Source organism: Camellia sinensis, chromosome 8, assembly GCF_055761805.1.
Source record: "Camellia sinensis isolate YWXY chromosome 8, ASM5576180v1, whole genome shotgun sequence".
In the NCBI taxonomy this organism is placed as follows: Eukaryota; Viridiplantae; Streptophyta; class Magnoliopsida; order Ericales; family Theaceae; genus Camellia; species Camellia sinensis.
The window spans coordinates 76,986,240-77,058,328 of NC_138968.1; the positions used below are offsets into that span (position 1 = coordinate 76,986,240).

General features: G+C 37.7%; 1 protein-coding gene and 3 long non-coding RNA genes across 6 annotated transcripts in view; 2 read left to right on the forward strand and 2 right to left on the reverse strand.

Annotated features, from left to right (window-relative positions):
- Positions 1-3,540, forward strand: part of LOC114280073 (uncharacterized) — an 8,117-nt gene extending 4,577 nt beyond the window's left edge. Inside the window, exons 5-8 of the long non-coding RNA XR_014337087.1 lie at positions 2,846-3,026; positions 3,115-3,195; positions 3,289-3,366; positions 3,449-3,540. This is a non-coding gene — a long non-coding RNA (uncharacterized LOC114280073). The remainder of the gene's footprint in view (positions 1-2,845; positions 3,027-3,114; positions 3,196-3,288; positions 3,367-3,448) is intronic.
- Positions 3,541-5,767: 2,227 nt separating this feature from the next.
- On the forward strand, positions 5,768-9,395 carry LOC145796606 (uncharacterized). Its single transcript, XM_082881808.1, has 6 exons — positions 5,768-6,147; positions 6,286-6,378; positions 6,479-6,580; positions 6,684-7,234; positions 7,355-7,442; positions 9,108-9,395. Exons 2-5 carry the CDS (start codon positions 6,319-6,321, stop codon positions 7,359-7,361), a joined length of 720 nt encoding a protein of 239 aa, XP_082737934.1. The 5' UTR covers positions 5,768-6,147; positions 6,286-6,318; the 3' UTR covers positions 7,362-7,442; positions 9,108-9,395.
- A 14,736-nt stretch (positions 9,396-24,131) lies between these two features.
- On the reverse strand, positions 24,132-32,953 carry LOC145796992 (uncharacterized). The gene is made up of 2 exons (XR_014337859.1): positions 25,001-32,953; positions 24,132-24,408 (listed from the first exon to the last, which is right to left on the reverse strand). It is a non-coding gene; the product is annotated as an uncharacterized LOC145796992 (long non-coding RNA).
- Positions 32,954-36,470: 3,517 nt separating this feature from the next.
- On the reverse strand, positions 36,471-46,235 carry LOC145796993 (uncharacterized). 3 transcript variants are annotated; one of them, XR_014337861.1, is made up of 4 exons: positions 46,018-46,235; positions 44,927-45,069; positions 44,096-44,249; positions 36,471-36,753 (listed from the first exon to the last, which is right to left on the reverse strand). It is a non-coding gene; the product is annotated as an uncharacterized LOC145796993 (long non-coding RNA). The 3 variants fall into 3 exon arrangements; XR_014337862.1 differs by lacking the exon at positions 36,471-36,753 and adding an exon at positions 40,096-40,548 and having other exon boundaries at positions 46,018-46,222; XR_014337860.1 differs by lacking the exon at positions 36,471-36,753 and having other exon boundaries at positions 43,475-44,249; positions 46,018-46,230.
- Positions 46,236-72,089: the final 25,854 nt, after the last annotated feature.

Sequence of the window (72,089 nt, forward strand, 5' to 3'; positions counted from 1 at the left end):
CCTTGATGTCATGCACATAGAGAAGAATATATGTGACAATCTGCTTGGGACACTATTGAGCATTGATGGCAAGAACAAGGACACTGACAAAGCACGTTTGGATCTGGAGGACATGCGAATACGAAAGGAGTTACACTTGATAAGGCATGCGAATGGCTCTTTCCAGAAGCCTTCGGCATTGTACACATTGTCCCCGGCAGAACGAATAGGGTTTTATGATTTCTTGCAATCAATTAAGTATCCTGATGGCTATGCGGCAAATGTATCCAATTGTGTCACGGCGAAAGGTGGTAAGTTAGTTGGCCTCAAGAGTCATGACTGTCATGTCCTTCTACAACGACTTCTTCCCATTGGGATGCGAGGATACCTTCCTACCGAGATTGGCACCACGTTGTTTGAGCTTGGAACTTTTTTCAAACAGTTGTGCTCAAAGACATTGAGGGTGACTGATTTGGAGAAATTGCAAGAAGAAATCGTACCTTATACTTTGTAAGCTTGAAAAGATTTTTCCTCCTGCTTTTTTCGATGTGATGGTCCACTTGGCAATTCATTTGCCTTACGAGGCTAGGCTTGGAGGGCCTGTTCAATATCGATGGATGTATCCTATTGAGAGGTATAACAATGAGTCAGAACTTTTTTCTTGTACTTATAGTTGAATATGAACATATTGACGATCACGCTGATGTTTACGTGTAGGATGCTGGGTCTTCTTAAAGGATTTGTGGGCAATAAAGCTCGTCCAGAAGGATCCATTGCGGAGGCTTACATATCGAAAGAGTGTACGATGTTTTGTTCAATGTATTTGCATGGAGTTGAAACTGTGTTTAACCGGGAAGAAAGGAACTACGATGGGGGTGACAATGGCCCGGGGTTGGCGATTTTCACTCAAAATGTTCGTCCTTTTGGTCAACTCCTAAGGGCAATTGATGTGTCCGTAGCTGACCGCGAATTGGCTCATTGGTTTGTCCTACACAATAGTTTGGAAGTGGACGAATATCTAGAGTATGCTTCTTCATCATATATGCAACATACCTTTTCTACATTGTTTTTATTTTTTAATGTCTTCATTATTCCAATTACTTATGACTTACATCGTATTAACTAGGGAGCACAAGCTTGTGTTGCAACAAAAATATGGAAGTTCATGCAACATTGCAACTCGACAATGCAAAGAATTCCCTAAATGGTTCAAACATCGCGTAAGATTATGTAACATGTTACTGTTAAGTGTGGAGATAACGTTGAATTATTCTAAGTTGGAATTGACATAACATACTTTCTTGTGTAGATGAACCAATTGCGAAATGAAAACTCACCCGAAGCAACCGATGAGATGTGGTCATTAGCCAATGGACCTAATGCCTTAGTGAATACGTATTCGGGATGCATTTGTAATGGCGTCCGATTCCATACTATCGACCGTGATAACCGTCGTAAATGTCAAAATAGTGGGTTGGTAGTGGAAGGCGACCACGAAGGCCAATTGATAAAGTTCTACGGCTACCTTTGTAAAGTGTGGGAACTGACATATTTGTTTCGACATCGGGTTGTTTTGTTCCAATGTGAATGGTATAACACCGGTAGTAGTCGAACTTTGCGCGTCGAACCACATGTGACAACTGTTGACGTAAGAAGTCGATGGTATAAAGATGACTCGTTTGTGTTCCCAAGCCAAGTTCAACAAGTTTTTTACGTTCTTGATATGAAGTTAGGGCCGAATTGGCGAGTCGTAGAAAAGTTTCAACATCGACGAATTTGGGATGTGCCAGAGCTGGATGTGCCAGAATTTGATGAAGTGTTGCAAGATGATGAAAATAGTACAGTTGTACCAACTCAGCCTATTGATGATGTTGTTGTTTTACGTCGGGATGACATTGAACCGCAAATTATTTCAATGGAAGTTTCTCAGTCCAATAAGCGTGTACAACCGGAGGGTGTTATGGATGATGCGTTCATCTGCGATGACGACGATGAACTAACAATCTCGGGTGATGACAAAGAAGATGAGATGGAAAGTGATTTTGATACAGATACAGACCTAGAGTTTTAACTTAGTTTGTTTCTTTGTTCGGCTTGTTTTGTTGATGTCATGGGGACAGTTAAGAATATTCATGAAATTGTAATTTCAATTTCATGCCTACTCTTGAATTTCATGTAATTTCAACCTTGTACTTTTAATTTCCTGTATGATTTCTATGAACTGTTACAGCAAATTGCAAATCATCAACATACTTAGTTCATATTTCCCATTTGGACAGCTGTGCTGTGTGGCTGCTTTTCCCACAATCTGTGCAGATTTGCACAACTGCTCTGTATCTGTTTGCTGAGTTTGACAGTTTGCCGCTGTGTGCTGTGTGCTGCTGTCTCTGTAACGTGTTGTGTGCTGTGTGCTGCTGTCTCTGTAACAGTTTTTTAATAATTTCCCAAACACATTAACTTTTTAATCCTTCAAAAAACCAAAAACAAGAAATCCCAAACCAGCACTTACTCATAAAACATGTTTTCTGTTGAAAGTATAGACTGTAGAACTATAAGAATTAGATCCCACGAAATCATAAAACTTGTTGAATATTAGTTATGCAGAAGGGGACCACTGATCAGAACACCAGTACGTAGTTGCCATGCATGTGAATTTGTTCGTAGGACCCTTTTGGTTTTAGTGAGCATCAGCTAGCTTTGCACTAAAATGTATATGTTACATGTTCCGTGATTGAAGTGTGTTGGTAATTTTTACAGAGAAAATGAATTTTAAAATTATAGATTGTTATAAACAAAACAAATGTTTGTTGTAATCTAGACCTGTATTTGTCTAGCTAATGCTTCAAATTTTAAAATAAGTTTTGAGTTTGCTGGCTTCTGGGTCATGGAAGTATTGAGACTCATTTATTCAATAGTCTAAAGTTAATGAGACTAAAAGCGACTGTTGTACCAACTCAATAAGGTTCTCTGCATGGGAGTTGCTGTTCCACAACGTGCAAATGAGTGTTAATTTTCTGGTTTCATTTCATTAGAAGAACTGGCAAAATGTGAGTTTAGTCTGTGTACACAACTAGACTACGAAGGTGCCATGAATTCGTGATTAATTTTACTCAACTGTTACTACGGGCTGTGCAGGTGTATCTGAAATTCTGCTGTTACTTTACTATTATCCTTGCTAGCGATCATCAGCGAAGACTCGAACAGCCATGTCAGCCGGTGAGTGCTCTCTCTGTCTCTCTTTCTTGTTGTATATTGTTTTTCTTGTCTAATCTTTGTTTTCAGATTTTCCATTGGTTTAATGGTTTGCAGTCTGTCAATTCTAAGCATGGATGCAATGTTCCCTTGATTTTGATGAACACAATCAGAACACATGATAGTACCCTGAAGGTGACTGATATTTTCCATTCCTATTTTGAGTTCTTGACATAAGAAATTTGTAGAACCTAATCGCTGCACCTGTTAAATGAAGGCAGTGGAGCAATATTCGAAGAAAACTGTTGATATTCTTACTAGCGATCATCAGCGAAGACTCGAACAGCCATGTCAGCCGGTGAGTGCTCTGATTTGGTTTGCTCAAATTCGTCACGTTTGGTTATGTTGCTTATGTAATATGTTAATGAATAAGCTAGTCATGTGCTTGTTGCAATGTATATGTTCATGGAAGTCTTCTTCCTGTGCTGCCTTGTTTATGTGCCTAGATTTTTAGGTCAGTTGATATGCCAACCTGTGTAAGTGTCTTCTTCCTGTGGTTACAGACTTCTTTAGGAGGTGTTTCTTGGTTTGAATCAGTTAACCACTGACCTTCATGTGAATGTGGGTGATTATTTAGAGGTGTGTATGAGTGGCATTGTGTGGAATCCACAGTTTCAGAGGGCTTTCAAGGGCAGAAAGAAAGCATTTACATCTTGCTAAGACTGCCATAGCCCTATCACATGATATCAGTCCTCTTTACCGTACACTTGAAGCCATTGGTACAACAACCTATCTCATTTACATCTTGCTGAGACTGCTATAGCCCTATGACAGCAGTCCCTTTTCTTCTATTACCCCTCTCCCCACCCTCATTTGTCCTCTTTTCAGTCCTTCTTCTATTACCTCTCTCCCCACCCTCATTTGTCCTCAGTTCAGCCTTGTCCTGCATCTCAGCCAGCTCACCACTGGTCGTCACAGGCTTAATTCTCAGCCTACTTATGTGCTTCCCTCAGACTACCTTTGTAAGCAGCTTTGAAAACGTTGACTTAGTTAATGTACTTGGTATCAAAATATGTAGTATAACTGTTTCATTAACTGATGCAGGCAGATTTTCTCTTTACGGTGGTAGGGAAGCATTTCTCTTTGGCTGTGGGAAGCATTTCCCTTTGTAAGCAGCTTTTCTCTTTTGGCTGTGGGAAGCATTTCGCCTGGGTAAGTTGTTAGGCATTAACTACGTTATTTCCTTACTACAGGCTGTCTTGCATATGTCAACAAACCATTCAATTTTGAATTACCATGATGTTTAAATCAGAATATTGTATAATTGTTAGCTCGGTTGGGCACTTTTAAATTGTGTAATGAATTATTGAAGAAGAGCACAGTTGAGGGGTGACAGGGAATTTCGGGATCCTTGTTGTAAAGATGGGAAGGGTAATGTTCATTATTGGCTATATTACAGTTAGTTCATTATTGCTTCTCTCCACGTTACCTTTCCCTGCACAAATCCCTTCCCAAATCCAAAATTCAAACACATCCTTAGGCTAATGAAGGGCATACCTTTGACCTTCTTGTTTATCCAGATTTCTGGCAGCATCCCTGCACCAAATCCAGCAACAATCCAGATTTGTGGCAGCATCCCTGCACCAACTTATAACAGAGTCACATGAGAAGCAGAGACACAAAATTGCACCAAGATGGTTCAATATCAAATTTGAGACAAATATGTGCACAAACAGAAGGAGAGAACAGCATAAATACTGGAAATTTATGCAAAAGTTTCAGTTTTGCAGTTGAGATTAGACAACTATAGAAAACCATGTTGTGCAATACACTTTGAGTAGTCATCAGAATTCATAGTACTAGGGCCCTGAATAAATTCTTACGGTAAGAATTATGGATACTAATGGAAACAGTAATGGCATACAAAGAAACTGATGTTGTAGCTGAGTTGTTCTTATCAATGGTTTGTTATTGCAGGCCACAACAAATTATTAAAAATTTTGTTGTTAACAATAATTCGAAAATTCGTTGGGGTAATGAGTATATTAAATGAACAATGGACTGTTGAGAAGTTTGTTTTTGTATCATCATCATGTTACATTACTAATGTATGCGATGTTTATTAGTCATGGACGTTTGTTACGTAATGTAGGTACAATGGTTCCGGGAATCAAGACGGGGCGACGGAAGAGAGCAACAAGTGGCAACGTACTATCAACATCTGAAGCATGCGCACAGGAGATTGGCACCCCGATGACGTTCTCTGACGAGACGTAACCACCGGATGATACACAAACTGTGGTGGAGGAGACGCAACCAGGTGGATTGGGTAAGAGCATACTATTTAGTTGTTTAACAATTTTTTGGTTTTGTTTTGTTTGTAATGTTGAGTACCTTCCCCTTTTGTACCAGGGAAAACGAGGTCAACTCGTGTTCGGGGACGTACATTAGGCAAAGGCGTGCAGAAAAGAATTGCTAGGAAAAAAGGGGAGAAATTACACGTCTATGTCAATCGGGTGTTGAACACAATCACCGGAGGGAATGCCACCCCAGCAATGAATGAGTTGGGCGTTCAAATTAGACGGTTATGCCCTCTTCAGAGCGTGAAGTCATGGATAAAAATTGATCAAAGTACAAAAGATGCGGTCATCCAGGCGGTGCTAGTATGAGATTCATCTTGCCATAATGTCTTTGTTATTGTAATTGGTTAAATTAATTGTTCTACTAATTCTGTTACTATGTTTGTAGGACAAGTTTGTTATCGGCGATGATTTTGATAATGATGAACAAGCTCAACAGATCCTCGATAGGAAGGCATATTTGCTATACAAGGATTGGAGGTACAATCTAAAGCAAGAGTTCCTCGAACTTGAGGAAAAGGGTGTTGATGACCCCTATAGTCATCCACCTAGTGGAGTGAGCTTGGAGGATTGGACATATCTGATTGATGTTGCTTGGAAAGGCGAATCTCACTTGGTAACCAATTAATTAGAAACCCCATTATTGAAATTAATTTATGTGTTAATATGTAAAACTTATTGACTAATATATGTAAAACTTCTTCATTGAAACTAAGTTAAGGTAATTTTTTTTTTTTTTTTCATATTTTTGTAGAAACGCTCTACGGCTGGTAAAGCAAATAGGGGTATGCTCCCCTATAATCATACAAGTGGATCGCGATCATTTCCTATAGCAATGTCGCTTATGGTGAGAAGTTAATTTAGTAATGTAATGGATGATTGATTATTCTTGATTTTGAATATTACCATGTACTAATTCGTCCATGGAATTTTTCCATACGTAACAGGCAAATGAGGATGGAGATGTAGATTTCCCCGAATTTTATAAGAAGGCACACAAGTCCAAGAAGACGGGAGATTGGATTGACCCCAAATGTGGTGAGCTACATGTGAGTATTGAATGTTGAAACTAACTGTGATGCATATCAATTAATAAAGTTGTTTTAACTTCCTTCTCCCATAGTTGACTTTATTGTTTTCTTGCCATTACAGGATGATATGGTGAATCTACAACTAACAGCCACCAATGCGGGCTTGACATTGACCCACGAAGAAATATCAAGGCAAGTGCTTGGGGAAAAAAAAAATTACTTGCGTGGATGTGGGATAGGCCCACAACCCTCTTCCACAGCCTCTAGTGCGGCACGAGCACGTGATAAACATATGGAGTCAATGAGAGTGGAACTGGAGGTTCTTCGTGAGCAGCGTCAAAGTGATCACGAGGAGTTGCTGAAGGAGAAAGAGGAGCGTCAAAGAGATCGAGAGGAGCTATTGAAGGAGAAAGAGGAGCGGCAAAGAGATCGAGAGGACCTATTGAAGGAGAAAGAGGAGCGACAAAGAGATCGAGAGGAGCTATTGAAGGAGAAAGAGGAGCGGCAAAGAGATCGGGAGGAAATTACGAGGGAAAGAGAGCAGCTAATCAAACAAGTCGATGAAGAAAAAAAAGCACGGAAGGCACAAGGTGTACAACTCAATCATCTCAACGACGTGGTGTCACGACTCACAACCCTCTTGCAAGGTTCAGATGGTCATCCTACTATTCGGTAAACAGAATGTTCTTAACAAGCTACTGCAACTTAAACAAAAAATATGGATCATATTGGCATAGAAATGTTTTCTAAAGTTGGTATGCAAATATTTTTTTCGTGATGTGCTTCGAATAGGTTTTGAGGCATAATCAACGCGACATTGCAGCAGCCAACCTGGTGTTTTGATACATTACACAAAGGACCGTGACGCAATTTCCATAAGGTAACCAAGTCCAATTGAATGTCATTTCAGATTTAAGAGTAATTGAAGAAACCAAGAGAAAGTAGAATGAATTTTGATTTAGTACAATATAACTAGTACACTATAACTAGTACGAAGGAGCTTTGATTTCAAAATTCTAACTGTGAACAATGAATATGTGATATTAAGTTTCTTAATAATAAATCTATACAAATAAAACCTACAGTAATTTCATGAACAAAGCTCCACATTTTCCACCTTATTTGGCCTAGTTACAGGAGCTGATGCAACCTGATGCAACCTGGTTGGATGAACACTTTGATAGGCTGCCCACAACAGATTAGCAACCTGATTTGGCCTAGTTACAGGAGCTGATGCAAACAAAGTTTTGATCCTTAAAACCTCCACATTTTCCCAATCATAAGCTGCCTTCTAAGTGTGTCATGCATTCTAATAAGCTTATCATACTCGTTGTTTGGTTCTTGGTTGTTTTCCAAGAGCATATTGACTCATAAGAAGTGTATTCAGACTAGTGAATCAAATCAAGGAAATCGGTTACAATATAGCCATAGGAATAAACAACCAAATTTCATTAAACTAAGGGAGAAAATCCATGAATCCTCACCTTGTTGCCTACACTTGCATCCACCTGTACAATTGCAGATGCGCCTATGTTCAGGCTAAAATCAATTAAATGTGTTCTCCCACATGCTAACCACGTGGTGGATTGGCTCATATAAAAACACCATAAACATAGCCGAAAAAAGGCCTTCCAGGGCCGAAAATTGAAAGCAACCCCCGAACCATTGCGGGGATGGCACGGGTAGCTTCCTCGTGTGAAATAGGACGTGTGGGGACGGATGGGACGTAATTAGCGCGTGTACGTTGGGCGTTGGTGTGAAATGCGCCATGAACTAAGCCGAAAAAAGGGCTTCGAGGGCCGAAAATTGAGAGCAGCCGCCGAACCACTGTGGGGATGGCACGGGTAGCTTCCCCGTGTCGAATAGGACCTGTCGAGATAGACGGGACGTAATTAGCACTTGTACGTTGGGAGTTGGCGTAAAAAATGTCATAAACTTAGCCGCAAAAAGGCCTTCAAGTGCCGAAAATTGAGAGCAGCCCCCGAACCATTGCCGGGATGGAATGGGTAGCTTCCTCGTGTCAAATAGGACTTGTGGGGACAGACGGGATGTAATTAGCACGTGTACGTTGGGAGTTGGCGTCAAAACGTCATAAACTTAGCCGAAAAAAGGCCTTTGAGGGCCGAAAATTGAGAGCAGCCCCGAACCAGCATTTGATGGGACGGGTAGCTTCCTCGTGTCAAAGACGACCTGTGGGGATAGACGGTACGCAATTACCATGTGTACGTTGCGAGTTGGCGTGAAAAACGCATAAAGCTTATACAAATATATATATGTTCTATAAGCATGTCTATATATGTACAGTTATGAGTAAAATATATATATGTTTACACATTAGACTAAACTTGACTTGGGGTTCACTTGGAAATTTCTTTGCACTTTCAATACAACTTAACGTGTAAAGGAACTATATTGAAGTTCCTAAATTCAAACAATATTTACATACAATTGCAATTACAATTGACATGCTTGCAATTTGTGTTTTGTAGATGGCTATAACTTTTTGTTTACAATGGAACTAATGGGTGTAATTTTTGTTGTGTAGATGGCTTTTGACATTGACATGTGGATCTTCTATTTTTTTGCCCGGAAGATAATTCACACTTATGCGAAGTTGGGAAGTTTTTTGTCGTCCTATACTTTTTGTGTGGACTGTGGATGCATGGAACATATAATTTTTGGAGCTTGTATTAATGGCTCTAGTATTAATTAATATAGATTACCTTTTGTCATGGTACATATTACCATAGTAATTTGTACCTTGTCAAATGGTCATTACAATGCATAGTATATAGTAAAACTGTTGTGTACAGAGGACATTGTTTTGGTAACGTATTTGGAATGTATGACATTATTTGTAATTGAAATATATAAAGTTGGTTCGTACATAAGTTTATATTATTATTTGTAGTTGGAGTATATATAGCAGATGTTCATTTTTGTTTCATCGTTCTAAGTGAAACATATATTACGGAATAGGTGATAATATATATAGGTTGTATACGTACAGGTTGCGGTGGATATATAATATAAAATAAAACTCGACAAAATGAAAATAAATGATGTTTTTGGTGACAATGAAATTGGTAGTTAAAAATAAATAAATCTTTTGGCGACTAAATGTTTGGTAGTTAAAACTCAAACGACTTTTGGCGACTAATAATTTAGTAGCCAAAACAATTTCAAAATAGTTATGGCGACTAAATGTGTGGTAGCTAAAAATCAAAAGCCTTTTGGCGACTAAATATTTAGTAGGCAAACAACTCGAAAACATAATCAAATAATTATGGCCGACTAAGGTGTTTAGTAGCTAAAATCCAACATTTTTTTAGCGACTAAAGTCTTTCGTCGCCAAAATGCAGTAAGTAACTATGGCGACTAAAAATGTAGTAGGTGAAAGTTACAGTATTGGCGACTAAACATTTCGTCGCCGAAGACATTTTTCCTTTTTGCGACAAAAAAGTTTAGTAGCTAAATATGTGAGTTAAAGGAATTAATCAACCGATTCGGCGACTACCATTTTGGTCGCTAATATCCCTTATCAGCGACTACGGATCTTTTAGTCGCTAATATCTATTCTTTTTGCCTACTAACAGGTTAGTCGGTATTGTATACTACTTATGGCGACTAAATGTAGTTTAGTCGCTAATTCCTTAGGCGACTATGTATCCCCGACGAATCCAGCGACCAAATTATTTAGTCAGGAATGTCTTTTGGCGACGAAATTTAATACTTTTGGCGACTAAGTTTTTAGTCGCCAAAAGTGTATTTTTTTGTAGTGGCCCCACACGTGCTTCATTTGCAGTGTTGAACTCCAAAATTTGCCATTTTCCCGCACGTGCGGCAGTGACTCCCGCACGTGCGGCTGAGCTTCCCGCACGTGCGGCGATTCTGCACCAAAAAGTCTGAAAATTCTGCACAATTTCCTTCTCTTGTAGACATGTTTAGGGCCTCAAAAATCTAGCTTTAAATTACTAATATATAAGCTCAAAGCATATGAATACATGTGAACAAGGATCAAATTACATATTTCATTTGAGTAAAAATCGAATCATGAATCCACAACTTAAATTCACTCCAATTCATAAGATTCCTACTTGTTCTCACATCTCAATACATAAACATAAAATCATGCCACATACTTGAATTCAAACAAGTCAATTGAAGAAATAGAGTAAAGCCTCTCATAGGTACTTCAAATTGAGTCAAAACATGCAAAGTAAGGTCATCTTGCTAATTTACTTCTCATACTCACAACACCATAATCCCAACTCTTAGGTACATGATTATAGAAACATCTTCACATAAATTATGACAAGAAGGGTTGTGGATGAAAATTAGACAAACATTTACATACCTTAAGCCCAAATCCCAACCTTCTTGAGGACCTTCTCTCTCTACCCTTCAATTCTTAAGTTTAGAGTTATGAATTCCTTGGTTTGTCAAATGACCAAGAACACACATATATATTTCCATAAAGAGAGAATAAGACGAAAATCAATCATTTACACATCCGAAAATTGAAATTTCACAGAAGTGCTTAATATTACCTAAAAATTATGCTGGTTCCAAATATATGATCAATTTTGACTTATTAAGCCGCTAAGGCCCTCAATTTCTACTTTATCGTTCTAGTAGTAACAGATACATTTCTTTCCTAACAGATACAATTCATTCCAGAAGGCATTACAACATAGTTACTTGAACTTATTTTCTTGTACAGTTTCATCTTAGGCATTTAACAGCACAGAATAAAGGACTAACATATATCACAAGCACATATGAGGGTCAGGTTGTTACACAGACAATACATATCCTAAGGGTTCGTGTGTTGATGTCAACTTGGTAGCAAAGTGTGGTGCAACAAAAGAATGAGTTAAACTAGAGTCGAAGAGAACACGGACTAAGTGCCCACAAACAGAAAGTGTACCTCACATGACGTTCTCTGTAACTTCTGGGTTTCCAAGCACCAAGGCAAAAGCTCTTCCTTGGCATTTTTGGTCCTTTCTCACTCCTCTAGGTACTGCGGGTTTTCGGACTGGTTCAGAGGGGCCGGCTGTAGGACTGGCGAGCTTTGGACAATTTCTCAGCAAATGGCCAACTTGGCCACATCTAAAGCATGCTCCCGTATCTCGACGGCATTGTCCCCAATGAGTCCTTCCACAGGTAGAGCAAGCTGGAATGGTGCCACCTCTAGGATTTGTAGGACCTTGATTGCTTGGACTGGTTGAATTGGTTATGCCTGTATTTACCCTCTTGGGAGGCGCGACACTAGGCCTTCTGTTATCTCTTTCCCAAAATTGCTTCCTCTGGCTTGGTTCCCCGGAACGCAAGGCTTTAATTCATTTTTCTGCAATGTAAGCTCGATCTACAACCGCCGCATAGGTTGGTAGTTTCAAAACCTCCAGCCTGTCCTTAATTTCAGAATCCAATCCTACTTCAAATTTTATGGCTTTTCGAGCTTCAGTGGGGATGACGTATGTCGCGAACCGGGCTAGTTGCATGAACTTGCTCTCGTATTCGGCCACTGTCATGGTTCCTTGCCTTAGATGTATGAATTCCGACGCCTTTGTTCCCGCTGCGAATCTGGGAAGTATTTTTCATAGAATACCTCCAAGAATCTGGCCCAAGTCACAATATCTTCTTTCTTCAGGGTACGTAGCCACCATTCTTGCACATCGTCTTTGAAGGTGAATGTGGCGAAAGTCACCTTCTGTCTTTCTATGAAAGGTAGCGCGCGAAAATTTTTCTCCATATCTCTAACTCAAGCTTCTGCCACCAATGGGTTTGTGTTGCCGGTAAATATAGTAGGTTTCAAGTCCTGGAACTGTTTTATAGTAGTTGGCTCTTCTCATCGTTCAGGCAATCCGCTGTTAACGTTGGTCTGTAGGACTCGCAAAAAACTAGTAACTGCTCTTTCCATGATTTGCTCCATTGGATCAATACCACTGACCAATGATCCGGTTCCATTTCCATCATTAGCCATCACTACAAGGTGAAAACGGTTAGTGGACTTCCCTTTTTGTTGTTGTTGTTGTTCTTTTTTTTTTTGAATCAATTATTATTGCAATATTATATCTATGATTTATAAGGATCCCATAACAGCATATGTATCTAATACATACATCATTTACATAATACTGGTTTTACTTAGATAAGGAAAAAATATCAGTACAACATACTTAGATAACGGTTAAGTGTTAGTGTCTAATCCTACTAATACAAAATTGGATTAGGCTAATCACGGTTAGGTCACAAAAAGGATCTCCTGGTCGGACATCTAGAAGGGACTGTTAGGCCACCCCCATGAGAACTGACTCCGGAAAACTGACCCATGAAATAATCCCGAAAACTCACTCTGGATGAGGGACTCGGACTCTCACCCATTGTGCTCTATTCCAAAGCAACTTCATACCACCTGGACTATGTAAACAGGAACACCATGATCATAACCCCAAAACTCCCGTCCGGTAATTTGTACCGGCACCTCCAAGTATGATGCACTGTCAGTGAAGTTCACAGCTGGGGCATGGACAATGTGCTGTGGAGGAGGTGTCGTGGTGCGGATGTGGCTGCTAGGATACGCGTGTCCCCTCCTCTCCGCAAAGCCTAGGGTAGAGGTGCGACTAGAAAATGCAGGTGATTTAGGTCTGGAGTAAGACCAACGACGCGGGTCGGCCCTATCTATCTCTCACGAGTGCTGCCTCGACTAAGTCTCCAGAATAAGAAATCCTCATCGGGGTCTGCCTGCAAATACACAGGTCATCCCATGAGTCAGTCAAGTGCGGGGTGGGCTTGTCTGATAAGACTCTCCGAATCATCCCAGCCTTTTAATAAGTTTGGGACAAGATGAGCTCCTGGGGGCTCGAACCAAAACAACTCCATAAGATTGGTCATTTCCTACAACACAGAAAAACTTAGCCTAGACATTATAACATGATTTACTTGTGTTAGACATACCACATAATATCAAATAATACAAGGTTAATAATTTTTTTTTTCTTTTTGGAATATATATATATATATATGTTTTTGCAATTCAAATAATGTGAATTTCAATGAATGTGAATAAGTGTACAGGAAATTTAAAAAACATATACAATTTTGTTTTATACACTTTTTTTTTTGAAATAATTTTCAATTCAAATAATGTGAAAATTATACAGAAAAATTCAAAAACTTAACACTTTTTTAAACAAAAAAAAAAACCCACTGCTCTGATACCACTTTTGTCACGACCCAAACCCGGTACCCAAAGGCTTGGCGTCGTAACAAGATAAAATAATATAATTCAAATAATTTTGTAGTCGTAGCGCAAGCGGATAAATTAAATAAATTAAAATAAAATAATTGTGTACCAAAAGTTTATTAAAAGGAAACAAAACATAGTCAATTGAGCTTTATTGTATTACAAGAATTTGAAAAAACAAAGATAGAAATCTTAAAAAAAAAAAAAAAAAAAAAACACAGTGATTCATTTCCCATCTTGATCCCGCTAAACCTCGTCACCTGAAAGGGGTAACAGCTATAAGCACATAGCAGAGTGAGAAATATTATAATGTGAGTATAGGGGTACAAAATAGCCACGGATAGTTATTTAAGCTAAAACATTACCATACTTTGAGTTGAATACACAAATTAATTAAGTGGCAGAAACTGAAATAAATAACTATAACCACGGTACAGAACAAAACAGAACAGAATAGGGGTCACTAAAGTGACAATCAGAACATGGGTCAATGAATCCATGACAACAGGGGACCACAAAGTGGTCAAACAGGGGCCAATGGTTATTTAAGTCCTCCAAAGCATGGGACTCCCGTGGTGGTACTTACAGAAAATAATTGTTTACAAGATCGTTGCCAAATAATTTCTAAAATTTAAACAACATAGCCATGGGTTTTAATTTACGCAAATAGAGTTCAGAAAATAATCCATGTAATTAAAACATTAACCTAACCATAAAACATAAATTACATAAAATAAATTGTGATAACTCAAAACATTCGTAAAATATATTATGGTAACTCAAGACATGTAGAAAACACATTATAATAACTCAAGGTATAATAAAACTCACCTTAATATAAATTTATTCCTATTTTTCTCGCACCCTAGAGCCTTACTTGCTACGTTCCTTATGCTTACTTCATTTCTGTGCTTCACCAACGTACTTCACTTCCCTATTTATACCTAAACAAAGTGGAGGGCCAAGCCAACTACCTACACAAGTTGATGTTCCCTCCCGCCACCTGTACATGGTTGTTTCTATTTAGGCCATCTGTCTTACCCCTTTGTCTTTTTGTTTCATCTCTGCGAATTCATCAAGGGCCAAGTTGACCCTTGGCCCCACCGAAGGCTCCCCTTTTTTTTCTTATATTTATTTATTTATTTATTATGTTATTCCGATTTTAAAAGTCATAATTCCTAAAATTACTTATGATTATACGTTAGGTTCACGTCTAAAAACCTCACTACCCAACTATAAAACATCACTTACCACTTACTAAAATATTTAATGTGTGGTGTCTCACAATTTATTTCCTTAACAATTTAATCGATAAATTCCCAATTTCCTAAATTATGCATTTATTAATTATTATTTATTTATTTATTTTTTATTTCTATTTATTGCAATTTTTAAAAAAAGAAAATTCGGGTGTCACAATTTTAATCAGGTTAAGTGGATCAAGAGTGAGGACTATAAGGTGTTGGTAAAGGATAAAGAGATTAAGGATAGGTAGAAGAACTATTTTGAGAAGTTGTTAAATGGGGAACATAGAGGAAAGGCAAAAGGAGAGAAAGTAGCCAGTAATAAGGAAAACCATGACTACAGGTTCTATCGCCTGATTAAGAACTTTGAAGTGGAGTTTGCACTTAAGAAGATGAAATTGAATAAGGTTTTAGGACCCAATGATATGGAAGCTTGGAAATTTTGGGTAAGAAAGGAGTTGCTTGGTTGACTAGGTTATTTAGCAAAATTTTGTTCACTAGGAAAATTACAGAGAAGTGGAGGAAGAGTATTTTAGTGCCAATCTATAAGAATAACAGAGATTTATATAATTGCAATAACTATAGAGAAATTAATTTGATGTGTCATCTAATGAAAATGTTGAAGAGAGTGATGGAACGTCGATTGCAAGATATAACAGAGGTGTTAGATAATCAATTTGGATTTATGCCTGGTAGGTCAACAATGGATGCGATCTATCTTTTGAGGAGAGTAATAGAAAAGTCTATAGAGAAAAGAAAAAAGACATTTATGTTGTTTTTCTCGACCTTGAGAAAGCATACGATAGAGTGTATTGGGATATAATTAGGTGGGTATTAGAGAAGAAAAGGTAACAAAATGTTACGTTGATGTAATTAGGGACATGTATGAAGGTGTGGTAACCACTATTAGATCGCCTGTTGGAGAGACAAGTGAATTTTCAATTATGATGGGGTTACACCAAGGATCAACCTCAAGTCCTTATCTTTTTGCTTTAATTATAGATGAGTTGATAAGAAATATTCAAGATGATATGCCATAGTGTATGCTTTTTGCAGATTGTGTTAGTGGATGAGATTAAAGGAGGAGTTAACACTAAGTTGGAGACTTGGTGAGAAGCACTTGAATATAAAAGATTTAGGATAAGCATAAATAAGACAGAGTACTTGGAGTGTAATTTTAGTAACAGTAACAATGAAAGTAGAGAAGAAGTAAAAATTGAGAGCTAAAAACGACCTAAGAGTGAACATTTTCATTATTTAGAATCAATTATCATAACAACAGGGAAGATTGGAACAGATGTAGTCCATAAGATTAAGGCGGGGTGGCTTAAGTGAAGGAGTGCATCTAGGGTACTATGCGATAAACGAGTACCCACTAGACTAAAACGAAATTTCTATAAGAATAAGGTAGGGTGGCTTAAGTGGAGGAGTGCATCTGGAGTACTGTGCAATAAACGAGACTAAAACGAAAGTTCTGTAAAACGGATATTAAACTAGCGATATTGTATGGGACGGAATGTTGGGCAACTAAGAAAAGACAGAGTTAGGAATGAGTATATTCGTGAATGGATAGGAGTAGCACTGATAGAAGATACGCTGAGAGAGAATAGACTGAGATGATTTGGTCATACACAATAGAAGTAGTAGTGAAGAGATGCGATATAGTAACGATAAAAGGAAGTGTTAGGGGAAAGGGCATACCTAGATTGACATGGGCGAGTGTAGTAAATAGAAATATGAGTCTCCTTAATTTGACTAACTAAATGACATTTGATAAAGTCGAGTGGAGAAAAATGATTCATATAACCAGCCCCATTGGATGGGACTTAAGGCTTGGTTTTGGTTTTGGTTTTGGTTTTGGTTAGCCCGAGTCCCCTAATAAATTTCTTTGCATATATAAAAAAAAAAATAGGAATAGTGCTATTTAAATTAAAAATTAAACTTATATTTTAAGTTCAATGATTAATTAATCAACAATTTTTTTTTTTTTTTGAACTGGTAATTAATCAATCATTCTCATGCGCTATTTCTAAGGACGGAGCTAAGATTCGCCTGGTAGGGGGGCTCGAAAGTAAGGCATTGGCAAAGTCTATGTAAATCAGTTTAATGGCAACTCAAATTTCTTAAGACCCTAGGTTAAGCATTAAAATGAAACTTTATCTTACTAAACTTTTGAAAAATGGAGATCTTCAAGATAAGAATCTTTTTTTTTTTTTTTGATATTTTCTTAGTGGGTCTTAAACGACAAATTAAGTAATTTAATGGTTGAACCACCTCTGATCGGGTTAGGACAAATTTAGACTGCTTGTAAATTACAATTAAAAATAAGTTAATAAATAATGTAAACATTTTAAATGTAAACCAAAAACTTAAACGTCAATGATACACTAATAGGAAAATGCAAATTGCTTATTTCTCTCATTTAAACGGTACACAACTCTTTTATTGTTTTTAACCTTCTCTTAGATCCAAAACCGGAATTCTTTATTCCCATCAACCCCATCAGAGCTCCTTAATGGCTTCACAATTTGTTGGCAGATAAAAAGTGCACTGATGATGCCCACAAGGCTTGTTGGGTGTCCATCCTTACTACAAGAGAACTTTTTGTTGGGAACTTGAATTGTAAAGCCTACAAATGTATAGCTAAACATATTTCCTAGCTCAATTTGCCAGACAATTTAGGTTGGTTCAACTTATCCCTGTTGCATTCTGTGCATTTACCAACCCCAAATTGGATACTAGAGATCCGAGAGCCTCTCAATTCAGAATTGGGGAATCAACCAAGCTCTTGCAAGAGAATCTGGAGAAATCCTAGCTTCTTACATTGGTAGAAGCTCAACACCGAGGCCAGATTTACCATCCCCTTATGTTTAATGATCATAAATCTGGGTCTTGTTGAAGCCGCCTCTCAAGTTAAAGCTAGACCACCTCTATTCCTCCATGAGCATTGCCAACTCTAACACAAATTGCTCTTGCAATGCCAGCAATAGTCACTTCCACTAGGAGAGCTACCAGGACCTCCTCTAAACCAGGTAATCATCATTCGAAGCACCTTAGACTTCATTTGTGTATTTATATACAAGTGTTTATACTTAGTTGCTTGTGAACTCTAGCCAAGCTTGTGGCCAAAAGAAGCGAAAAAAAGGCAAATAGCAACTTCATCTACTGACAAATACGCTGGTCACCATGAACTTCATTAAACACTCCCAAGTTCCATTTCACAACCAGAAATAGAGAAGACGAGGATGAGAACTTATTCCCTAAAACCCATTCTTCAGGTCCCTTTCCTACCCTGGCTATATCTACCCCAAAGGTTTCTGAACCTTCAGACTCTGCCTTCCCTTCTGTCTATCAACAACCCCAAGTGCTCACTTAGCCTCAAGCACAAACTACTGAACCCATCCAGATGTGGAAAAAATGCTTTCACTTGAGGTTAGGGTTGTAAATGCCTATTTCAAGAGCACTGGGAGGGCCATGAGCAACAAACTGAAAAGGATGTACCTTAAAAAAGTGAACTCTTTCGTTTGATCTTCAAACCATTCTGACCACCATCATTGCAGATGAGGAGACAAGTGGGAACCTTCTAGATGATGACACTGAGTAACCCTCTTTAGTTTCCCCTGTGCAAGTAATCCTGCCTACTCCACTTGCCTCTCATATTCCCTTTACCTCACCACTGTCCCCTAACTCTTCTTACCAGGTTAATATTACTTCTTCCCTTAATTCTCTAGTTTGAAAGATAGTGGAGAATATACTTATACCAAAGCTTGAGGTACCTGGGGTCTCCTACTCATATATTAGTGGATCTGAAGACTTACTAAAAGCTTCAACCTTCATGGCCAGATCAAAGCCCACTTATTTGGAAGTTTTGCTAGAGGCTAGTGCATCTCAGGCCCATAATTGTGAAGTGGTGGAGATGTCAGAGCTTGAATTATCAATATTCGAGCAAGTACTCCAACAGATTTTGATACCTACTGTTGCTCCTATATCTCTACCCTTAAAAGCTAGATTCTCTTTAATTGGCATACTTTTTTATTGGCCATTTTGCTTCTATGCCAACTTTATCCCCACAAATCTTAAGTGCTGAAGTTTGTTTGAGGCCATTGAAGAGCTTTTCCAGGCTACCCTTATTGGCTTTAAAGAATCCAACCTTCAAATAAGGGTTTCATTTATACTGCCAATCATTGCTTCATCATCAATCTCCTCTTTCTTCCATCTTGCTAAAGGCTATGGTCTCTTTGGACTTTCATTTCCACCACCAAGAGCTCGTTTTGAGTGCTCATCAGCAACTTATTCAAGACCAAGCTCTTGTTAGTACTATACAAACTAGGATTGCCTCCCTTAGAGCTGAGCATATAGAGGTTTCAACTCAACAGAAAATTCTTTTTGCAAATAAAGAAACCCTATAGAAAGAACTTGCAGAGGTGGAAGCAGCCTTGGTTACCAATCATGAAAAGATGCAGACTTCTATTACTAAATTGGTGGACCTTAAGGCTGATATGTCCAAGTTACTTGAGTTATTTCCTTTTATAGATAATATGAAGCTTATTGTACAGGAACAACTTAAGCAATGTAAGATATTTTGGACCTAACTATGGGACTTCGTAAAATTTCACCAAATAAATGAAAATTATATTTATCAACTTGTCTTGTGACGTTTTACTTGTGCTTATCTATTGTCAACTTTCAATTCCTTGTTGTATGAAGTTTCCCAAACAGTTGGAAAATATGCCTTCAAGATTTTACCATTGATTTTCCTTTGATGTATGAAACCATTAAGATTCCTTAAGTGATAAGCATAATTTGGAAGCACTTTATGGATTTTAAATGGTTCTTCCCAATTAGGTGACCATTTACCAAATTTGTGGCTTTTGATGCCAAAGGGTAATATGGTTTCCACACCAAATCACCTTCATCAAAGCTTTGATGATGTATTCTCTTATTGTAGAACCTTGCAGCCTCTTGCTTTTGGATTAATATTTTGTTTAAGGCCTAAATTCTAGTTTCATCAATGTCTTCCAATTTCATACACATGCTTTGATTATACTAATCTTTGTCATAATAATCTTGTACTTTGACCCTCAAAGACTTAGTGTTAATCTCAACTGGAAGTACAACATCATGCCTATATACTAAGGCAAATGGAGTGACTGCAAAACTTGATCTCTTTGAAGTTCTATAAGCCCATAAAACTTTTGAGAGTAAATTATGCCAATTCCTAGGATTATCTTCAACCATCTTATGAATCCCTTTTTTAATGGCTTTATTGGATGACTCTGCATGTCCATTAGCTTGAGCAAAATAAGAAGTGGATTTAACTATGCTTATGCCAAAGTTCCCAGCAAAAACTTTTATTAAACCACCCTCAAATATTGTTCCATTATCAACAGTGACAGTTCGGGGAATTCCAAACCTATGAATTAAATATTCAATAAAGCTAATTACTTCACCTTAGTCTATAGTTTTATAAGGTTTTGCTTCAACTCAACTTGTAAAGTAGTCTATGGCCACTAAAATGAAGTAATGAAGCTTCGAAGATGGAAGGTGAATCTTTCCAATCATGTCCATCGCCTATCCCCTAAAGGGCTGCAATTCTTCTACTAGCATATGCCTGATCATTCCATGTATTTGGCATGCTTGGGAACTTTTTGCATACTCAATACAATCCTTAAGTATACTTGACAGATAATACAAATGTCTTCTGAATAACTATCTCATTTTAATCCCTGACTGATGAGCACCACAAATGCTCTCGTGAATTTTAACCATGGTTGTTTTAGCCTCTTTGGGACCCAAACATTCTAATAAGAGTCCAACTGCTCCTCTTTTGTAAAGGCTGTTGTCATATAAACTATAATTTATATATTTCAACTTGACAGCTCTACTAACTTTCGCGTCTAGATTGGATAAATATTGAATAATTGAGTGTCTCCAATCTTTTTCTGGCATATCCAATGCATAAGTTTCCATTAATAATCCTCTTTTTTCCAAAAGTAGGAGCCTTTTTCTAAAAGAAGTATGAGATGAATTTGCCTCATATTTGTCTCTTCTCTTGTAATTCGAAGCTATTTGTGCTACTTCATTAGCTTGTACATTCATAAATCTGGGGATATGTGATATTACCAGATCCTTGAAATGAGAACTTAAGTATAAAGCAACCACATAATATGGTAGCAAACCATGGTTCTGGTACTTAAAAATATCATTTAACTGGTTTACCACCAACTAGGAATTCCCAAACAATTCTACCACTTCTACCTTTAATCCTAACAACAGTTCCAACCCTATGATTAAGGCTTCATACTCAATTTGGTTGTTAGAGCAATCTGGTTTGTTTATTTTGTTTAGTTTGTATACCAGTTGGAGATTCAATTATAACTTCTACTCTAACCAAACCATTGGCCTTCAAACCATCAAACCATAATTTCCAAGGCATAATACTGACAATGTCTATATCATTTTGGTTTTCTTGCTCTTCCTTACATAGATGATCAGCAAGGAAATTTACCAGAGCCTATCCCTTAACAGATTTTAGAAGAACATATTCGAAGCAAAATTCTGATAGAGCTAAAACCCATTTACCAATCCTACCACTCAAGATAAGCCTTGCCAACATGTACTTGATTAGATCAGTCGAAGTAATTACATGTACAATTCTAGGCAAAAGGTAATAGCTTAATTTGATTGCATCCAAATACAAGGTCAAACACAATTTCTCAATAATTGAGTATTTACATTCATAAGAATTTAAAAACTTCTTGCCTTCTTCATTGTCTTAAGCCAATAAGACTCCAATGGATTCTTCTTCTACTGCTATATAAACTTAGAGGCTTGTCTTCTCTTGGAGGTATCAACACTGGGGACTTAGCCAAATAGATTTGATGGCTTCAAATGTTTCCTGATGTTCTGCTTCCCATCGAAACTCCTCATGAACTTTAAGCTTCAACGAAGAAAAAGCATCAACATAGGGGGCTTAGCCAAATAGATTTTGATAGCTTCGAATGTTGTCTGATGTTCTGCTTTCCATCTAAACTCCTCATGATCTTTAAGCTTCAAGAAATAAGAAAAAACTTTAGTTTTATCAGCAGTGTTAGCAATAAATCTTCTAAGGAAATTATTTTGCCTAAGAAATTTTTGCAATTTTTTCTTACTAGTAAGTGGCTTAGCTTCGATGATGGCTCTGACTTTGTTTTTGTCGATTTGGATTCCTCTTTTGTGAAACCATATATTCCAAAAAATTACCAATAGACACACCAAAAGCACATTTTAGAGGGTTGAGTTTAAGCTGATAGTGTCTCATCCTTTTGAATGAAGCTTCCAAATAAGCCAAATGATCTTCGAAGGACTATGACTTGACTATAATGTCATCAACATAAGACTCTAGAAATCCCCTAACTAGATCATGAAAAATGGTATTCATGGCTATTTGATAAGTTGTCCTAACATTCTTTAACCCAAAAGGTATTTTCACTCATTCGAAGGTTTTCAAATTACCTATGCACCTAAAAGCTATCTTGTGGGCATCTTCCTCAACTATGCATATCTGATTATACCCAGAATGCCCATCCATCATGGAAAAAATGGCAGGTCCTGCTGATCTATCCACAACTGAATCCACCATTGGCATTGGATATTCATCCTTGGGAATTACAAAATTTAGATTTTGAAAGTCAATATAGACTCTTATTTTTCTATTCTTTTAACAACTGGTACCACATTGGAAAGCCATTCAAGATACCTGGCCATTCTAATGAACCCAACTTTTAATGATCTAGAAATTTCTTCTTTGACTTTAAGAGTTACGGCTGCACTCATCGTTCGAGTCTTTCGCTTGTGTGGTTTGTAATTAGGCTTGATAGGGAGCCTATGCTCCACTAGTTGTAGTTGAAGCAATCCAATCACTTCAGGACACGTAGAGGGGCATCCTGACAGCTTTATAGACTCTCACCGAAGCTTTCATGGCTATGGCATCCAGGCCAGCCCTAGCGCAAGTGCCAGCGCTTGTAGTAGTCCCAGACCTAGTGCCTAATCCATTCCCTAACAATCAGGCTCCGATCTAGATGCCTCCAGTAGTACCTCAGGCAAACAGTACGGCTGCTGGTTCAGTTACCCAGGGGCAAACTGGCCCATTCCAGCCCACTCACTTCGATACTCTAGCCGACATACAAGCTATGCTTGAGCAATAGTTTAGCAAGAAACAACTACCATTACTCCCAAATTCGGATGTGAAACCCCCATACTCTCAAGAGATATTGGTCATGCTATGCCCAACTGGGTATACAGTACCCAAGTTTGTAAAGTGTGATGGGAAGCAAGGTAATGCCAGAGAACATGTGGTGAGGTTCATTAAAACTCTTGGTGTCCATGGTAGAGACCACTCTCTGCGTCTTCGAGAGTTCTCCAAATCACTTACTGAAAGGGCTTACAGCTGGTATGTGAACTTGGCCCCCAACTCGATCAAGAGTTGAGAGGAGATAGTGAACAAGTTTCATACAAAGTTCTTCCAAGTCTAAGAGAAAGTTACGACCCTCACACTTGGACGAGATGTCTAGAAAGATGGTCAGGATATACTGGAATATGTTAAGCGGTTCCAAGATAAGGCCATAAACTATCATGAACCAGTGGATGAGGCCTACTTAGTCAGCATATGTGTGGAGGGTGCCATACGCGACTATAAAATCTTCTTGGTGAACCATATTCTGCCTACCTTTTTAGCCTTGATTGAGGCAGCTAGTAACCTTAGTACCACGGGTCCTTGGCATAGATCTCATGATAGTTACTGCTACTCCCGCAGTAGCAAAGTTGTTGCGGTAACCTCCGCAGGAGGGAGCTGCTCGCAATGAGAGGCGTCGTCCTCTTGAAAAAGGAAGAGTTATGAGGACATAAACCCATATCTTTGCAGCCTTGAGAATGTTAATGTCACGCCCCAAACCCGCCCCTAAAAGTTTGGGCATGACCTCTTTAGAGACGGGCATGTAACCTGGTAATTTAACATACGGGGCCTTATCGGAAGCACAAAAAAAAATAAATAGATAAATAATAAAGAACAATTAAACTCCATTGAGCTACTCCTACATGCCAGGATCTCATTTATCACATGCATTATACCGGATAAATAAAGTCTCAACTATATCCCAGAGTATGTACATACACATTTACAGTTCCAGCCCTAAAGTTGGGCATATACAAAAACAAACATGAAAGGTATATACAACCACTTTAGATGGACACTCATAAGCAAACCAACATCTTGACAACTTAAGAAATTAAATGACTTAAACAGTGCCTGGACATATGGAGGTTGACAAAAAGAAAGCAACATCTTGGCTAGGACTGACCGCCTGTTTGGTGACCTACAGAAACAGACATAACAGAGGGTGAGCCGGGCTCAGTGAATAGTATGATACATAAATGCACAATTTAAACATAGTACATAACAATGCATAAGTGAATGCGAAGATCATGTAGTTAATCTGTTCCTGTTCTCATTTCATATGGCCTTAGGCCCAATCCTGCAACATAAACATAATGGCTATAAAGCCTTTGAAACATGGTGGCACGAGGCCCTTGAAACGTGTGGCACGAGGCCCTTGTAACTTGTGATGACATAAAAGCCTCATAACTTGTAATGGCATAAAGCCCTTGTAACTTGCAATGGCATAAAAGCCTCATAACTTGTAATGGCATAAAGCCCTTGTAACTTGTAATGGCATAAAGCCTCATAACTTGTAATGGCATAAAGCCTCATAACTTGTAATGGCATAAAGCCCTTGTAACTTGTAATGGCATAAAGCCTCATAACTTGTAATGGCATAAAGCCCTTGTAAACATGTTGGCATTAAAGCCCTTGAAAATGGCATGAAGCCCTTGTAAACATGTTGGCATTAAAGCCCTTGACAATGGCATGAAGCATACTTAAACTTGTAACATATACATGAAACATACCTGAAACATCCTTGAACTTGTAATATACTTGAAACCATACTTGAAACATACTTGAACTTGTAATTTACCTGAAATCATACTTAGACCATACTTGAAATATACTTGAATTTACAACATGCGTGAACTTGTAACAGGCGTATACTTGTAACATATTTGGACTTGTAACATACATAGACTTATAGCATACTTGGACTCGTAGCATACATGAACTTATAACATACTTGAACTTATAACATATTAAACTTGTATATACTTGAACTTATAAACTTACTTAAACTTGTGCATACTTGAACTTGTCACATATATTAACTTGTAACATTCTTGACTTATAACATACGTAATCTTGTAACAGACTTGAGCTTAGAACATACGTAAACTTGTGAACATTCATTAAGTCATAACGTAACATATCATAACTAGAGCATTTCTTGATTATTTAGAGTTGTTGGCCTTTAGCTCTTACATGTATTGGCATTAAACTTATTGGCATTTAGCCCAAACATTATCATAGCAAACTTATTCAGAGTCTTACAAAATTCAAGAATCATAGAAGGGTTGTTTCATTCTTTCTCTTACTTATGTACCTTCCTTGAATCATTTACATAAAAATATAACATTTATCTTCCTTGAACCATTTATATACATATGACATTTATCTTCCTTGAATCATTTACATACATATGACATTTATCTTCTTTGAATCATTTACATACATAAGTAACGAAATTAACAGAATACTAATGACAAGCATTAGCGGTGGTAAAGTGTATTACTACTCACAGTGTTTAGATGCTAGGTCCGTCCCTGCAAATAACCCTACACAATTCAATTCAACAACATTTAATACAATTCGACATAATCGACATAACCCCACATAATTATCACTATCCAAGATAATCCACACTATTTAACATTATTCAACTCAATACTACCAAATATAATTCCACATAATTCAAATTAAATTGCTAAGACTCAATTCAATATTCCGTAGCCAAGTTTACATCATCCACATCATCAACAAACCCTTCCCCCCAATCTCCTTTCTCATTAAGACATGATTCACCGTGCTCATAACAAAGTTTATTCGCAATTTTAAACATAATTTCCAAGTATCACCAAATTCCAATTAAATTTGCATATACATGATTCAATACCTCAATTTCATTATTCTACTTTCAATTTGGGTTAAATCTTTAGTTATCATCTTTAATCAACCTAGGGTTTCAAGAATATATGGAGATTTCAAGAAATAATCAAACTTATTAACCCAACACTTTTTATTCCAACTTTTCCATTGAGTATACACCTAGGACTCATAATTCACAATTTTAACCCATTAATTAACTCCCAACATCTTCAAATGAAGAGTATTCAAACCCTTACCTCAATAATCAAGCAAAGAAGTGAGCTTGAGAAGAAGCCTTCACAAATCCAAGTTCTAAACGGGTAAAAACATCGATCCTCCCTTGTTCTCTATCCTTGATGCCAAAAACCATGGTGGATCGTGAGCAAAGTAAAGGAATTCAAGGATTTGGGGCTAGGGTTTCGGACTTAGGCAAAGAGGAAGGAAGAGGGAAGAAGAAAAAATCTGAGAAATGATCCAAAATCCCGTTTTTAAAGCTGCTGTCCCGAAAAACCTGCTATTCCCGCTCGAGCGTCCCAATTCCCGCTCGAGCGGACCTGCTCCCAGCACAGATTTCAAAACTTCAAACAGGTATAACTCCCCCATCCGGACTCCGTTTTAGGTCGTTCTTGTGCCCAAACTGAAGCCCCGAGAATAAGCTTTCCAATGGTTCTAACATCACATCCAAATTATAAGTGTGGAACAATAAAAGGGCAAAAGAGTGACGGTTGGTCGTAAACGAATTAGTCAAATTAAAGTTTTTGATCCAATCTTACTTTACCATCATATTATCATCTCAATCAATACTCCAACATAAGATAAGGAGGTTCTAAATACACTAATAAAAATGTCCAAAACGAACCTACGTGCCTCAGAAATACAACTCAACTTGGAGACCCGCTCGAGCGCTCGAGCGCGCAGACCAACAAGGTAGTCCGCTCGAGCGTCTAATCCCCCGCTCGAGCGGGAAATCACAACTCGCAGAATCTCAAGCCGCCTGCAAAATTTGCTGGGAACCCCAAAATTACGCTCGAGCGCCAACTATTCCGCTCGAGCGGAGGGAAAATTTTCAGGTTGCTTGGTAAAGGTCACCAATCTAGTTTCAAAGGCATAATCCAACGGATAATTCTTCAATTCCAATGGAAAGCACATTAACCCCTAATTAAATAAGGATAACTTTCTATACGCATTTTGGGGGCATTACAGTTAAAGCCTTGGTTAAAGAATTGGTAGCCAATGGTGAACTTACTTTACCTCCGGTTGATGTTCCCCCAACCAAAAAAGGCAAAGAAAGCCCAGATTATTATGTCTATCACAGAGATACTAGACATCCTACTAGAGACTGTTGGACTTTGAAAAGTATCTTCAAGAAGAAAGTTGTTGCGAATGAACTGAAGTTCAAAGATGCCGATAATCGTGATGTAAGAAAAGACCTTATCCTAACCACAAGAAGAAGGGAAAGAATGTACACATGATTGGGTATCTTAGGCCTGTGCGCGATCAAGTGCACATGGCGTCCTACTATGATGAGTTAGAAGAACTCGTAACGGGCTAGCTCCCTGAAATAGTACATGCGGAGGCAAAATTTGCAGAGGATACTCATACTCAGGCCTTACAAAATTCTATTAAGTTTCGCATATTCTTTGACCAGCTGGGGCTGAGCCAAGCCACCAAGTTGGAAGCAACAAAGGCCCTCATCAACATCTTTAAAGTGCATTATACTGAAGTTGCTGAGGCTAAAGAGTATGTGCCTCGGCGTATCCAGGAAGACTATGGGGCCATTACCTTCTCAAAAGCAAACAGAGCATACCCATTCCCCTATAATCGTCATCCTTTTGTCAGAGCTTACATCCATGATGTAGAGTTCATGCGTGCTTTCCTTGATGGTGGGACATCCATAAACATCATCACTACTGACACCTTTGCGAAAGCTGATATTCCAAAGTCCAGTATGGTCTGCCAACCCATTACTGTGACGAGCTTTGGTGGTGAGAAAAAAGTTACTAAGGGCCATGTTGTAGTGGACTTAGTAGTTGGCGAGATCCGCTCTACAGCTAAGTTCCATGTGATTGAAGCAGACACAAATCGCTACATGATACTTTGCATAGCTTGGATCCATCAATATGGGGCTATCCCGTCAAGTTATCACCAATGTGTGAAAGCAAAGTTGGGAAAGCAGACAGTGGCCATAAATGCGTCTGAAAAACCATTTGGAGTAGATGAGGCCCACTATTCTAATGCAATTTTCTTTACAAAGCTGTCAACGAATGAAACTCCAAGGACTAGTAAAGCTGCAGGGGTAAAGTTGCCGAAGTGGGAAGAGATTTGTGATGCAGAGGTTGCTCCAGAAAGTAGTGGGCAAAAGAGGAGCAGCAAATCCACAAACCTCCCGCCAAAGATTGTTAAGTGTGTGAGGGTGGCAAGACAGTTTACTACCTATGACGGTCTTGAGGGCCAGACTTCATACCCTAGGAGGATGACCCCGAGACCAACAAGTGTGATGGCAACGAGTCCCAAGAAGGGCTGGTGGAGACTCCTGAACCCGTCGCTGAGTGCATACAAGATAGGCCCAAACCGCAGTAGGAAGTACTTGCTGAGGTAAACCTTAGTGACTTGTCAAGGCAAAGCAAACCTGTGTTTATCAGCGACATATTGGTTCCAGCAACTAAGACAGAATTGATAACACTACTGAAGCAGTACAGTGACGGCTTTTCTTGGACATATGACGAAATGCCTGTGTTTATCAGCGACATATTGGTTCCAGCAGCTAAGACAGAATTGATAACATTACTGAAGCAGTACAGTGACGGCTTTTCTTGGACATATGACGAAATGCCTGGCCTTGACCCATCTCTTGTCACTCATCACCTTAACACTTTTCCCAACTCTAAACCGATAAAGAAACATGCCCGAAAGTACCACCCCGATCTTGATGCAAAGATTAAGGAAGAGGTAGAAAAATTACAGAGGGCCAAGGTCATTGAGCCTATACAGTGCCCAACTTGGCTAGCAAATATTATGCATGTAAAGAAGAAAAATGGCCAGATCAAGGTCTGCGTAGACTTTCGCAACCTAAAGCAAGGCCTGCCCGAAAAATGAATTTCCATTACCCCATGTTGACACACTTATCGATTCTACTACAAGCCATCAGATGTTCTTCTTCATGGACAGGTTCAATGGTTATAACCAGATAAAAATCGCACCAGAAGATGCAAAAAAGACAGCTTTCATAACGCCATTGGAAAATTTTTTCTATATGGTGATGCCCTTCGGTTTGAAAAACGCGGGGCCAACCTATCAACGGGCTATGATTGCAATATTCCATGATGTGCCACATCACGAAATAGAAGACTATATGGATAATCTAGTAGTAAAGTCTACCGAGGCAGACCAATACCTCTGCGACTTGAAAAAAGTTTTTCAACCTTACCAAAAATTCTGCTTAAAGATGAATCCTCTCAAATGTGCTTTCGAAGTCACCGTGGGAAAGTTCCTTGGTTTCCTAGTACAGCAATGCGAGATTAAGGTAAACGGAGATAAAATCAAGTCAATCATGGAAATACCATCGCCACACTCTCAAAAAGCCTTGAAAAAAATTCCTAAGCAAAGTGTCATACCTCGGGAGGTTCATTCCAGCCCTTGCTGAGATAACCTTTTCCTTTGGGACATTGCTGAAAGGGGATCACAAGTTTGAATGGTTACATAAACACCAACAGGCATTTGATATGGTGAAGAAAACACATACCTTGTGTAGACACCCCATTTTTGACCGCCTTTAAGACTTGGGCACCTCAGGTTGATCACTCAATGATGAAAGTTATGCTTTACAAACGTTAGATTTCTTCAGTAAGAAGAGCTTCTAAATCCCAACCTTACACCTCATTTTTTTACCAAAACAATTTTAGACCTTAAAACCCTCTTTTTAAAAATATTTTTCCAAATGTTTCTACCATGTTCCAAGGCTCGTATTTCGTTTAAAAATACTGCACTTTTCGGTAAACCGAACAAGGACAAAGTGGAAATAAATGAAAAAGAGGTAAACTCTTTGAAAAAAAATCTTTAAAACATCTTATTTAAAGGTTTGGAGTTGAAGAAAATAGGAGAGGATGGAAGAAAACTAGTTGGGGAAGAAGTTGGGCATCGATCCATTAGGACAGAAATAAGCAGCCTTCACTAAAATAGTCATATCTCTTTACACACTTAGAATTTCTATCTGAGGCCACCTCCATTGGAAATTAGACTTCCGAGGCTTTAATTTAGACTCAAGAATGACCTAAAAATGAGTCCGGAAGAAAGAGATATGCCCATTTGAAGTCGAGCTTGGAAGCAGATTTTTGCCTGGCCGGCAACTCCCTTTTAGTGGCCTGCCGGCCACTTGTGTCAAAAACTAGATATTTTTGCTAGTTGTCCCCCACAAGCTTCAGCTGTTCCTATACAGATATTTCCGACCTGAGAGGCTGTTTTTCTATAAATACAAAGCCAACCCTCTTGTTTTTAGGTTAAAAAAATTCCTTAAGGACTAAAATTTGAAATTCTTTCTCTATTTCTATCTTGCAAGACACACACCTTACCCAAACACTTCCTAAAGCAATATTGGAGCTCTCCTTGCTGAGATTATAGAGTTCAAATTTCAGCCATTGAGAGTGAAAACTTGTAGGTTTGTTAACAAAAGAATTGTCTTGCTTCAAGAGGTATAATTTTGAGCATCTTTACACTACTTGTTTTCTATCTTTTCTTGCTGATTTTGAACTATTTTTACACTGTTTTCATCGGCCGAAACTTGTTGTTTAAAGCCACCAAAGGTAGAGGGGTTAACCACCATTCTTTGAACCTTGTTCTCTAAGCTTTTACCCTTGTGTTTCCCATTCTTTTCTCAACTTTTTATGAACTTTTTACCACTGATTTTTAGAGGTTTTCAGAGGCTAAAAATGTGGTTTTGAAATCCCAAAAATGGAGGAGTTAGCCACCCCTCCTTTGGCTTGTTTACTAGCTTAAATTTTTCATTATTTTAACCTACTCTTTTAGCTTCTTTTACCTTAATTCCAACACTGTTTTAGCTTAATTTAGGACTGTTTTTATGTGTTAGTTTCATTTGTGCTTTGTATAGTACGCTTGTAGTGTAATTGTCCTCGTAAGCTTGGTGGTTTAGGCTTTAGCTACCAACCTATTTGAGTTGATAGCATTTATTTCTTACTTTCTATATTTGTGTTCACCTCTAATCACCTCTGCACCCTCCCTCATTTCTTAACTTTTTATTGTTTTGAGAGTCGTTTCAAACCAATTGTTTGTTTAAGCTTGAGATTGAGGTCGTTGTGCTTAATGGTTTAATCTCTTCGGAGGTTCATTACCAACAGTATGACATCTCTCTTATACCTAAAACAACCCTTTGTTTGACACTTCTTTCCATTAGAGGACTTAATTTTCATTTTTGAACTAAATAAATTAAGGAATAGAAAGGTAATTAAAAGAGGTAATTAAAATTAGGGCTAAAAGTGATGCAAAATAATAAAGCAATTTAGTGTTCAATCGGACGTTAATTGAACACATTGAAACTTGGGCCATTTCATACTTGCTAGTGATGAAATGGTTTAAGTTTCTAAGGTCAACCACTTCCCTTGATCAATCCATGATAGGGAGGAGGTTTTGTTGGTCTTTCCTTACCATTTATTGAAATCGTGTCCCTTGATTCATAAGTCATCATGCAATGAAATTGTGTCGATTGATGGCTTGCGAATCAAGCCTACCCCTCCTTTTGTTGATAAAGAGAGGCAAGGTGGACAAACATCACTTGAAAATACTCTGATTTGTGCTCTATTTGTCCTCTGTTGTTACAGAAAAGAACTAACATCAATGGCCGGCAATCCACTATTAGTGGCCTGCCGGCCACTACTTCTGGGTTGCCGGCCACTTTTTCATCCAGGCAATGTCCTTTTTCCAGCAAATGAGAGCAAAGCAGAGGCTGAGGTGGAAAAGCAGTGCAATTTTCTAACTGTGCAAAAGAGGCATTCCGATAGCAAAACGGAGAGCATTATCGGGTGGAAATCTACATCCATGCATGAGCCATCCCTCGATCCTCAGGATTCGTGAAATGATGTTATAATATTCGTGTGTTGTACTTGGAGTAGTGGATTTGTAACTAATTAGTTAGAATAGCTAGTTAATTTTGTATTGTAAATTATTTAATTAGCTACAGCAATTAGTTAATTTGTTGTTGTAATAATTAATTAATTAGCTAGTGTAGTTAATTTATTTCATTTGAGTTTGTAATAGTTAGTTAATTAGGTAATTAATAAGTTAGTTCATTTATTCAAACCCTCCTGCGCGAGTGCAAATTGTAATAATGTGTATATCTTCCAGACCCACATTTTTCTCTCTTTTATTTACTTGCTTATAATGAATAGAATAGAACATTATGCTTCTTTTAGCATATTCCATAACTTGCATCCATTTGTCTTGCATGAATCGAGACTCAGTTCATCGTTCTAACAAAGTATTGTCGTTTATTACTTCATTGAATACGTGTTTAAAACGCATGCTATCAAATTAATTCACATGTCATAATTAGTAGCTGAGCCTATTAGTTGCATCATTGCATGTGTTGCATTAATCATGTTGCATTAGTTAGAGCATGCATGCTTTCTAACTCTTTTGTTTCTTTTGGCTCACCTCGGAATACTAGGTGAGCTTTTTTTTGCTTTAGCATATTGCATGAGTGTGATTGCTGCCATGTCTAGTAAGCTTGCTATGCGGGTAAGTGCTTATAACTCTTGAATGCCTGTGAATGAAGGTTAATTACTTGAATTGGAATAATTTGAATAACGAACATATGAGATCACTTTTTTAAGTGATACATATTCGAAATAATTTTCAAACAAACATAAATCAAAGCATTCTAATTTTTGCAAATTAGTCTATACTTGTGTGCGCATCACATAGTAATGTTAACCTAATGACCGGAACAAGAGCATTTAATGTAAATAAGATTCACATCATGATTAGTAGAGGCCGATCTTTGATTGGGTGAGTATGGTGCTCAATTCATGACATTCCCCTCTCGTACCTAAGTTCCTGAGGTGAGACAATCTTGGTGATGACGAATATGTGACATTTAGCACGAGTCATGGGTTTCCTAAATTTCTCAAAAATATTTAGGTAGCAACTCTGTATTTAGCAAAGTAGTCCATTTTTGGTATTTTTGATTCAAAATCAATTTTTCAAAAAGATTTGTTGAATTTGGACTCTTTAGTGTTTATCTATTTCACATTGCACTTATAGAATCAGATTCAAAACCACGATAGTCCGAACTGTAGGGCTAGTCATATTCGAAAGGAGCACAAAAAGTCGAGCTACGCCTCGCCACTTACAATGATTGCCTCACAACCTGAAAAGCCTCTGCTACTGTACCTTACCACTACACCTCAGTCTGTTAGAGCTTTACTTGTCCAAGACATAGATGGCGTTGAGAAGCTAGTCTATTACATCAGCCGCAAAATCGATGGTGTCGAATCATGGTATACCCCAATTGAGAGGCATAGTTTGGCCTTAATCTTTACGGCGCAAAAGTTGCGCCATTATTTTTTGGAACACCGGATCTCGATTGTGACCAGGAGTGATCCAGTCCGCTACTTACTGAGCAAGCCCGCTCTGACTGGAAGAATGGCAAGATGGTACTTGGCTCTAGCAGAATATGACATCATTTGCATCACGCCCAAGGCTATTTAAAGTCAAACACTTGCAGACTTGCTAGCACAGTTCCTATCTGGTAAACATGAACCTGCAGAGGTATCTCTACTTGGTGAGATCCATGTCTCAGCAACTGTAGTGGAGATCTATTGGGACTTAAAATTCGATGGAGCCTCTGGAGTTGAGAAATATGGAGCTAGCAATAACACTCACTAGTCATAAGGGGGAGAAGTTTCATTTATCATACAAGCTTGACTTTAAATGTTCAAACAACGAAGCCGAATATGAGGCGTTAATACTGGGTTTGATTGCTACCCAAAAGAAAGGCCTCTGCAAGTTGAAAATTTGGGGCGACTCCAAGCTAGTTGTCAAGCAAATACTGGGTGATTTTTCCTAGAAGGAACCTCTTTTGGCCCCATATCACACCATCATTCAGAAGTTGCTCACTTAGTTTGATGATGTCCAAATCAGCATACCCCTCGAACACACAACCGTTTTCCCAATGCCTTGGCTACACTTGGGGGAAAAGTGGACATAACAGGTGATAGTATAGTCGCCATCATCATCGAGAAAAGAACAACACCAGTAGTGTTAACCAAAGGACATACAGAGCAAGGTGCTGAGGGATGGAAAGCAGATATAATCCAATAGTGAAAACAGCCTAAGGAATAATCAGACCAGCAGAACTTGCATCATTCCTACTCCTCAAAGGAGAGTTATACTTCCCCGGTCCCAATAACCTATTAGCAAGGTGCGTCGGTAAACAAAGAAGCAACTCACAGACTTGAGCAAATCCATTCTAAATCCTGCGGAGATGGAGATATCAGTCTATACCGACGGATGCAGAGGCAAGGGTATTATTGGCCAGAGATGCAAAAGCAAAATACTGAGTTGCAAAGGCAATGTTCAAAATGTCAATCCCATCTTAAAGAAGAGGAAGCCCATTTCTTAAGAAGTGAAGAATAAAGACAGCTATCTATTGACTATCTTGGAAACGACACACTACTTGAAAACAAAGCTGATGTAATCAGACTTAAGAGGCGGGCCCTCTGTTTCTTCCTTAACTAGGGCAAACTGTACTGAAGGAGCTTTGAAGAGGCACATTTGGCTTGTTTATCAAAAGATGAGGCAAACGAAGTGCTAAAGGAAGCTCACAAGGTACAACATCAAAGAGGGTAGCGACTATATGGATACCTTATCAACCTCGGCTACTATTGGCCGACAATGGAGGAACACGCGAAAAACTATGTAAGAAGATGCCAGTCCTGTCAAAAGTTTGGGAACTTGATACATGCATCGGTAATTGAACTACACAACATCAAGACCCTCTACCCGTTTCATACTTGGACATTTGAATTGATAGATTCTATAGCGCAACAATCCAAAGGCTACAGATGAATAATTACAGCAACTGAAGTTAGCACCAAGTGGGTAGAGGTCATACCAATGAGGAAAGTAGACAGAGCTAGAGTGGCCAACTTCATCAGGGAAAACTTCATCTGTAGGTTTGGCATACCCAAGGTGATGTTGTCTGGCAATGAAACCCCCTTCGTAAATCGCCACATAGGAAGGTTACTGGGCGACTACCAAATCAAACATCACAAGTCTACTCCATACTATCCTTAAGGGAATGGACAAGATGAGGCAACTAACAAAACCCTTATCTGAATACTAAGTAAAATGATGGATGAAATAGGGGGCACATGATTTGAACAACTCCTCATAGCAATCTAGGCATACAGAACGTCAAAGAGGAAGCTAACCCAGGCAACCCCATTTTCCCTAGTGTACGGGTCTGAAGCCATGCTACCAGTTAAGTTAGAAGTACCCTCAGCAAGAATGGCTATGTCGGCACACTTAGTTCCAAACTGCAAAAGGAACGACATAGAGACAACTGAGCAATAACAGCATAATCCTTCTCCTGGAACCGAGCCAGGTTTTAACGATGTTGTTCCAAGGTGCCCTTGCAATCTCTGATGGTCTCCTCCAAAGAAGCATTCATGTCTAGCGCGCTCGAGGAACACAACAACCACCTGGAGCTTTGCCTTCATCCAAGACAACACTACAACAAAAAAGGCTTTTGGTGACAGATTGATTTTGTCTCTAAACATCAATTTTTCGTCACCAAAGTGATCTGTGACGAAAATTTTTTATCACCACATTCGTCATCTATTTGTCATCGTAGAAAGTACCTGGAGACGAAAAATTGCTCCGTTGCCAATTCTTCATTTTTGGCGACGAAATTTTTTGTCTCTAAATGTTGAATTTTCCGTCCTCTATAACATCCATTTCGCCAGAAAATATTAAAATATAAGTTTTAGTGACGAAATTTATCCTCACCAATGATATAGATTAAGGTGACAACAATTTGTCACTAAAATGAGCACATAACAAAATTCTTCAATGACAAAAACAATTTTGTCACCAAATATTTCAAGCTAGTGAGAAAATATTTAGCAAATGTGACAAAATTATTTGTTGGAACTATATCATTAGTGACAAAATTATTTTTCAAGAAAAGTTGTTTGAAAACTAATAACGACAATTTTTTATTTCGTCGCTAATAATAATTAACATTTTTAAAAATTAGGGTAATATTTTCAATTTTTTTCACTAAAAATTCCCTGCACATTTTAATAACATGTTTAATAAAATATCTATTACAAATCAATACAAAAACTTATTCATTTTCATATATACCACAGTCGAAATATGTCTCATAATATCCACAAAAATACAATATCAATTGCGGATTACAAAACACGTCTCCTAATATCCACAAAAATATAATATCAAGTGCAGATTACCAAACATGTCTCTTAATATATACAAAAATATAAACCTTAAAACGCAACCAAAATACATATAAGGTAATATTAACAAAAACACAAAATGAGCAAGCTTCTGCTCTCCATAATACCAAATACGTCCATCTCTAATCTCCAATCTACCAAAAAAAAAAAAAAAAAAAAAAAAAAAAAGACAATTACTATCTTATCAATAAGATATTCAATTTAACATTTTTCGAAATGTGTATATTTTTACTTAGTTTTCAAACTGGAAGTCTCGTGCTAGTTTCATAAGTTTTCACAACTTACATTGGTCCCTCCCGAAGTGTTTGGAGTGTTTCCCGGGCCTTCTCGTGGTTGTTTCACGATTTTGGCCCCCAATAATAAGGGTAGGCGCAGGTCGGTTGCGGCCACAGAACCTTCAATCCGCTATCCGTCCGCCAGATTGGTAGATTAGAGAAAATCAATCCGCATATGTCCGTCAATCCGGCAGATGTGGATTGAGCGGTTTGGCAGTTTGGCGGATGGATGCGAATCGATTTGGCAATTTAAAATTTTATAAATTTTCAACATAATTCAACTTGCGCACTTTCTCAAAAAAAAAAAAAAAGTATTACAGTCAATGACTTTCAAAGCAAGAAAGTTTGAAACTTTAGAATATCACAATCACTTCATGCCCCATCCACATACTACAATCACAACATGCCTCATCCACATAAAGTATTACAATCTGTAATTCTTAAAATATAAAAACAAGAAAAATGCTTGGGAGCACTAATTAGTGCTCCCACTAATTAGGTGGCAGTGGGTCCCGCCATTAATGATGTGATGTTTTGGTCTTAGAGTTGTATTTTTTTTTTTTTTTTACTTTTTAATGCATTAGTGCTATTAGTGGTGATGCTTTTAGTGGGATGAATCATGGAAAATGAGTGAGAGCACTAATTAGTGCTACCACTAATGATGTGGCAGTGGGTCTCACCATGAATGATTTGATGTTTTGGCCTTAGTGTTGTATTTTTTTTCTTTTTTTATTGAGTGCCATATCATTAGTGATCTTTTTAGAGCTCCAAAATTAGTGGTCTCTATCATTGTTGATGAATCATTGTTGTAAAAACAATTCAAACTACCAAACCCATGAACAGAGCAATAGTAGAGATTGTATGTCTCTGTATTGTTACATCTATATCTGTTTTTGAAAACAAAAACCAACCAGCGTATATCATATTTTCTATTTATTATTTTTAAAGATAGATTTACAAACCAAAAAATATAGATAAATAATATGTTTATTTTTTTAATTTAAAAAAGATATTCAAGTTGAAAGTTTTTTTTCAACAGAATATTTAAACTCTTTTTTAATTGAAAACACAAACAGAATATTTAAGGTGCCGTTTGGTAACACTTACGTTTTCAGTTTTCTGTTTATATTTACAAAAATTTAAAAAACTCAAATAAAACCCTGTTTAGTAAAATTTTTTATTTATAAATCAGTGGTCTCAGTTTATAAATTTGGCCAAAAAATGAAAACACAAAAAATGTTTCCATTTTGAGTTTTCAGTTTTTTTTTTTTTTATCACCCAACATTAGCCACCACCCGCCACCATTTTCCACCACCGTCTTCCGCCACCACCACCCACCACCCACCCTCCACCACCATCTGCCACCACCACTCACCACCCACTTGTTACCACCACCCGCCACTGCCACCGCCACCGCCACCCACCTGCCACCCACTCGCCACCACCACCCACCCCTCGCCGCCACCACCACCACCACCACCACCCACCTGTCATCCACCCGCCACCACCCACCACCTGCCACTACCATTCACCGCCCGCCATTTACTTGCGACCACCACTCACCACCTAACTGCCACCACCATTCACCACTTGCCACCACCAGCCACCTGCCACCACCACTACCACCACCACCATCACCCACTACCCACCCGCCACCTACCTGCCACCACCACTCACCACCCACCACCACCACCATCCACTTGCTACCACTTACCACCCGCCACCCACCTGCGACCACCACCTACCACCCACCTGCCACCACCACCCACCACCACCACCCACTCGCTACCACCTACCACCCGCCACCGTCACCCACCCACTACCACCACCACCACCACCCGTCACCTACCCGCCATCCGCCACCCGCCGCCACCACCACCCACTCGCTACCACCCATCACTCGCCACCGCCACCCACCCACCCACCCACCCACTATCACCCACCACCCGCCCGCCACCACCACCCACTCGCTACCACCCACCACCCGCCACCGTCACCCACCCACGTACCACCACCACCCGCCACCTACCCGCTATCCACCACCACCTGCCATCGGCCACTCACCAACCACCACCACCCGCCATCCGCCACCCACCACTCGCCGCCGCCGCCGCCACCACCACCACCACCCACCCACCCACCATCACTACCCACCTGCCACCACCCACCATCACTACCCACCTGCCACCACCCACTACCACCCGCCATCCGCCACCCACCCGTCACCACCACCACCCACTCGCTACCACCCACCACCCGCCACCGTCACCCACCCACCCACCATCACCTACCCGCCACGCACCATCGGCCACTTACCACCCACCACCACCCGCCATCCGCCACCCACCACCCGCCACCACCACCTCCCACTCACTACCATCCACCACCCGCCACCGTCACCCACCACCAACCACCACCACCCACCCGTCACCACCACCAGCTACCCACCACCCATCGTCACCACTTTCCACCACCGTCTTCCGCCGCCACTTGCCGCCACTTGTCATTTCTCACTCTTTTTTATATTTTTAAAATTTTTTAAATATTTTGTCAATTACCAAACGCGTTTGTAGTTTATGTTTTCTTAAAAATAAACAAAAAATAAACAAAAACCAGTTTATAAAATTTTTGTAAATATAAACTAAAAACGTAAACATTACCAAACACACCCTAAACAAACTGAAAACACAAAGTCTTATAAATTACTAAGGGTGCTCGTAGATTAGCGGTTCGGTTGCGGCCAAAGGAATTTCAAATCCGCCATTCGTCCGCCAGATTGGCGGATTGGAGAGAATCGATCCGCAACCGTCCGCTCGTCATCACACATCCGTCCAAAATGAGGCGGATCGGTTCGGTTCGGTCGATTTTGGCGAATCGGTATATCCGTTGCTCACCCCTACCTAATAGCTTATTTTCAAGCCTAAGTGTTGGAAAAAGTGTATTTTTCGACTTAGTTTTCAAACCGGGAATCTCATGCTAGTTCTGTAAGTTTCCACAACTTACATTGATCCCTCCTGAGGTGTTCGGGGTGTTCCCCAGGCCTTCTCGTGGTTGTTTTACGATTTTGACCCCCTGATGGCCTATTCTCAAGCCTAAGTGTTAAAGAATTGTATTTTTCTACATAGTTTTCAAACTGAGAGTCTCGTGCTAATTCCGTAAATTTCCACAAGTTACATTGGTTACTATAAGTTTGGAATACAATGGTAAATTTCCGAGAGTCTCGTACTTGTTTTTATAAGTTTTCACAATTTACATTGATTCCTCTCGAGGTGTTCATGATGTTTCCCAAACCTTTTCCTGCCTATTTGAAGCTTTCCCCTCCCCCTCCCCAAGACTTATTTTGGTGCCCAAGCATTGAAATAGTGCAAAATTCAAAGTAGTTTTCAAATCGAGAGCCACGTGCTTGTTTCCTAAATTTGCACAACTTATGTTGCTCTGTCTCAAGGTGTTTGTGATGTTTCCCCGCGCCTTTAGATGCATATTTCACTATTTTTCCAGGACCTTTCATGCCTAGGTGTCAGAGTAGTTTTTTATTCCACCCTAGTTGAAGAAGAAAGTTTCTACTAAATTAACATAGAAACATAATATATTAACCAAGAAGCTTGTTTAAAGCCTTGCTACATCACTTTAATTTCCTTGTAGATCAAACTGATCCTGCAAAATCAAATCATTTTTTTTCATAAGTTAAATAACCTAAATTTTGTTCACATATACAATTAGACATAGCAGAAACAAACTGTGAAACACAACAACTAGGCTATAAGAGTAACTCCACAATCCCTGTCCACATAACACGCATGAAGCACAACACACACACACACACACTAACTAGAGGCAACCACCAGTCCATAGAGCAATAGCAAAAGAGAACTAACCAACAACAAAACAAGAAGCCAAAAAAAAAAATAAATAACAAATTTGATAAGTGGTACTCTCCCCCGTCCCAAAATATTAGTCCCTTTTCAAAAATTAAGTACAAAAATAGTATAAATTTCCTATTTTGCCTTTCTTTTAAATTCATTAAACACATAAAAAATACAATTATGACATTGATATTTCCCAAAAAAATGTACTATCAAAGGGTAATTTTGAAAAATTAATTTTTTTAAAGTATAATAATTGTACTATAAAAAAAAGTTGAATTCTCCAAAATGGACCATTATTTTGGAACGGGAGAAGTAGAGTTTTTAAACACTCTAAAGCTAATGAAGTTACAATTATTCACCAGATTGAGTATTTGATTGTGTCTGTGCCTTCCGGTGGCCATCAACCAAGTGCGGTAAGTGTTTTTCCCTATATAGTCTTGGTTGATTTACTTTCTTTACTCACTAGTGGCTATTTTCTTCCAACGAAAGAGTCCAAATTGTTGAAACTACCGGTCAATTCAACACTTATCAGTTTGGATGATCATGCTTTGGTTTGTGTCATAATCAAGTCATCGGTATGTATAAATATAACGACCTAATGTGCAGTTTATCTTAATGAATCAATGTAACTTGCATCATATTTAATCCTAGAATCATTTGTAAGGCTTATAACCTGACAATTTAGAATTGTACTTTTTTAAAATACTATTTCCACCTAGAATTGTTTCCCATGTAATAGCTATGACGTAGGACGCATTCAAATGATTCAAGCCCCGACAACAACCTTAAACAAAACAAGGTTTTTGCTTAAGGTTCAATTAAAACCTAGTTTCAGGGATCTTAGCAAGCTGGGTTTCAACTTTTCTTAGGAAAAAGGCTCTTTTAAACTACTGGAGAACTAGATTTATATATATAATCATATGTCATTAGCCAACACAGAATTAGAAAGTAAAACATAACTGTTTCTTTACTCCAAAAATAGATCCAAAGAACATAAACCCACAAAACATACAGTCACAACAACACCCAGAACACAAATACCATCCTCAGCATCATCAAACTAAACATGAATTTTCAAAACGACTTGTTTCCATTTTTCAAAAAACACTTTTAAGAAAATTATACTTTCTTATTTTCCGTGTTTTTTTATTTTTACTGAATTTTTTTAATATTTTATGCAATTTTTTTACTTTTTAGACACGCCTAACATAAATACACCTAAAAAGTAAAAAAATTGTAAAAAAAAATCTTTTAAAAATTTACTAAATACCAAAAATACAAAAAAAATACAAAAATTTAGTACATTTTTTGTATTTTTATGTATTTATTAATTTTTTAAAATATTTTTTCACAATTTTTTACTTTTTAAATACATCTAAGTAAGGTGCATCCAAAAAAATAAAAAAAATATTTCAAATTTTTAAAATATTCACTAAAAAAAAAAAATACGAAAATCAAAAAACTCAATTTTCAAAAAACTTAATACAAAAAACTCAAACCAAACACACTGATTATGTTTCCAGATCTGTTATTTCTGCTTGTTGGTTTTACCACAGAACTAAATCTAGGAATGTGGAACTTAAACCAAATGAGCCTATTCCAAGTCACTCAAGTCATGTTTGTTGACTTGATATATAAGATTGGATATATGTTATGCATGTTTGTTTTACAAAATATATTGTGGGATATAACAAGTAATTTCCAAGATTGCCCTCATAATATTATATTATATTATATTAAATTAAATTAAATAATATTATATTATATTAAATTCAAAATTTATATTAAATTAAATTCAATAATATTATATTAAATTAAATTAAATTAAATTATATTATATTATATTAAATTCAAAATTTATATTAAATTAAATAATATTAAATTAAATTAAATTAAATTCAATAATATTTATATTAAATTAAAGTCAATAATTATATTATATTAAATTATATTATATTATATTATATTAAATTAAATTCAATAATTATATTATATTAAATTCAAAATTTTATATTAAATTATATAATATTAAATTCAATTCAATAATATTATATTAACTTAAATTAAATTAAATAATATTATATTATATTATATTATATTCAAAATTTGTATTAAATTAAATAATATTATATTAAAGTAAATTAAATTCAATAATATTTATATTAAATTAAATTCAATAATTATATTATATTAAATTAAATAATATTATATTATATTAAATTCAAAATTTTATATTAAATTATATTATATTAAATTAAATTAAATTAAACAATTTAATATTATATTATATTAAATTCAATAATATTTATATTATATTAAATTCAATAATATTAAATTAAATTCAATAATTATATTATATTAAATTCAAAAAAATATATTAAATTATATTATGTTAGATAGAAAAAAGGGTAAATTGGACTTTTTACATCATATCCCCACCAAGGGGATATGATATAATGGGGGGATGTGATATTGTATATCCTCCACTTTTGGGGGATATACAATCCCACCGGATATTATATCCCCTTCAAAAAAAAATTGCAAACATGGGATATATGGACCCCACCGGATATAATATCCAATCCCAATCTTTATATCCCCCAATCAAACAGGGCCTCTAGGCCTATGAAATGTGAGTGCATACCTCTGCTGCACCAAAAGAATAACCATACATCCCACTAATCCACCCAGATTCATAGATATCTCCGAAAATATTTTTGGCATAATGAGCTGTATCGGACTGGACATCCTCTGTTTTATGAGTTGTATCATCTAAATTAGATTTCTTATACTGGAAGCCCTCTATCATAAATTTTCATTCTTTAATGCGAAATTTTAAAAAAAAAAAAAACCCAAAAAAAACAAAAATAAAAATAAAATCATCATTTACAATATAATTACTTTCAAGCTTACAAACAAACTGATAAGATTGATATCACAATGTATGAATATTAATAGTGCCATATTATACAATAAAATCATTATATTTAAATACGAACCCATTATTCAAAATATTTTTGCAATCCAATGTCTATTAACAATAATTAAATTACATAGAGATAAAAAACAATATATAATATTGAATTCCCAAATTGGGTTTGTATAATTTATTTTGAATTACATTTTAAGTTATGTTTCAATTAAAGTATTGGAGGTTCTATTACACACTGATTCAGGCCATTTACATATTATTCCAAAATCGCATATGCATAGAGAATTTCTAGCAACATTGCAAAGTCATAGAAATGGATTTGCCAGAGAAGTACTGATTTATCAAACCTAGTAAAAGAAGAATGATGAAGAGAGAGAATGAGGAAATGGGTAGTTTTCCATACCTTGTTGAGTTTGGGGTTTGAAGGGTTTGCAATTGAATTGATGGATAAATTGAGCCAAGGAACTAACAAGAAAGGCAGTAACTAACAATCTATGAAAATGATTTTCTTCCAATTAAATCTCATTTTCTAGCCACTACACAGCATTCAACTCCACCTGCATTTCAAAACCCAAAATTTTAATAACAAAAATATTTTTAAAAAATTCTAAAAAAAGAAATAAATGAATAGTGATATGCAGAATACCAAGGATCAGTATTCATAGCCGACAGGTTCTCTTCCTTAAAAAGCCATTATTAGCTCGGTTAATCAGCAATTCAAACACTTGTGACATTATGAAGTCTTATAACAATTATGAATTTATTATAATATGTTTAGAATAAAAGTATTTGACCGCCTATAGTACTGTTAAAAGAGATGATGCTTTGGTCTTGCACAATTGTCAATCATGTTATCTTATGCATATATCAGGACACAGCTATATTGCCAACACACAAGTGCTATGCGGCCCGTGACAGGACAGGGGAAAAAAAAAAAAAAAAAACTTGGTTATCAATATTATTTTCTTACCTCGCCCTGCTCAAGATGCATGACCAATTTCCAGACCAATTTTGACTCACCATCAACAAGAACCAAAACAAATAGGGAAAAAAAGAAAAAGAAAAAGGCACAGAGTCAAAAGAACCACAGAAACAGAACAACGATAATTAATGATCCGTTCGTTTCAACAGAAAACTTATTCCAGAATTTTTTTTTGGAGAATACCAAGGATCAGTCAGCTATGATTTGCTTCCAAATTGAATCAAAGGAATTGTAAAATTTTCAATGAATTACCTGTGTAGCTTCACCCTTTAAGACAATGTAATGTATCTGAGTCGCATAATCACCAAAATTTTCAGAAAATGCAAGGTGAGATTTCCTCCAGCTTGGAATCTGGAATATCTAAATGAATATATAGATATACCATCAAAAATAACCTGCTAATGCAGCAAAAATCATGAGGCAAAGAAATGTTCCCTAACTTTAAAAATTGCATCAAGCTACGAATGTAAACTCAAAAGCCAGTGTTGATAACTTCTATCTCAGTTAAGATTGGAGGCAATAAGAAATTCATAAAAGAAAATGTAACAGAACTAACCAACCATAGTATTTACCACATTTCTTCTCACTACACCAAAATAGAGAACCATTACAATGAACTAAAATGATCCCCTTACAGTGAGCCAAATTGATCGTAAATCTTCCAAAAAAAATTTTGCTACTCTAATTTATTCTTTGTATTTGTGGAACTGATTTAATTATATTTGATTCTCAAAGATTATCCAACAACATGGTATAGATATTCAATTTAAAACACTAACCAAAGCAGACAAAATTGACAAATTATTCTTCTATATACAAGTAGATATAGAGAGATACCAACAAGAACTGATATATGAAAATAGGAATCCTTTTTTATATATATTTATATATATAAACGCCAAAATCCAACTCAATCCCAACAAGCAACACACATCCACAAGAATTACCCTAAGAAAACCAAAGAAAAACATCATTTTTTCCAACTAAAGTAGCATTTTAGTCTAACAAGAAGATCCACAGTTGCAAGTAAAAGATGGACGTAACTCAAAAAATTGAAATGCTTGACCAAAAACGAAATGGTGGCGAGACTTGAGAGGTTGAACAAAAAAGGGGCTGAGATCTGAGAGATTGAAAATTATAGTTTGGGCTTGAAATTGGGGGAGAGGGGGCAGAGAGAGAGAGAGAGATAGAGCAAAAATCAAGGGTTGATTTCAACAAAAATCAAGGGCTAGTTTCAACAAAAATCGAAAATCAAGGGTTGATTTCAACAAAAATAGAATTAGCAAATCAGTAGAAGAATATAAGAAGATAAGAGACGAAGAAAATAGAAGAGAAGAAAATACCTCAGTCGCCGCTGTTGCTCGCCGACTGCTGCCATTGTCGCCGCTCGCCGATCGCTGTGGCTGGTCACTCTCAGCTGGTCGAACGGGTGTCGAGCGATCAAGGATATGCAGAAGACTAGGGTTAGGGCTTGAAGAGAGAGAGAGAGAGAGAGAGAGAGAGAGAGAGAGAGGATTGAGAGATATGTTTGGAATCTCAAAAATAAAATAAAAAATGATTTGTTTCTTTGTGGTGGTGTGGGCTGTTAAAACCGAAAAAAAAAAAGAAAAAGAAAAAAAAAGAAGAAGAAGAAGTAAAGTTACGAATTAAAAGTGAGATGGTTTTAAATTTTTAGGCGGGGCCTATATGTATTATTGTAGAATATTTTTGCGACAGTTGGAAAGGTCGTCGCAAATTAACAAAAATGAAAAAAATAGGATGAGGCTTTAGGACTAGAGGGTATTGTTGGGTCCGTGGGGCCCATTACGATCCCGTTTTGACAATTTGAACTGTTAATGTGTATAATTCGTCGAGTACTATATACCTATAAAACATCACGTTGATCAGATATCGATAGCTATGTGATCAAATCAATTTTGTATGAAAAAAATAGACGGTGAAAATAAATGGCTAACAAAAATCTGATTTGATCACATAGCTCTCGATATTCGATCAACGTGATTTTTATAGGCATAGAGTACTCGATGAATTTTACGCATTGAACGGTTTGAATTATCGAAATGGGACCTGTGGTGGGTCCGCAGGAGTCCAACAGTACCTTCCAGTCCGATGAAGGACTAAAGGGAAGCCTCATCCAAAAAAATAAATCCTTTTGCCAAGGTTTTGGGTTATTCGTCTCTAATAATAGTATTTGTCTAATGTATTTTTGGGCAACAGTCACTTACCGTCGCAAAAAAAAAAATGATTTTGCAACGGATTTTTTTACCATCGCAAAAGCATGTTTTTTGTGACTATTTTAAACCGTCGCAAAAAGTTCCACGCCTAAAGCCTTTTTTGTCTAGTAGTGTAGGGTTCAAATTAGGGAAAAACGAGTTACAAAAGTGAGAGACGAGAAGGGGGATAGCGAGATAGAGAAAAGGGGAGACGAAGGTTAGAAAAGCGAAAAGAGGGAAGAGAGAGCTCGGAAAAGCGAGAGAGGCAGGGGGAGAGAGAGTGAGGCGAAAACACACACACACACACACACACACACACACAGAGACCTGTTGTAGCGAGTGCTAGCTGGCGACGTACAGGTTAGCCGGTGTGACAAAAATGGACGGACAGTGTGCCGGAGATGGATGGGTGAAGGAGTGACAGAGAGAGATAGAAAATAAAATAGATGCATCTAAACAGAGAGATATCTATCTCTTGGTTCAATTTTATTTTTTTATTGATTTTAAGTATTTGGTGATGAAATTTGGTTCTCCTTTCTAAAAATAATATATTTGGAGACGAAATTATTTCCTCTCTAAAATTTTTTACAATAGTGACGAAAAATTTCGTCTCCAAAATGGCGCCAAATCTTTCGTCAAATTTTCCAAGGGCGAGAAATTGTTTTGTGACAAAAAATAAAATTTAGAGATGAATAAAATTTTCATCACCTATTGTTTTATTTGATTTTAAGCATTTGGTGACGAAATTTGGTTTTCGTCACTAAAAATAGTACAATTTGAGGCAAAATCTTATTGTCATCACTAAAACATATATATTTGGAGACGAAATATTTTTTCATCATCTGTTTTCGTCACCATAGACCTTTTTTTGTTGTAGTGCAAGTTCAAGCCATTTCTCTCAAGCCCGCTGAGGTTTGCCTCAACACCTTCCATAAACTTGCCTGAAGTCGTTAGAATTCTCTTGGTGACAAGATCACAAACAAAACTAGCGGAAGACTCTAGCAATGCTATTTGCACCATTGAGCCTGGAACATTAAAAGCAGTAAAAGTCTCCCAAGTACAGCACTTGAATGCGGACAAGTATGGGGGTAGCCTCAACAAATACCACTAGTTCAAGAAGGGGACCCTCCTAGAAGGCATAGAAGATTCTACCACAGTACCACCAGTCTGAGTCATAGGGGGCAGACTTGCAGAACGCCCAACTATCTGAGGCCAACTACTACGTCTTCAGCCCTCAACAACTCTTGTCTGTGCGACCAACGGAGATTCAACAGAATAAGATGAACCCCCAAAGACAACCTCCCTTTGAGAGAGAGGTTCTCAAGGCCAAGTGATACATTCACCACATGGCCATCTTTAGGAGTCTCAGGAATGAAGTCATCACCGGCAACAGAGGAGCGGTCAAAGTGTACAGAAAGATCTGGAATAAGGGTAGAGCTAATAGGGTTCGGAACCTCTGGGTTTGGAACACCCTCAGCAGTTATCTTATCACCCACAACTTAGCCGTAAACTGTAACTTGGCGCTGCTTATTACCATCACCCTCAGAGGGGAAGTTACCACGGTCTCCCTCAATGAGTTAGACCTATCCAACTAGTTTGTCCTCAATGTCTAAAAGTATTAGCCTACAAGTCTTTTGCCAAGGAATCAGTAAGGCAATAAAGTCATCATAATCCTCACAATTTGAAGAAGCCCGACAATTATCGATGGGCCACTTGAACTTTAAAAAGGAATGGCAGAGATATTGCCCCCTTCTGAAATAAAGAAGCCCATCACCAAGCTCCTCCTAGTGCAAGGAAAAATCATCCACATTCAAACCAACAAAAAGGTCTTGAGACACAAGTTAAAAGGATAACTCAGGGAAGTGAGTAAGGTACAAGTCAACAACTTGTTCAGAAGTTGCAGAAGCAATGGAGTTAGAAGTTTCAACGATAGCAGCGACTGCCTCTAAGTTCATAGCCAACTTCACCAGGTGAGCCAAGCCTAGATTGGCAATACTAAACTCAGCTGCGATGTTTTCAACTTCTGCAACAATTTGGGTTCCAACAACCTCAGCATATGGAACTAGTGGAGACTAGGCAGAAGAAGAACCCCATAAACAGCCTTCACATTGAGTCGTTCTAGCCCAAGAGATATGTTCACCCTATGATCAGCTCTAGGGGTCCCAAGAACGAAGTCTCCACCACCACCTTCTACTACCTTTGCATCTTTATTAGGAAAGCTCCTTATGACCACTATTATTACCCCTTTCAGTGCTAGAAGTCATTATGCTTTGAGTTTTGGACCGAAGAAGTAACAAGCCAAGGGGTACATCATCACCATTATCGAAGTCTGAAGAAAGCCCCACAATACTGAAAGGGCTACCTGAGCCTAAAAGAGTAATAGCAGAGACATTGTCCCTCTTTGAGATGAACAGACCCTAGACAAAGAAAGACACACTTATGCAACCAAAGTTAAAGGAGTACTAAGTGAAGAAACATTACTGGTGAGGTTCACTTGAAGCCTAACATTATGCACACGCAGAAAAACACATATTCTCCACGCGCGTAGGGGACAAATGTAAAGGTTTAGAAATTAAACTCCAAATTACGGATGGGCCTAAGTGCGGAGCTCACCCCTTTTAGGCGACCAATAATGTCTAAAGGAGCATGGGCTAAAGCCCAAGGAAAGTGGGCCAACAAATAGGCCGAAGCAGGTCTAACCCACCAAGGATCCAAACAGACTCTTCGAAGAAAGTGTCTAAGTCAAGTTGTAGAGGTACTACTTGCAGCAGTCAAAGTTGCTGAGGTACTTTGCCTCGAAGCCGCCATCTCCAATATTGTCAGTTCTGTTGCCATTTCGAAGTTGCTGAGGGAAACAGAAAAACGAAGCAACTAAGTTGTGGAAACAACTAAGTTGTGTAGGCAACGCTTGTAGGTCACAAGTTGCAAAGGTACTTTGTCGGCGCCGCCATCCTTAATGTTGTCAGGGTAGCCATTTGGACTTGTAACGGGAAATGGCAAAAGCAGCAATTACAGCCGCCACAACTACGACAACCGTCGCAACTAACTTGTGAAGGGAGGCACCCTACCAAGGTGATAGCAGCCTTTGAGAGAAGTTTCTTCTCCGCAAGTAAAGGCTGATAGCAGGCCTAGGACTGATAGAAGGTCCTATATCTCACTAGTTAGAGCTAATAGTAGGCCCAAATGTAAACCAGTATATCGCGGCAACGCCGCGAATATTGGAGCAAGGTAGCCTGAGTGTAAGGGACTCCCTTTCCATTACCCAAGTCATGGACCTGCCTTAGTCGCACATGCAGGACTTAAGAAAGCCCCCTTGGGCTTGGTACTAAGGCACAACATGGCTGATAGCTGGCTTAGCTGTGGCCTTCACCCTGGGAAGCTGGGGAGTTTGTGGTTAGGTGGCTAAGAATGGAGGTTTCGCTAAGAAGAACATGAAACATGGTCGATAGCAGGCTATGAAGTCCTAAGAATGCATGTATTGGCCAAACTAAGCTAAGAAGGTAAGTGCAGCGGCAAGGTTTTACCACCGCAAGTGTACTTGCCAAGGTTCACGTTGAGAAGGCGAGTTGCAGCGGCAAACACTCCCGCCACAAGTGTACTCGTTGAGACGTCTGTAAGGTTCACGCTGAGAAGCCAAGTTGTAGCGGCAAACACTCCCACCGTAAGTGAACTCGTTGAGGCAGTTGTGCCAAATATATAATACACAATACACGCAGAGAGACGCGTGTCACTTCCAACCTGGTAGCTCACGATAGAATATTCCATGTGATCCTCTAGGACCCATGTCTTCTCTCTATTTGGCCACTTGGTGTCCTCTTGGTATCAAGGAAAAGCCTATAAATAGGACCTATTTCCCAGCCCAAGAGAGAATATTTTTTGGGGATTTGGGGGAGATGCTGTCCATTTGTGCACTGCCATACAATTCTTTTTGAGCTACTTGGTTCACCCTTACCTAGCTACTCATTCTCCAGCCATTCCACTATTGTTGGACCATTAGCATAGTTTTGCCTCTTTAATCACTACTCACACCGAACCCTTCTCTACAACTGTAACCCATTTGAAATCAACTTTATAATTACTTGTTGATAGTGATTTATGTTCGTTGTTTTATTCATATTTTAAACTTGATTGTTAAATGAGCTATGCATGTATATGAGACTTCTGTATTGGTAATAAAAAATGAGGTTGTTGCTATTATGTCTTCTAGTAATCGAATTTCGAAATACAAGAAATTTTGTCAACAAGAAGGTATGTTATTTAAAAAATTAATTTTAGATATAAACAGCAGGTGGAATTCAATATATAATATGTTAAAGAGAGTTTGTAAATAAATAAAAGTAATAGATATATTTTTTGCAACAATATTAGTAGGAGGATGACTGACTTCCATAGAACCTAACTGGTGCCAAGTAGCTTATATAAAGATTTTCTAAAAGTTTTTGATACTGCAATAAAATTATTTTCTTATATATATATATATATATATTCCTACTTCACCATTTTGTTTTACATATGTTAGCAGAAATAATAAAAGTTTTCACAAAATATATGAATAATGAATATTATGTAACCATTATTACTGCAATGAAAGAAAAAATTGATAAATATTTTGACCAATTGCCTCACTTTTTAGGTTTAGTCATAATAACTTATCTTAGGTGTAAAGAAATTAGTTTACAAGAATTTTTATAACATATTTTCTCAAATCAAGAATAACTTGCCCCTATTATACAAATATGCAACAAATTATTTGAAGAATACATGGTGGCTGTATCTGCAAATACATCTATACACACTACACCAACCTTATCTTGAGTTAGAAGATTAAATATTTTTTCTACAATAAAAAGTAGAAAAATATCTCAACATACAAGTGAAAGTAGTTCTGAATTACAACGTTATTTGGATAGCCCATCAGTGGATGATATCGATGATTTTGATATTTTGGATTGGTGGAAACAAAATCAACCTATGTGGCCTGTGATTTTATAGAAGGCCGTGATAAATTAATCGTTTCTATTTTTACAGTTACTTCTGAAACAACTTTTAGTATAGGTGGACAAATGCTGAGCGATTAATGTAGCAGGCATTCACCCTAAATGGTTAAGGCACTGATGATATTAAGAGATCATATGCATGCGCTTACGAAAATACAAAATTAGAGTGAATGAGAGAACTCAAAGCAATTTGGATGATATATCCTCGAGCAACGCAATTGAACTGTCTACCTCTTCCGATGATTGATCAACAATTTTTTTTATTTTTTTTACTATTTCATTTCGTAATATTTTTATTAGATTATTGAGGTAGAGTATAATGTAAATGATTGGTAGACTAGTAGGTTCCAACCTAGTTGAGATGTACTTGACCTATAGTGATGCAATTACTCTACCATCAATAATCTATATCTATTTTATTTAATGATATAAATTTTGTAATATTTTATTTTATTGTGAAACAAAAATTAGTCATTAAATAAATGTTATCTGTTTAATTTAATGATTGTAATATTTCATTTCATTTTGATATATATATATATATATATATAAAATTGTTCATTTTAAAATAAGAAAATTATATAATTTTATACTTTTCCAGACGTAACCAAAAAGCATAAGTCATACATAATTACATACCACCATATGAAACATAACTAAACAGCTCATTAATATTACCTAAAATATTCTAGTACAAATTTTTTATTTTTTATCCCTCATAAATAATCTATATATAATATACCTATCGTTTATTTTTCACAAAAAAAAAATAAATAAATAAACAAACAAACAAGCAAACAAACAAAATCAAGTCTGATAAACCCTGGCCCACAGACCCTAATTTTAGTGGGCTTGGATTTGGGCCTGGGTCAGACTTTTCGGTCCCAAAAAATAGCGAAAGCCCATGAAGCCCGAAGGCGGGTTGGGCGGGGGCGAAATTACACCCCTAACTGCAACATACCAAAATTCAATTTTTTTGATGTTGTCATTTAGGCACTAACTATTGAAGATGTTGGAATACATTGTGCCAAGGGAAAATTACCCCGAAATCCTATTCGAAAGAGAAGAAATATATTTAGTCCCACAACTTTTAGATATTCTAAAAAATTCACTATGTATTTTTCTTGTTCGTTTTTTTCTACGCCTTCATTCTTCTCTACCTCTTTCGCTTCTTGATTTTCGGCAACTGGTGACCAACGACCGACGACCACGCCTTACTTCTTCTCTTTCTTTTTCTGATATATAGCCACCGGCTACCATCATTGATTGGGGTTCACCGATAACCACCAATCACCGATTTCTTGATTCACTTTCATCAACAGTGAAGGAGACGGGTTTTCGGCGAAGAAAATGAGTAGATCTACTCAAATCTGATGTAGATCTGGCTAAATTTACTCAGATCTGGGCTAGATCTGAGTAAATTTACATCAGATCTGGATAGATCTAAACCAAAAATAGTTGTTGGAGTACAATTTTCTCTCTATGTCTGTTTCTCTCTTTCGATCGTTCAATTTTTCTACCTTTTCTATACTTCACATTTCTATTTTCCTATTTTAATAGAGAAAAATTTTAAATTCTAAACAAGTCATTTTTGAATTTTAGCTATAGACGATGAAAACTGTAAAATTTTACAGTTTTAGTTTCTTTGGTGTTGAAATGAATCATACTTCAAAACTGCAAAATTTTGCTGTTTTATAACATTTTTTAAAACTGTAAAATCTTGTAGTTTCTTAACATTCTTTAGAACTGTAAAATTTTATAGTTTCGTAATATGTTTTCTAGTTTGATTAATCTACTATTATTATAAATGTGTAAAGAGACTGCCATATTTCTACTCCTTTTAAATCTCAATTTTACCCTTTCAAATCTACTATATTTTCTAAAAATCATGAAGAGCCCTATATAAATCATCTCTTTATTTTTTGAGTTAAACACTTAAAAACGATATATTTGTTTCTAAGAATCCTACATAATATAAACAAACTATCTCCCTTATCTCCCTCAAAAAAAAAAAAAAAAAAACTCTTTCTTATTTCTTGTGTCTGTTTCTATACTGATATACATAATATTTACAACTGTCCATCATGGATTAAATCACTATGAATAATTTTGGTTGAATATTAAAATTGTATGCATTCGTTTAAATTTAGACAGAGAAAAGCGCATGTGTTTTCCAAAAACAGATTTGCACTGTATCTCAAAATTTTTTATCTTCATACACTTTCTTTTTATTTAAATTATATGTTACGAACTGTAGTATTTTACATGATACTTTTATAATCAAGGTATGATGTCAAAATTCGAAACAATAACCACTTTCATTGGTTTTATTTTTTAAATCTATTTTTTAATTTTTGATTTTTCATATTTTTTAAGTTTTGTTTATTAAAAATACTGGAATTTCTTTATATTTTACATTTAAATTATACTTTTACAGAAAAATCTAATATCTAATATTCCAAATAGAATTAAAAAGTAAAATATTGGTAAAAAAATTTATAAATTCAAACATGTACTGATTTTTATTATTATTATTTAATATTAATAATTTTTTTTCCCAAAAAGAATACACAACAAATTATTTTCTAAGTGTATTTAGATTAAGTGTATATAAATCTAAAAGTAAAATTAAAAAAAATAAAAATGTATTAGATTAAAGGAATCTAAAAAGAAAATAAAATGGTTATTAAAAAAATACAGTGTCAAAGACAAAAAATATATGAAAATCAAAAAATTCAAAACAAAAGTTTAAAAAAACAAACCAAACCAAACACTATAAACTTCTCTTTTTAAAATCTTTATTCACTAATCTCTAATTTTACACAAATTATTCACAAATTCCTTTCAAATTTTATGTGAATTTAATAATCTAATTAAAAAATGGTGGATACACAAAATTGTAACACTAAATATCTATATTATGACCAACTATTTAATTATGAATAATTAACTTCTCACTGTCGCCTGTATTATATTGTTACAAAATATTTCACATGTTACTTTTGTGATATCTTATATAGACATATATAAAAGAAAATATAAATGTAAATATACATATATATATATATATATTAATATATTCATACATTATCAATTTGTAATATTTTATTATCATTGGATATTTTAACTTTCTAATATGTATCGCTTTAGTAATATAATTATATTTGTTAGGAAAATTGTGAAATTGTGTATTGTTCTCCTATCAACTTATGTTCAATACATATATGCATACATGTTATACAAATACGTGTTCATAATAAGCACTTTCAATAACAAGTTAAGACTTTACAAAACACTACCATCATGACAATAATTGTACTTTTTTTCATCACAGAAAAAATCACATTATCGAGGGAAAATGAATTTTAAAATTCATAACAATATGATATTGTCTCAAACTCTTACTCATCAAAATGTTTTTATTATAATGAGTTATAATGATGAGCAAGAAGAAAAACAAGAAGATGGTGAAGCAAATATTACAGAAGATCTATTGTAACATGTTTTTCAAGAAAAGTTAGATGAGCTGAAGTAGTAATTATCTTATCTGTTATAAAGTTTAAGAAAAATAATGTACCTCATGCATACATTTTAGTGAAATTATAAGAAGAAAAAAAAAATCAAATGATGCCCAAATATTATCACAGCAACTCAATGATACAAAAAGTTCTATGTATCAAATAAAAAGTTTCGATCAATTTTTGTTAAATGCTGATTAATTACAGATGCCATAATAAATTATGTGATTTGACAATTTCATGGAAGTGACCCTGCAAACACTTATAAGTATAAATTTATAAACATCGTAAAAATAATTATGAAATTTCTATATCGATCAAACTATTAAGCTACAATATCATTTCATTTTCTTAAAAAAACTATTTCACATTTTTTACATAAATGAAAATATATTAATGCCTAATGTTATATTTTTCATCATGCAAGATATTCGTGGCACAGGAAATGGGATCCAATAACTCTTGATGTATAAAAATATATTATATATTGATATTAATGCATTCTTACACCAATAATATGCAAATAATATGAAACAGTGAGTTTAATGAATTTGTATTATGAGATAAATTATTAAACAAAATTATGTAATTGCGCAATTAATATCATACATTCAATTGTATTACAGGTACGGATTATGAAAAATTGAAGTGGAAAGTTGATAGAAAAATATTTGTGTAATACTATATATTTAATGAACTTGTGTTTATTGATTAAGATAAGATTGTCATTTCCAACAATCTTAGCTATAAATTAATGTTTATGTTTATAAAATTTCTCATTTATCATTTAAAATTTTCAGTCGAGTATATATTCATTTCTTACTTAGTTGTGTTTTGGACATAAATCAATTTATCCATACAAGTTTCCATACTTTGTATACATATCATATACTAATTTAAGAGTATTTTGGATATAAATCAATTTATCCATACAAGTTTTCATACTTTGTATACATATCACATACTAATTTAACAGACATGCATAATTATAGTATTAACAGTTGATAAAAAAATCACGTGTTACGTGCAATGCGCATGCCCAACCACTAGTAAGGATAAATGCTTCATAGAATCATGGTTTGAAACTGTAACATTTTACAGTTTCAAAACTTACTTTTCAGTTTGATCAATATTGGAGATTATTTGCTTAAACTCTACAAAAATTAAAAAATAATTTCCCCTATTAGTTTATCAATCTTTAACACATTTTTCTATGTTTTTTTGCTCTAATTTTTCTATTTATTTTTTTTCCCCGCAATATTTTGGACATTCTGGTGAGTCTCTAATAATATTCTAGACATCCAGCGAATATTCTAGACATTCTGGCAATTTCTAGTGACGTTCAGGAAACTTCAGCGATACACCGACGAACTTCCAGGAATAGTCCAGCAACTTCTCAGTGATGTTGAACATTCCAGCGAATCCCCGATAACCACCTGGCGAAAATTCGACGATGGTGGGATGTAGCAGCATTTTTAATTTTTTTTTTTTAAAAAAAGAATTTCTTTGTAACAATTAAAAATATGTAAGACTAATTGGTATAAATGTTTATTTTGAAATTAGATGGATTTTGAATTTTGTACATAGAATTGATTGGTAAATGCCACTTGGGTCAAGTCAAGCCCAAACTTGATTTTCTTGGGACTTGATCAGGAATATGAGCCAGTCCTTAATACTGGCCCAAATCCAGTGGGCAAGTCCGCCCATATGTATATATATATATACACATACATGTATGAAACCCAGTAAGTTTTACTGCTACACCATATTATAGTTGTCTAAAAAAAAATTCCCAGTGTAGATTAAACTGACTACGAATGTTGATTTATAAAACGAAAATATAAATCTTATTTGAGGAATGATAATTTATTTAGTCTTAATTTTTTTTTTATAGATTAATTAGTCCTATTGATTTTGGAAAGGTAGATTTAATATATTTTTTGAAAATTGAATTTATAGTTATACTTTTATTTCTATTATCTTTCCTCTTTTTATATTTTTTATATTTATTATTTATTTATGCTAGAATGGTAAGATATATAATTTATGAGAATTAAATTTGAGATGAATTTTAATATGAGAATCTTTTTTATTTAAAAAACATTTTAAAATGAGTACAAAAATGACTTGAAATATGAAAATTTTCAAACATTCCAAAAGGATGTGGGATTCTTCAAATATTTCAAAAAGAATATAAAAACTCCTCAATAAGTTTTGAGTAAATATATAATTTCAAATTGTAACACTCCAATATAATGCTCAAACGTAAAATTTCAAAAAAAAAAAAACTCCCTAGTGTACTTTTTTTGTCACGCCCCAAAATTTGGGCAATTAAGTATTAAATTAGGACTAAACCCCAATCAATATTCCATCATCCAAATCCTAGAGGTAAAACAAAAATCTAAATGTTTTCGCCTCAATCTGTTTTAAGTAAATTTCCATACTCAAAAGATTAAAATGGATTAAAAAAAAAAAAAAAAGAGCCAACCAAATCATCTATCATAGATTTATAACTATCCAATACCTCCAATATTAAAGTAACAACAACTAGTCAAAACAACTTAAATAATGTAAACTTTAAAAATAACCCACAATGCCAAATTGTCAAAATGCTAAGGTCATAAAATAAATAAATAAATAAATAAACTAATATCAATCTTAAACTCTAAAAAACAAAAGAAATCCAAAAGATATGTCCTACAATTGTAGTTATTTCTCGTCACCACGGTAGTCCCAACTAATACTGCAAAAGAAGCTCGACTGCGCTCAAACAGAATGCACCCGAAATGCCAAGAGACAAAACGAGTCAGTATACAAGTATACTGGTATGAGTATAAGATTTGACACTCACATGTCCATCAGACACAAACAAAAGTATATTTAATTCCTGTTACGAGACAAGACAAGTAGTTCTACCCGCACTGAGACGAAGAGGTAGTTTCTCGAAATACGGTGGAATTTAGTTTCTTACCCGTACACAACTAAATATGAGTATAAAATAAACAAAATATAAATAAAATATGATGGTTCAGCTCTGCATAAAAAAGTTAGTAAGACCCACCATTCTACAAAAAAAATAAAGATAGTATAATTCAATCATAAATAACTTGCTGAAGAAGTATAAAAATGCACCGTTTCATACTTAAATAATTCGAATTGACTAAAACTTAAAAAACAAAAGTTGTACAAAATCAATTTCCTAAAAGGCAACGCGAACGAATCTAGTAAAAACTGAACAGGTTAAGAGAAAAACTTGAAAAAAGAATGAATCTTTTTAGTACAAAGTTAAAATACAAAAATTGTCTAGAATTATATATACATGCCTCTGCCCAAATTTCATAATTTATTGAGGTCGCTTACTATTTTTCAAGATGTACAAATCAATATAATTCCAACTATACCAATAAGTTCATATTTAATTCTTTGTACCTTAACTTCACCACTTCGACCTTTCACTTCTGGCTTACACATATATCTCATGTGCCTCCCGTATACCTAACATCGCTCCGAAGCCAAACTTGCACGGGGATATCATTCCGAATTTGACCCACACTCCCCAGACGATTAGCATATGAGTATGCGCATAAATCAAAGCACTCGTCTACTCTTGAGAAACAGGCAACAATATATATATACACAACATCTCATCTACTTATGAGAACAAACATAACAATGCCGAGCCTAAGACATTTAAATAAATCTCATAATTCTCACTTTTTTTTTTTATGCACTCTTTCTCACTACCATTCAAATAAAATAACAATCCATGGAGTTATGATGAAGTATTCAGAATTTATCTATGGGTTCCTAATTTATTTTAATTTCATATATCCATGAGTGTGATTACATCCATAAAATAAATATATATAAAACTCTAAACCTTGCATACACATCTAACCAAATAATGAAATCAATCCATCATCTACAACCAACATCAAATAAATAAAAACAATGAATTAAACATAAATCAAAAGAAGTAGGATTTGCACTCACAATTATTTTTTGAAGATCAAAAAAATACTTAAAGAATTAATAAAGCCACTAAAATAAAACTCTAACCCCTTTTTTCAATACCTCTCTGTTCCGCTATTTCCTTCTCTTTCGGCTGTACTCTCTGTTTTTTTATTTATTTATTACTCTCTCTCTTTGCCCTCTCGCTCTCTCTTTCTCTGCCGTCTCTCTTTCTTCTTTTTCTTTTGTTTTTTTCCTAACACGTGGCTGCTACTGCTGCTTTTGCTTTTTTTTTTTTGAGAAATGAATTTTTCCCCGAAAAATCATTCCCCCGAATCTGAAGAAATTGAAGGCAAGAGAGAGAGAGAGGGAGAAAGAGAGAGGAGAAGAGAGAGGGAAACAGAGGGAGAGAAGAGAGAAGAGGGAATTGAGAGAGAGAAAGAGGGCCCCTCCTTCGCCTCCGCCGCGGCCGATCGATGGCAGATCGACCGGCCGATCGTCGCAGCCCCGCCTCCGATCGCCGTCGCCTCCAGCCCGATTTTGTTGGCCCCCTCCCCTTCAGTTCTTCTTCTTCTTCTTCTTCCTCCTCTGATTTTCTTCATCTAAAAAAAAAAAAATTCAAAAACGACGTCATTTTTTGAATTCGGGGGATTCAGGGGGCTCAAATTCGAGCTACCAATCACTACTCTTTTTTTTTTTTGGTTTTGTTTTAGTGAGTTTCTAAGGCTTATAACCTAATTGACAGTCCCTTCATGATATAACACCCTTTTATTTTTATTTTTATTTTTATTTTTTTATATATATTATATTATAATATACAATTACAATATAAATACAATATATATAAATGTGCTAATACATACGTATATATATATATATATATATATTATATTAACATTCAGATTAATTATATATAATTAAATATCACATTAAATTCTCATCTTTCCACTCAATTAATAAAGTCAAAAATAAAATAAGATCATACTAATAATAATAATAATAATAAAGACTTACAAAAAATCAGGATCGCTACATTTCTTAAACTTAAAACTCTAATATAACACTCTAAAAAAACTCTTCAATGTAACACTTCAATGTAACACATAAAAAAAACTCATTGGTGTATTTTTTTCCCCCCCAAAAGTAACACTCCAAGAAAATGATGTGGAATTCTTCAAATCATTCAAAAAGAGTAAAAAAAATTTCTTAGTAAGTTTTAGACAAATGTATAATTTCAAATTATAAGTATTATGCTTAAGAAAAATATACTAAGTAGTTTTTTTAATGTTTTTATGTATGTTACATTAGAATGTTATGTTTGAGATTGCATTGATTGGAGTGTTACGTCTGAAAAAGTAGACTAAGAAGTTTTTTGTATTTTACATTAGAGTGTTACGTTGAGAAAAATAAACTAAGAATTTTTTTTGGAGTGTTACACGTTTGGAAAAAGTACAATAAGAAGTTTTGTATTGAGTTACATTGGAGTGTTACGTTATTCAAGTGTTACATTTTTTGTTCGTACTGTGAGATTTGTTCAAGAATGAGGGAAAATGCAAAACCTCTAGAGTGCGGATTGCTTAAATGTGTAATTCACTACAACAAAATGCACATTTGGCGACTAAATTTTTAGTCACCAAAAGTATAATTTTTAGTCGCCAAAAATTTTGCCCGGCTAAATATTTTGGTCTCCGGATTGGTCGCGGGAAGCTTGTCGGGGAAGGTATTGGCGACTAAATATTTTTTAGTCGCCAAAAGTCCTATAAATGGCGACTAATATTTTTAGTCGCCAGAAATAAAATTTTAGTCACCAAAAATCTTATTTTCCGCTACTAAAACTTTGGTCGCCAAAACTTGAAGTATCTATGGCGACCAAAGTAGCAAGCATTCCACAACATACACACATTTCACTTTCAATCATAAAAAAAAAAAAAATCATATTTAACATCAAATTAATATTTCCAAAAAAAATTCCATACAAATCAAGTATAATCCAATCTCAAAAATATAATTTCATACATAACATAGGATTAAAAAAAATTAATATCTAATTTTTAATTTGGCAAGAAACCAACTAACAAAAACACCAAAAACATAAAAAAGTAAAGGCCATAAAATAAAATAATATAAAATGAAAAAACTAGTGATAAAGCTAGCTGTAGTCCAACCCTCAAAGCAATTACTGAAGCAAAGCTGAAAGCTGCATACATAAATTAATATAGATCAGTAACACAGATCACAAACAGTTGCTAACAAAAGATAGCACAAACAAATACATAGTTTTTATCCATCATCAATTCACTGATCCAATTTTTATATTGAGAGATGCTATCCCACTAAATCTTCTAGGAAATTGCTGACAGTTTTGAACATGCTTGAAGAATTAAAACATAGGTATATAAATTTTAGCAGATTGCATTTAATTTACGTTGTGGAGGCCGAATATACTTATTACTTAGGGAAGCCGAGTAATTTAAAGAAAGAAATCAAGTTATGTACTATACGGCTCTGTCTCGAAGGGACGGAGGCCAAATAACCAGATCGGCTAAAGAATCAGTTGTAAACCGGGCCGAGTACGAACAGGAAGTCGAACGAGCGACTATTCTTTGGATGAAAGGTGGGCCCAACCATCAACATCAAGGACGACTATAAATAAGAAGAACATCAGCTAAGAAAGGTATGTAAGAAAAAGCAAGATTAACGTGAGATAAAAGCAACCTAGAGAGTATACACTAACTTATCCGTCAGAGTGCTAATTCCGGCACCCCCGACCAGAGTGTTCATTCCTTTTCAGGTGACTAGCTGAGGATCAAGAGCGTCCAACTGGATCCATAGAGTCTTTCCGAACTACTTCTCCACAATTGGCGCCGTCTGTAGGAATACTCAAGCTCATCCATGGCAGGTGTGACAGAAGATCCTCCGGTAGTCGCTAACGACCATATGCCACGAGATGATACCACTCCAAGAAACATGCTGGGGCCAGAGAACATTGCTGTACGAAAGGGCCTTGAACTTTGACTCAGTTGCCCAGACCTCACCCTCGACATCAGTACATGAGACGATGCAAGCGATTATGGATCAGGTAAAGCAGAATGAACGGAGGTTGGAAAACATGATAGCTGAGAACGAGCGCCTTTGACAGGATTTGGCCCTAGAGGTGGCAAAATCTCAATAGGTCGCGTGCCAGGATCGGGGACGACCTTCAGGAAAGGACGGTCGACAGCCTTGAATTCGGAGACGTGATAGTAGCAATGATTCTGACTCATCATCCCCAGAACCCAAAAAGAAGGGACGGGTCGAAGTCTCCAGTTCTTCCAGAGGAAGCCCCCGTGCAAGGAATAAGCGAAGAAATGATTCAGATGAAGCGAATCAACATGACTCCTTTGCGCAACGGATTGCAAGGCGGTGCTACCCAAAAAGTTCAAAGCGCCATCATTCACCCTGTATAATGGAAAATCAGACCCCACCGATCACATTCGTCATTAAAAACAAGCCATGACGCTTCATGCAGACGACGAGGCTCTCATGTGTCGAATATTTCCGAGCAGTTTGGGACCACTGGCAGTCAGATGGTATTATAAATTGGAACCAGCATCGATTAAGAACTTCCACCAACTCCAAAAATCCTTCAGGGCAAGGTTCATCACTAATGAGGTCCAGCTAAAGCAAGCCGATTCTCTCTGGGCAATGCAAATCCAACTAGGAGAAACCCTTCGTGCGTATTTGGCGCGCTATTGGAAATGTTTTAATCTAGTAGATGATGCCTGCAATAACTCCATAGCCATCACCGCCTTCAAGATGGGGTTGCATCCTGATAGTGCCTTTCGCAGCTCTTTGACCAGACGGCCCTAAAAACAGTCTGGTTGTTGATGAAAAAAGTCGAGGAATATTGCAAAGTGAAAGACGATGACCTACGGGTCAAGGCCGGGCACAAAGCCAATAAGCCGACCCCGTCTAAAGTCGTGCAGCCAGCAAACGTTGTACCACCACGGAGCCCTGAATCACAGAATTGGGCTAAATGAGATAAAATACGGGATTCGCGCCGATCAAATGACCAATGTTCACATCGAGCTAATGAGCAGCTTTAAGTGGATAGCAGATGCACAAGGCGTGCGGACAAGAAATACATAGAGTTATCGGAGCCGGTCAGTACAGTAATGTCTAAAGTTCAACACCTGCCGTTCTTTAAATGGCCACCTAAAATGGTGGGACCTCCCGACACAAGAAGACGGGATAAGCGGTGCGAATATCACAAAGACCACGGTCATGACACTGACTGTTGTTATGCCTTAAAGGACCACCTTGAAGAGTTGGTGCAAGATGGTCAGCTCATGCAACATGTCCGAAAGAACAACTCAACAAAAACAGTAGCTTTGCAGCAGGATTCACCTCCATTCAGCACAATTCATATGATATATAGTTTACCGGCGGCATTCGCAGTACATACAATTCAGTTGCAGTCGAATCCCCAAAAGTAGATCACACCAGCAAAACGGCTCCATGAAGCCGAGAATATTAGTTTTGATGATTCTGATCTGGTCGGCGTGACGCTCCCCTACACTGATCCCTTAATTATTGAACTACGTGTAAACCGATTCACCATTGAATGTGTGCTCATTGACCAGGGAAGTACTTCAGAAATAATGTATTACAAGACCTTTGTTCAACTCGGCTTCACTAAGTCGGACCTATCTCCAGCTGACTACCCGTTATTCGGCTTCAACGCTAATCCAGAATATCCTTTGGGTAAAATTACACTGCCAGTTCGGACGGGTTCCCGACCATTGGACGTTGAATTTCTAGTTGTCAAGCTTCCTTCACCATATAACCTCATTATGGGACGAACCTAGTTGCATTCCATGTAGGCCATGCCGAGCACCTACCATCAACTACTTCGCTTTCCTACTGAACACGGCATAGAACAAATTCGAGGTTCCCAGCAATCGGCGCAGGCTTGTTATCTTCTTACTGCAAAGACATCGCGAGAGCTAGAGGTAAATTCAATTGAGGTACTGGATCGGTAGAGTCTCGACGATGTTGAGCGGCTTCCCAGTGCAAAGGCGACCAAAGCTCTGGATCAGGTTGAAATCGAAGGGAATCCTGACAAGTTCTTCATGGTTGGCGCTTCCCTAAGTAAAGCCGACAAGCAAGAGCCAATATCCTTCTTATTTCGTAATCTAGATGCATTTGCATGGTCACCATATGAGATGCCGGGGGTGGATCCATCCGTGTCGCAGCACCGCTTAAACGTTGATCCAAAATGTAAGCCAATTGTTCAGAAGAGCCGGCGGTCAACCGCGGAGCATGCTACTGCCGTTGTTGAATAAGTTGATCGGTTACTTGATGCCGGGGCAATCCATGAAGTGACTTATCCCACATGGCTGTCGAATATTGTGGTTGTAAAGAAGAAAAATGGAACTTGGCATATTTGTAAGGATTGCTTTCCCCTCCCCAGAATAGACCAACTCGTAAATGTAATGGCACATCATCAACGTATGAGTTTCCTAGATGCCTACAGAGGCTACCATCAAATTTCCATGCATCCGGAGGACTAGGAAAAAACTGCATTCTTCACCCCCAAAGGCACTTATTGTTATAAGGTCATGCCTTTCGGACTGAAGAATGCGAGGGCAACCTACCAAAGACTAGTGATTGCTATGTTCAAAGAGCAACTCGGTCGTACCATGGAAGTATACATCTACGACATGGTGGTCAAATCCAAGAAAGAGCAAACTCATCTGGCCGATCTGGAAGAGACATTCGGCATTCTTCGCAAATACAAAATGAAGCTGAACGTTTCCAAGTGTGCATTTGGCATCGGATCCGGCAAATTCCTAGGCTACATTGTTAACCACCGTGAAATCGAAGTCAACCCGAGGCAAATCACAGTAATTTTGGAACTTGGCTCTCTTCGGTCGGTCAAAAAGGTTTAGAAGCTGATGGGAATGGCAACCACGCTCAACAAGTTCATTAGTCGTTCCACAGATTGTTGCAGACAATTCTTTCATACCCTTCAGCAAGGTAAAGCTTTTGAATGGTCCCCCGAGTGCGAAGCCGCTTTGAACGGTTTGAAGACTTACCTCTGATCAGTCCCACTCTTGGCAACACCTTCGGCAAGTGATCCGCTCATTTTATATCTGGCAGTTTCCGACCAGGAGATCAGCACCGTGCTACTAAAAGAAGAACTTGGGGAGCAGCGGCCAATTTACTATGTGAGCAAAACAATGGTTGACGCCGAAACACGTTACCTTCCGTTGGAAAAACTCATCCTTGCTCTCGTCATGGCAGCAAAAAAACTGATGCATTACTTTCAAGGGCATACCATTGGAGTACTAACGGACTACCGCATCCGGTTAGTGCTCTGTAGCGTGGAAGCATCAGGGCACGTTTCAAAATAGGCTCTGGAACTCGGCTAGTATGATATCCAATTCTTACCCAGAACATCAATCAAGGGGCAAGTGCTCGCCGATTTTGTTGCCGAATTCACTAGGTGTCTTGTCAACTTTAAGTCCGATCACATTCAACCTAAGCCGAATTGGAGGATATACGTTGGGGACATTTGGCAATTATACTACAATGGGTCATCCAACCAACGTGGCAGGGGGGCCGGTGTTGTGATCATGGCTCCCGACGGAGCAATAATCGAGCAAGCAATCAAACTCAGCTTTGAGCATTAAACAATGAGGTCGAATATGAAGCCCTGCTAACCGGCTCACGGAATGCACATCTTCTGGGTGTTCGGCGTCTGCTTATCTTTTGTGACTCAAAATTAGTCATCAATCAATTAAAGGGGGAATACGTGGCCAAAAACGACCTTATGGCAGCTTACATGAAAATGGCGAATTCCTTGCTGGCAAAATTCGACCATCATGAATTGAACCAAATAACCTGATATCAGAACACACATGCAAACGCCCTGGCTTGCTTAGCCTCTGCCATTAACTCAGAGATTAAACGGACAATTGAAGTGGGATTCATCCCTAAGCTGAGCATTGGCCCTTCGGAGTCAGTCCAGATCAATGTCATAGAATCAGGTCTGAGTTGGATGGACCCTATCACTGCATTCCTATCTTCCGAACAGCTCCCGACGGATAAGAAAGAAGCACACAAGCTGCGAAACAAAACCCTGCGATATTACTTGGATCCGCAATGAAAGCTCTACAAGAAATCCCTTTCTGGTCTATACCTAGAATGCGTTTATCCGAATAAAGTCGAGGAACTCCTGACTGAAATACATGAAGGTAGTTATGGTGCCCATTCCGGCAGGCGCTCTTTGGCTTATCGAGCTGTGACACAGGGGTATTATTGGCCGACAATGAGAGCTGATGCCGAGTGTTACGTAAAGAAATATGAACAGTGCTAGAAGTTTTCCCCTTTAACCCATTTGCCTACTGAAGAGTTAAGCTTTATAACCAGTCCTTGGCCGTTAGCCCAATGGGGACTTTACATCGTCGGACCATTACCTCGTGCCCTGGGCAACAAGCAATTTTTGATTGTCGCGATAGATTACTTCACAAAATGGGTCGAAGCAAAGGCATTAATGCACATTCGAGATACTAATGTGAAGCCTTTTGTATGGAGAAATATCATAACACGATTCGGTATTCCAAGATCACTTATTTCAGACAACGGCACCCAATTTGATTGCGGCGTCTACCGAGAATTGTGCAGCAAGTATGGTATTCGGCCCTATTTTTCCACCCCGGCTTATCCACAGAGCAATGGCCAAGCTGACGCCTCCAACAAAGCCATTTTGGACGGTATCAGCAAGCGGTTGGAGAAAGCTAAAGGTAGGTGGGTTGAAGAGCTCCCCAGTGTGTTGTGGGCTCATCACACTACACCAAGGTGGTCCATTAAGGAAACACCGTTCGCCTTTTATTTTGGAACTCAAGCAATTATCTCCCTGGAGATTGGCTTACCCACTCTGAAAACGAAGGTCTTTGACTTGGGCTGTAATGACATGATGTTAGCTTTGGATCTAACTCTGATTGAAGAACGCCGAGACCGAGCCCTCGCTTCTATGGCGCAGTATCAGCAGCAGCTCGCTAAATCATATAATCAACGTGTGCAGCTGCGACATTATATACCCGGAGAATTAGTCCTGAAGAAAGTTCTTCCCAATGCTAGGAGCCCTGCTTACGGAAAGCTTGGTCCCAACTGGGATGACCCCTATCAGATTGAGTCAATCACTGGCATAGGGGCATATCGGCTCAAAGACATGTCTGGGAGAAGTCTGCTACGTCCTTGGAATTCCACGCATTTGCGTAAATTTTATCATTAACCCGGCTTGTGGGGCATGATAACTTGTTTTGAATGTTCGCTATGTACGACTTTCATTTGTGGGGCATGATAGCTTATTTCCTTACTGTATGAAATTTAGTTGGGTAAATCAAAAGTCTCCGGATTTGGAGCGCCCTTCGTGGATATTACGATTGGCCAAGAGAAAATCCTTTGAATTCAAAGCCCCATCCGTGCATGACACGTTTGAGCCAAGAAAGCCTCCGGATTCAGAGCGCCCTTCGTGGATATCACGATTGGTCAAGAGAAAAGCCTCCGAATTCAGAGCCCCATCCGTGCATGACACGTTTGGGCCGAATAAGACTCCGGATTCGGAGTGCCCTTTGTGGATATCACGATTGGCCAAGAGAAAAGCCTTCAAATTTGGAGCCCCATCCGTACATGACATGTTTGGGCCGAGAAAGCCTCCGGATTTGGAGCGCCTTTCGGGGATATCACGATTGGCCAAGAGAAAAGCCTCCGAATTCGGAGCCCCATCCGTGCATGACACATTTGGGCCGAATAAGCCTCCAGATTCGGAGCGCCCTTTGTGGATATCACGATTGGCCAAGAGAAAAGCCTCCGAATTCGGAGCCCCATCCGTGCATGACACATTTGGGTTGAATAAGCCTCCGGATTCGGAGCGCTCTTCATGGATATCACGATTGGCCAAAAAAAAAGCCTCCAGATTCGGAGCGCCCTTCGTGGATATCGCGATTGGCTGAGAGAAAATCCTTCGAATTCGGAGCCCCATCCGTGCATGACACGTTTGGGCCGAATAAGACTCCGGATTCGAAACGCCCTTCGTGAATATCACGATTGGCCAAGAGAAAAGCCTCTGGATTCGGAGCGCCCTTCGTGGATATTGTGATTAGCCGAGAGAAAAGCCTCAGAATTCAGAGCCCCATCTATGCATGACACGTTTGGGCCGAATAAGACTCCGGATTCGGAGTGTCCTTCGTGGATATCACGATTGGCCAAGAGAAAAGCCTCCAGATTCGGAGCACCCTTCATGGATCGCAATTGGCCGAGAGAAAAGCCTCCGAATTGGGAGCCCCATCCGTGCATGACACGTTTGGGCCGAATAAGACTCCGGATTCGAAGCGCCCTTTGTGGAAAGCACGATTGGCAAGAAAGAGCATCCAAATTCGGGGCTTTCTTCATGAATATTATGATTGACACGCATAAATGTAGTTGACCTAAAATGGAATATGATCATAACTGAATCTATAAACATAAATTAAAATAACAAGCAAACATTTAAATTAACATGTGTCATTGAATTAATCGATAATACATAATTCACTTATAATCTACTTTAGAGTTGTACAATATGTTCAATTTTATTCGGCATCCCCCTCGTCGTCACTCTTCTCAACTTCGAAGGCCACGAAGGGAAAATGATGACCTTGATAAAATGACGATGCCGAGTTAACGCTTGCTGCCCGGAAAGCCTCTGCGGCTTGGAGAGCCTTGACCCACCCGTGCTTGAATCCATGATTCTCGCATCGACAGACTTCATCGGCGAGCTTTTCCTTAGTTTTGTCTATCTCAACTCTTCGGCCGTCATGGAAGCCTTGTTCATAGGCCCTGGTCCTTGCAGCCTCTATTGCGAACATGCTCGCCGTATCACGATCGGCAATCACGTGACTTATGAGCCATTGGGTCACCTTTTCCTCCACAATCGATTAGCTTGGCCGGCCGACTGAGTCTCAGCAGTTTTGACTTTTCTTAACTCTCGCTCGGCTTTCTCCGTGCGAGCTTCTAAATTACGAATGCGTTCATCTTTCTGTTTGATCTCCCGCCGCGCAGCATGAAGGCGTATGCCGATCTCATTGGCGGTGTATAGTCCTTTCATTGCTCCGTGAATGCCTTATCGAAATACTTCAAAATCTGGTCGACCAACCATCGACTGTTGAACTTCTGGAGAAAAAATCTGTCGTGCAAATTCAACTGCCACGCTTGGATCACGGATGATTGAATCTGCTTCCATCATCAGTTTGTTCCCGATAAAGACTGAAAAACTCCACAGACGCGGTGGCCCACTGGCCTCACTTCGTGAATGAGGGTAGTTCCCCCGTTGTCACTTCTCCTTCCTAGGTGACCTACTTCGACGACGTAGAGAGTGATGCCTCTCCCGCTCCCTAGATGTCCTACTTCTCGTTCGTGAAGATTCCCCACCTCGATTCATCGCTAAGTCCAACTCAGCCAATGTCCTACTTTCTCCTCTGTTGTTGAAGAACAGTCTACTTAACATTCACACTTATCTAACCTTTTTCGACAAACTGGTTTGAGTTGAGTTTGAACACACTAATGGGACCTGTGTGCACGAAGCAACCTCCCTTTTTATTACCCACAGGCGCATCGCTCCCAAAGCGATCCCTTCAATGCTGCCCCAGCCAATTCATAAATGGCTGATAACCAGCGGCCACGTTCACTAATCCGCTGGGGCAAGGGCAGATTAATTAATCCATTCGGCCGAACATCAGTCCTTTGTGCCGAAAAGATAGGTTGCCCCAGCCAATTCATGAATGGTCGATAATCGTTGGCCATGCTCACTAATCCACTGGGACAAGGGCAGATTAATTCATTCATTCGGCCTAACATCAGTCCTTTGTGCCGAAAAGATAGGCTGCCCCAGCCAATTCATGAATGGCTGATAATCGTTGGCCATGTTCAATAATCCGCCGGGGCAAGGGCAGATTAATTCATCCATTAGACCTAACATCAGTCCTTTATGCCGAAAAGATAGGCTGCCCCAGCCAATTCATGAATGGCCGATAATCGTTGGCCATGTTTGCCAATCCGCTGGGGCAAGGGCAGATTAATTAATCCATTCAACCTAACATCAGTCCTTTATGCTGAAAAGATAGGTTGCCCCAGCTAATTCATGAATGGTCAATAATCATTGGCTTCGTTCAATCTGCTGGGGCAAGGGCAGATGCATTAGTATATTCAGCTTGACAAAGCTAAGCAGTTAATTTAGCGCCGAATTAATTTAATAGTTCCGTTAAAACTTATTTCACGATTTTACATCTTACTGGGCTGTTAACACGCACATTCAATAAGTAGAAAAGCAAAGGAAATTTTCATTCATAAATTGAATACATACTAAAGTCAATTTACACATGAAAGCTACCCTATGTTTAAACTTCTAACCAAAATACAGTCAAAATCTAACAAAACCTACATACATTCAGATACCAAAACAAAATGAAAAATACTTTGACCCTAGGTCAGTCTTCAGGGTCAGACTCCAGCGGCTCAACGTCTACCTGCTCATACGAAATCGGCTGCTCCGATACCAAGTGAGTGATAGCTAAGGCTTTGAGTCAGTCGTGTTTGAACCCCCTGTTCTCGAACTTCGGCACTTCTTCTACATAGTTCTCCAAGGTCGCATTATTGCCGGCTTGGAATGACTGGGAAATCTCAGATTCGACATTTGTCGTTGCCCTTTTCGACTCCTCAAAGTCGGCCTCCAGCTTGGCAATTGTCTCGTTGGCTAACTTAAGCGCTTCTTCGTTGGTATTTGCCCTTTCCTTGGCGGCCAATCTCAGTTGGTCAGCAGTCTTGGCCTTCTCTGATTCGGCATTGGCCCTCGCTCTCTCGGCCGCCGCTTTTGAGGCCTCAGACTCGGCTTTGTGAGAGTCCTCTGCTACTTTCCCCTTCTCACTTGAGAGGCCTATGCTGCTTTCTGATTCCTCATCGGCCCTCTGCTGCTTTCCACCTCGGCTGTAAGAAAGCTGATTTGTTCGATAGCATCATGTTGGCGACGGCCAATTTCAGCTATCCTTCCCGTCGCCTACAAAACAAAGGATCAGTAAGCTAATATAAAAAAAAAAAAAACAAAAAAAAACTTTCTTTTGGATTAGCCTTCCAAAATTATAAACAAGGATTACTTACCAATATCACCGATTGAGTGGCTAATGCGATGGCCAGCAGATCGGCCTTTGCCCTGAAAGCTGCTCTGTCAACTGGCAAAGAAAGGGAGAAGGCCAAGCTCAAGGCCACAGCTGGGTCTCTTATAGCCGATGCATCGGAAGCAACCGCCACGTTCTTTATCCTTGGCTATATTGTAAACGGCACAACCAGGTCCGTTTCTTCCAAGCATGGCTGTTTATCCACTAGGTTTTCTGAACAATCAGCTTCGTGTTCGGCCGGACATTTTTTCCCCTTGTGCTCCGTCACTTGACCCTCCTATTGATCGACAACAGGTTCCATTTTGGAAAATTGATTTTAATAAAGAAGTGCCAAACATGGACTGCTTTACCAGATACAGATTCGCCACCTAAATGTTTTATTTTGGAAAATTTAGGAAACCCTGACTCGTGCCGAAGGCCACGTGTCCATCATCACCAAAGTTGCCTCGGCTCGGGAACTTGGGTACGAGAGGGGAATGTCATGCATTGAGCACCCTCGCTCGCCCGATCAAAGGATTGACCTTTACTAACATGATATGTTG

Excerpts from the sequence above, each read along its gene's own strand:
- LOC145796606 (XM_082881808.1), top strand. The coding sequence starts at position 6,319 with ATGCTCCCCTATAATCATACAAGTGGATCGCGATCATTTCCTATAGCA. Across the intron at positions 6,379-6,478 it reads CTATAGCAATGTCGCTTATG|GCAAATGAGGATGGAGATGT; the intron begins GTGAGAAGTTAA and ends CATACGTAACAG. Across the intron at positions 6,581-6,683 it reads CCAAATGTGGTGAGCTACAT|GATGATATGGTGAATCTACA; the intron begins GTGAGTATTGAA and ends TTGCCATTACAG.